At 33.8% G+C, this 72,089-nt stretch overlaps 2 protein-coding genes across 3 annotated transcripts; one reads left to right on the plus strand and one right to left on the minus strand.

Annotated features, from left to right (window-relative positions):
- Positions 1-23,134: 23,134 nt before the first annotated feature.
- Positions 23,135-25,269, plus strand: LOC139855798 (cytochrome P450 76C1-like). Its single transcript, XM_071845042.1, has 2 exons — positions 23,135-24,103; positions 24,576-25,269. The coding sequence occupies exons 1-2, from the start codon at positions 23,135-23,137 to the stop codon at positions 25,206-25,208; spliced, it is 1,602 nt and encodes a 533-aa protein (XP_071701143.1). The 3' UTR covers positions 25,209-25,269.
- A 244-nt stretch (positions 25,270-25,513) lies between these two features.
- Positions 25,514-26,966, minus strand: LOC139855888 (uncharacterized). Of its 2 annotated transcripts, none has more exons than XM_071845130.1 (4): positions 26,555-26,966; positions 26,234-26,270; positions 25,936-26,019; positions 25,514-25,750 (listed from the first exon to the last, which is right to left on the minus strand). In XM_071845130.1, exons 1-4 carry the CDS (start codon positions 26,870-26,872, stop codon positions 25,698-25,700), a joined length of 492 nt encoding a protein of 163 aa, XP_071701231.1. In that variant the 5' UTR covers positions 26,873-26,966; the 3' UTR covers positions 25,514-25,697. The 2 variants fall into 2 exon arrangements, with proteins under 2 accessions (XP_071701231.1, XP_071701230.1); XM_071845129.1 differs by having other exon boundaries at positions 26,204-26,270.
- Positions 26,967-72,089: the final 45,123 nt, after the last annotated feature.

Genomic DNA, 72,089 nt, shown 5'->3' on the forward strand with positions numbered 1-72,089 from the left:
AATTAAAAGAAAAAGAAATATTTTAATTTTTAATGGGATTTTAAAATTTAAAAGTATTAAATGTTAGGTCATGGGATAATGCACAAAATAAAATAATAAAAGTAGTTTTCCATTATAATTTTTAATTAAAAAGTAATTTATTTATTTATTTATTTATTTTATTAAAAAAATCATTTATTTTAAGGATTTTTTTTATATATTTTTTTTAAAATAAACAAATTGATTTACTACTTTTCCAAGAATATTTGTCAATATTTTTTTTATTCATAATAACAATACTGATAATAAAGATATTAATTATTGATATCTTGTTTAAAAAGGATATTAATAATAATAATATTAATATATCAAATTAATGCGTAATTATTTACAAATAATTGTTCGTGAATCGTCAGAATTAGTCGAGGTTAAATGAAATCATATAAAGATTTTTGTTTAAATTTTTCCGAAAATTTACGGGTTGTCACAAAACGGATTTGAAACGAAGAAATGACGGGTAAAACAAAATTGGTAAAAACTACTCATTTTAGCTACGTGAAAATTTGTAAGAAATCTATTCCAACCATAATTTAATCAACTTATATTGTATATTATGTAATCTTGAGATACCATAGACACGTATACAATGTTTCGACCTATCATGTCGACCCATCTATATATATATTGCGGAACAACCATAGACACTCTATATGCAAATGTTGGAGTTAGCTATGCAGGGTTGAGGTTGATTCCAAAATATATATATAGTTTGAGTTGTGATCAATACTGAGATATGTATACACTGGGTCGTGGATTGATTCAAGACATATATTAAGTTATTCATGTACGACAAATTATGGACTACTAACATTGGACTGCTAACTGGATAACTAAAATCATCAACACGTAATAAAGAAAATATTGTGAATATATTTCGATCATATTTAAAAGATTTAACAAGAGTGTCATTGATTAGGTTTTCCTCAGAAAGAGATGATGACGTTATACAAGCATTTCAATATACATGAAATGTGTGATGAATAATAGTGAGCTTATTTAAACCTTGAGCGTTTATGCCATAATATTAGGGTAGACAAAATAGAGAGGAGTTCATGAAAATCATAATCATGAAATTTGATAGAGATCGTTATTCTTTACAACAAGAATGATGAATATGAGTTGAAAATAGAGTTTTTATCAACATTGGGTAATATGGATGAAACGATTCGATTACAAGAAGACTATAAACGAAGCTATCGTAAAAGATTAAAATGGGGAAACTAAATGTTCGCCTTAACTTTTGATATGGTTAAAGTTGATTTCCAGAATTCAAGGGATTTAAAGAAATCTTCATAATCTTTATAAGATTTGATTCTCCAGTAATTAAGGAAATTAGAATTTTCTTTAATTAAATGCGGTGAATTGTCTCGATTGATGTGTCTGGAATTTTGCTATAAATTAGCTTCTTCCATTTCATTATCTTCACCACTTCTATACTTTCTTCCTCAATTCATACTTCCAAAAGATTTGTTAATATGCTCAATCCAGTTCTTGTTCTTGACCTTATATTGGTTATCGCCACAATCTTTCTTCTTTTCCAACTCCCACCAGAGGAGTCTGTTTACTTCTATTATGATCTAGGATTTATTGTGTTTTTAGTTCTCCCGTGTCTTTATATTGCTATACGCATTGATATACACGGTTTGTAATTTCACTGTTGTTATCGGGCTTTATATTTTCCCTTATATGTCGAAGCTTCATGCTTTCGTAAAGCAAGTAATGGTCCGGAATTCGTAGGTATGAAGTTTCGAATGATCATAATATATAAAGTAGAAAGGAAAGGTAATAGCACGATTTGATTTGTCAAATTACCAGAATATTCAGAAAAGACCGAATCATCAAGAAAAATATTTTCTTGGTATGTTTAGAGGTTAAATAGAATGTAAGAGTCGTGTAACATGGCATATGATGATTATAACGTCTATGAATCATCATCTTCCATTAAAAATTTAGCATGACTTACTGTAATATAATCACGTTGGCCTGACGTCATTATATTATACTAACTCATGCTTCAATTCCCAACACTACTTCAAATCATTCATAATTTAAACTTGAATTTTACAGAATATAGAAACTAAAATAGTTTCCTTTATGATGTGATAAAGATATCGCAAAGAGATAATTAATTGCGGACAAGAATCGTTATAAAGATATCTTCAGAAATATAGAGGATATTTATAACGAAAGATACGGTGATATCTTAGAATTTCTAAGATCGAAGGATGATAAAGAAGATTTGTCCGTAAAGGTTTAGAGTCAGGGGCAAGGTATTCGTTGATGACTTCAGCAGATACTGAATCGTTTGGATTCTTTGAAGGCAGATTTAATCTTTGTGATTTGTCCACAGCCTCCTTCATAGTTTGCTCAATCCATTTTCCAGTTCCAAATCTGAGCTTATACCATTCTTTATCATCAAACTTTTGGCCCTTAAGACCTTTTACAATTTTGCTGTTTCCTCTGCATTTAATGCAGTCATATTTGAATCTTCGGTTATCAATGGTTTCAAGAAATTTTATTTTTAGATGATTAAACGCTGATTGTAATCGTCAATGGATTTAATGGTTAACGAATAGGCGTTGTTGATTTCAAAAGTAATGAATGATAATTTCGGTGGTTTGATATGATAATTCATCATAGAATATGAATGAATACAATTTATGAGGATCAGAATTGAAGAATGTACAATGTAACATATTAATGTGAGATATAAATATTTCTAGGGTATTACCTACCCGTTAAAATATTTTCACAATTAACAGTTTGTACAAAAGAGTTTTAATTACAGTCTTTATGAAAATATACATACATATATATTTTCCTTCAGATGTAATCATGGATTTAATATAATATTAAACTCATTTGATTTACGGTTGAAACGAGAATAAATAATCTCCAAAACCTTTAGAGATTTCATAATTGTCGCGAAATATTTCGCTAATGAAGTTATGAATCAATACATTCATCGTTACACTTGATTTATTATGAAATAGAGTTTATTGTGTTGAAGCAGTGATTAACAATTGTTAAGTCATTAACGAAGGGTGTACATCATAGCATATTAGTGATATGAATTAACCAAGTAGTACATACTAGTTGAGATTCACACGTAATTGCTTAGTACGACAAGATTTATTATTGTTCCAAATCATACATATATAAGGTATACATATATAATTCTTCACGAAGAATGAGTCAATACATCTTAACTCATTATTACTAATATTCCTTGGTATCTATGGGCATATGATGTTGATGTTTGAGGTACTGAGTGTAATGTTGAGGCGTGGGATGCGGATGTTGTTGTTGGTGGTGTTGATGGTACTGGTGGTGTTGGTTATGCTGCTGGTGCTGCTGATGCTTGTAAAATTCGCACCATATTATCCAGAGCCACCACTCGAGCGCGAAGCTCATTGACTTCTTCTACTATTCCAGGATGATTGGCGGTTGGAACAAGGGGGTGAATAAGATCTAAAATTTTCGATATTATATATTCATGACGGGATACCCTGGAAAGAAGAGAGAAAATGGTGTTTTGGACTGGTTCGCCGGTAAGTGCTTCAGGTTCTTCACCAAGAGGTGAATTCGGTTAGTGGAAGGGATCACCTTCTTCTTGCCTCCATTGATTGAGTCGGCTACGAACCCATCCCCAATTCATCCAGAAAAGATGATGGCTGATTGGTTCGTTTGTTCCGGTTACGCTGCCGTTGGAGCTCGAGGAGTTCGAGAAATTCATATTATGTGTTTGGAATAGGGTTTGATATGAAATGGGTATTGAATACTGAATGATATATTCGTCTCCTTGAATACGTATTTATAGCAAAAAGATTTCCGTAATTTATGGAGGAAATTTAGGAAAAGTGGTAGACAAGGTCTATTGGGATAGATATGATAAGATATGATTTGTCTATATTCCAATAATGGCAGTATGACGTGTCGAGATTATAAAATGATAAGTATGTAATCTAATAATCTTTCGATTAAAGACTTTCAATTCGTATACTGTGATAACCCAATGACATTTTCCGGTTCGCAAACCAATGCATAAAGGTATAAGGCATATAGGTACGTGATATAACAGGGAGTTATATACATTTGAGTATGAATAGTAACAATTATAGGAGTTTCAAAAATCATGGATAATATTTCATGTAATACATATGTAATACACAAAACCATGATAGATGACATAGGAATGTCAAGAATTTCAGAAATCATGGTGTCGCATTTAAATATGGTGGCGGAATTGGATAGTACTTAGGAGAATGATCAGAGTTCTTAGATTGGCACGGCATTCTAAGATAAGTAAGGTTTCTAAAGTATAGTATAGCATTTAACAGTTAAAGGCAACAATTAAAGGCACTATGGTCAAGGATAGTTGTAGTCCTACATTGCTAAAGTATCTAATTGTATAAGGCACACTTAAAATGCAATCCTGGTTCTCTATAACAACCTGCTCTGATACCAATCTGTCACATCCTCCAGATAGGGCCTGGGAGAATGACGTCACTAATTATATTAAATCACAGTTGTATAAACGAGAACGACTCTACATGAGACGTTTTGTTGAGTTTTGCAGCGGAAGATAAATATGTCTTTAATTGATATGATATGTAATGAAGACTCCAAGCATAGCAAGCAATCATCATCAAAGCAGTAGATATACAGTGGAAGTAATATTTAAGTACCTGAGAATAAACATGCTTAAAAAGTCAACACGAGGTTGAGTGAGTTCATAGGTTTGTCATAAATAATGATTTCAGTAATAGTGTTAGACCACAAGATTTGTTTTTCATAAGTAGATCACTCAGATCTAGTCAAGTTGATCTCCCGCAGGATCAAAAAGTTATGCCAGTGCGTGATATTTAGACTAAACGTTGTTCGTCCCGTGACAAGTTGTTCTGTCATTGTCGTTTTAATTTCATTATCAAGTAATACAAAGACTTAGTCAACTGTATTGGGGACGTTACTCCCGATAGGCCTATCCCCAATAATTAAGAGTGCCGCAGCAATTAAAAATATCACTGTAGGGACTTAGTCGGACATAGCCGGGTATAGCATAGTTTAATAGTTGGTACTGATATTTAGACTAGACTTTCAAGTTTGCCCCGTAATAAGTTATCGTTTATACTTGTTGGTTGGGGACTTGCTGGTCATAGCCCAACATATCACAGTTTAATAGTTGGTACTTGTGTCTAACGTATAAAACAGTTATAAAAGTTGCGCATGTATTCCCAGCCCAAAAATATAGATAAAAAGGGAGCTATGAAAACTCACTAAAAATCAATTTTAGTATTTGTATTCATTTCATAAAAATAGTTATAAAAGTTGCGCATGTATTCTCAGCCCAAAAATATATAAAAAGGGAGCAGATGAACTCACATTAAATAGCAGTTGAAGTATTCCACGCAAGAAGGAAAGTAAAGCAAGTAAGTGATCTGGATATCAACCTTGAGGTATAACATTTGATTAGTTAATGTCAAACTTGTATGTTTATTAATATAGCAACTATATTGACAGTGACGGTTTTCGAGAAAAGTTCCTATTTCTCAAAAGTTTCTATTTTTGGAAACCTACTATTTATGAAAAACTTCCACTTATAGTAAGCTTCTAGTTTAAGAATGTTCGGGTTATAATTCTTAACAAAGATGTTGTACAATCTCGTCCAAACTTCGTCGCTAACATGCAAGTCACTCGAATGATCTATTGTTACCGAGCGGCCGAGGATCTCTTGACCAGAATCTAAGTCTTGGCATTCGAGATCCACAAGCGTCCCATAATGGTAACAAGGATCACCCTAGGCCACAAGTAGCGGTGATGTTTGTAGTCTTTGTACGCTATCTTTAATTATAACCTTCACGTTAGGTGCGTATATACATATATATTCATTAATTCGATTTTAATTATAACTCCTATATATTAATTCATAAAAATAATTTTATAATTTTTAGTAACATATATTACTAATTATAACATGTTATTTATTTTAATTTTAATTTTAATTGCATATAATTTATAACATTATTTACATGTTTCGATAAAAAAAATAAACCGAAGTAAATAGTAAAAAGTAAAAAGTAAAAAGTAAGAAAAGAATACTTACTAGTAGTAATTCTTCAAAGAGATAATGAGAGAAATTTTGGTGTGAGTTTGAATGAGAAATGAGGGGTATTTATACTTGAAAAAATTAGGTAAAAAGAATAAAATAATTAAAAGAAAAAGAAATATTTTAATTTTTAATAGGATTTTAAAATTCAAAAGTATTAAATGTTAGGTCATGGGATAATGCACAAAATAAAATAATAAAAGTAGTTTTCCATTATAATTTTTAATTAAAAAGTAATTTATTTATTTATTTATTTTATTAAAAAAATCATTTATTTTAAGGATTTTTTTATATATTTTTTTTAAAATAAACAAATTGATTTACTAATTTTCCAAGAATATTTGTCAATATTTTTTTATTCATAATAACAATACTGATAATAAAGATATTAATTATTGATATCTTGTTTAAAAAGGATATTAATAATAATAATATTAATATATCAAATTAATGCGTAATTATTTACAAATAATTGTTCGTGAATCGTCGGAATTAGTCGAGGTTAAATGAAATCAGATAAAGATTTTTGTTTAAATTTTTCCAGAAATTTACGGGTTGTCACAAAACGGATTTGAAACGAAGAAATGACGGGTAAAACAAAATTGGTAAAAACTACTCATTTTAGCTACGTGAAAATTTGTAAGAAATCTATTCCAACCATAATTTAATCAACTTATATTGTATATTATGTAATCTTGAGATACCATAGACACGTATACAATGTTTCGACCTATCATGTCGACCCATCTATATATATATATATATATATATATATATATATATATATATATATATATATATATATATATATATATATATATATATATATATATATATATATATATATATATATATATATATATTGCGGAACAACCATAGACACTCTATATGCAAATGTTGGAGTTAGCTATACAGGGTTGAGGTTGATTTCAAAATATATATATAGTTTGAGTTGTGATCAATACTGAGATATGTATACACTGGGTCGTGGATTGATTCAAGATATATATTAAGTTATTCATGTACGACAAATTATGGACTACTAACATTGGACTGCTAACTGGACAACTAAAATCATCAACACGTAATAAAGAAAATATTGTGAATATATTTCGATCATATTTTAATATATGTATATATTGTTATAGGTTCATAAATCAATCCGTGGCCAAGTCTAATTCTCGACGAATTAGTAATCTGTGAAAGTGAGTTATAGTCCCATTTTTACTATCTAAATTATTTTGGAATGAGAATACATGCAAATTTATAAATGTTTTACAAAATAAGCACAAGTTCATGAAACTACATTCTATGACTGTTTTGTTATACCGGATATCTGTACTTATTATTGTTATGCTTGGTAACCTAAGAATTAGTGAAAAACACTAATTGACGTGAATCCTAAAGGTAGATCTACGGGCACCAACCACCCCCATTTTCGAATAGTGGAAATGCTTTAGTACTTCGAAGGGTTCTTGTCATACATTTGAATAGTGGAATGTATGATGCCAGATATCTTAAGCGCTCTATGTTAAGGTCGGTTACCAGGCGACTCATCGTATGAATGATTTTTGCAGTTGTAATGATCCTGCACATTCGATTAAATGAAATCTTGTGGCTTATTAAATGTTATAATTATTATATAGAAATTAAACCTATGACTCACCAACATTTTTTGTTAACGTTTTAAGCATGTTTATTCTCAGGTGAATATTAAAAATGCTTCCGCTGTCGTATTCTAACCCAAGGTCAAGATTTAGAGTCGGCATAATTGTTTATATTGTTTAAACTTGCATTCGGAGTATTTGTTGTAATATATTTGATCATATTGTAATGGGTTGTGTAAAAACTTATTTATTTGAGGAGATTGTCTTTGATAGACAATCTAAATTATGTCATTAAGACCTTTATTCAATAATAAAGGTTATGGTTGTTTTTAAAAACGAATGCAAGATTTGAAAAACGTCTCATATAGAGGTCAAAACCTCGCAAAGAAACCAATTAATATGAAACGTTTATAATTAATATGAACGGGGCATTTCACTATTCAACCCTAAAATCATGTTATTTAATCATTAATTATGGCAAACAAGTATATTTAAGCAAAACAGATTCGAAACAGTTCAAATATTATTACAGAAACTCGACCATACAGATCTGGAAAAGAACCAGAAACTGTACGGATGAAGCACTGAAGTCGGCGGCTTCCTCCCATCCAAGTCGACGGCTTGGGGTTGCGAGGCCGGTGGCTTCATCTGATTTCCAGATGAAGTTCAGTTTTCATCCACGTAACCACTATGAACGTTTAGTTCATAGTAGAAGACGAACAGAAATAATTACAGTAAATAAAATAAATAAAACAGTAAAATAAGGATAGAATCATACCTTTAAAAGGTAGATGTAAGAAACTTGAATTAAAAACTTAAATGAATCTTGTTTACAATGAATAAATCTAACCTAAGGGTTTAGAAAAAACCCTAAAAGGAAAAACAAACTAAACAGAATTATTGAATTCTGAAAACTGCCTATGAAAACTAAGACTAGAGGCCTTTATTTATAATGTTCAGATTCGGTGGCCAAGTCGGCGGCTTCAGTGGGAAGTCGGTGGCTTGCCTTAGGTCGGTGACTCCTTTCGCAAGTTAAACTTAATCCGCAAGCACAAATCTTTTAACCGTCATCACTAAGCCGGCGGCTTCAGGGAAGGCTGGCAACTTCAAAGATCCGCCAAATCTTTCTGATTTTGTTTCCATTTTTACTTGAACTTGGTTGATAAGTTGAGAAACCGTGTTTATTAGGCCGGCGGCTTCCTTGCCTTTTTGCTTGATCAACAAGTTCTTTCAATTTCACAGAGAATCTGGAACATTCTGACGTATGTAACTTTAAGCCGGCGGCTTCAGGGAACCCATGCCGGCGGCTTCCTTAGCCTTTCTGCAAATTCCTGTGTTTTTGATCCTGTTTGATACATAACTTTGATAATATCATTAGAAATACCTTTTTCTTATTTTTACCCATTTTAACGTGTTTTGGGGTTAAAATGACTTTAAAATACTAAGATAACTTCTCAAAATGTTACTAAAAAACTGTATAATTTAGGAGTTATCAATGGTTATTATCTTTGATAAACTTAAATGTTATATTCATGATTATGTGACAAAGGTTATTCAAGGGATTGGCTGCATTAATGGTGGTCTCTATGTGTTTGATGAATCTCAAGTTGCTTCTGTTAAATGTAATTTCTCTACTATTTCTTATGAATCTACTATGCTTTGGCAAAGTAGACTTGGTCGTCCTTCTAAACCTTTTTTATATATTTTAAAGAATAAGTTGAAGCTTGATAACAAACACATTGAGGAGCCATGTGAAGTCTGTTTGAAGGCTAAACATTCCAGAGATCATTTTCCTTTAAGTAATCATGTTTCTACGTCTTTAGGTGATCTGTTCATATTAATTTAGGAGGACCCTATAGGGTTGCTAGTAGAGAAGGGTTTAAGTTGTTCCTCACTATTATAGATGATTGTATTAGAGCTGGTTGGGTGTATATGCTATAATCTAAAGATGATGTTTTTGATAACCTTGTTAATTTTGTTAATCTTATTCATACTCAATTTGATAAAAGGATTAAAATTATTAGATATCATAATGGAACTGAATTTGTTATTGAAAGTATTTCTTGATATAAAAAAGGTATTATTCATCAAACTTCTATTGCATATACTTCTCAACAGAATGGTATTGTTGAAAGAAAACATAGACACATGTTTAATGTTGTCAAGTCTTTTATGTTTCATGGAGGGATTTCTTTGTATCTATGGAGTGATTGCATTCTGACTGATACCTATCTTATTAACAGGACTCCTTCAAAGGTGTTGGATGGAAAGTCTCCTTTTGAAATGATTTATGGCTTTGAATCTTCTCTCTGCCACTTAAGGTATTTTGGTAGTCTAGTATTTGCAACAATTTTAAACAATTCTGATAAATTTTCTTCTAAGTCTAAAAAATGTGTTCTTATTGGATATTCGTCTGTTAAAAAATGTGTACGAGTTGACCGAGTCGGGTTAATTGATTTGGTGGTAAATTTTGATCGAGGCGGATTGACCGAGCATATTTGACTAACCGGGTCGGGTTAGTTAAATTTTATAAAGGATTGACCAAGAGAGTTGACTTAACCAAGCCGGGTTAATCAACAAGTGTTAGAGGGTTGACTAAGTTGAGAGTTGACCGGGAGTATTTGACTTAACCGAGTCGGGTGGTCACTAGATACTAAGTGTTGACTTGGTCGGATTGGTTTAGGATGTTGACTTATCAACATCGGGATTAGTTGCTGTTATTGGAAGCTCAGCCGAGTCGGGCGTAACCATGACGTGGTAAGAGATTATTTACATTGCTTCCAATTACATGACGTTGTGACAAGGGGTTGACGTGATAGTTGACCTTGATGTTAGTGAGGCTTGTGTGCTATGTGGGAAATTCCTTCGTGTGAGGTGATGAAGGAACATCGTGTTTTATCCAGAAGAGTTTACGGTAACGGGGTCGAGTTAACCCGATGTTTCGTAAAGACTACCTTGCGGGTAGCGTTAATTGATGTACAATGTACAAGTCGAGTTGACTTTGGGTCATTGATTGATGAGTTTATGGAACAAGGTACCAAGTGGGGGAGTTTCACTCCCGCACGAAAGTGTTTGTGGACGAAAATTCCGAATGGTGTTCGTGTTAAATTCAGAATTTGGTGTCGAGACCTAGGATTGGTCGGTTCAATGTAGAGTTCGGTTCGGATTAAAGCGCCTTTTTGGATAATATTAAGTTGCTACTCGAGGTAAGAATGTGGTGAACTCTAGTAAAGAGGCGACTTGTTGAATTTCTTCTTGTTTAAGAAGGTGGTGAGCGAGGTGTAGCGCTCGAAATCGTGGTATTGATGGGTCGTTAGCGGTGATCTTAATCAAAATGGCAATTTATGGAGAGAAGTTGCCAAAGGAGTTATGAAAAAATATGAGAATTTTGGAAACGTTCGAAAGGTTTCGAGTTTGTGAGCGAGTCGAAGGACCGCGAAGTGTATGTCTGAATGGTTAAATTACGAAGATCACGAGGGCGTGATCGAGTTTAAGTGGGGGAGAGTTGTAAGACCCAAATATTTATTGTACATGTTGTATTTATGGTGTACGATGCGTATATGAAGTGTACGAAGCATGTACGTGCTGCTTGCTCGAATGTCGAAGAAAACTGGACGTTGCTGGAGGTACAAGGGGTGTGCGTATCTTTTCAACTCCAAATAAAGTTTGAGTTGATGTTTCAAAGCCTTACCATTGGAAAGGAAATCTTATTACGTTTCCAACGATATTTGGTTCATCGAAAACGGAGCTACGGTCAAAAAATTATGGCCAAAACAAGTTTCTGGAATCTGACCTGCAGTGTGGAGCGGCGCGCGACCTTTTGGCGCGGCGCGCCGAATGGGTCTGATGCGTTTTTTTCAGCATTTTAAGTGCCTAAATGAAGGGTATTATGGTCCTTTCACTTGTGGACGGATTTGTGGCTTTTAGATCAGTTTTGGATCTAGTTTTGGATCATATTTCAAGTCCATAAACACTCTCATTTCATTCTTAGAGAGGGAGAGATTTCTAGTGAGAGATTAGGCAATTTGAAGAAGAAGGAGCACGAATCGATTTAAAGTCCAAGTGTTAAAGTTGTGCACATCGTTCTTAGCCACATTTTGGTTGTTTTGGTAAGTCCTAACTCCAAGTTTTCATATTATGATTAGTGTTTATAATTGGGGTTTTGATTAGGGTGTTCTTGAGTAAACCCACTAGTTGATAATTGGATGATTGAATTAGTAAGTGGTGTTAGTAACCATTGTTGGTGGGTTTGTAAAACTGAATTAGTTGATGAAATCACTAGCTACTTGGATTGTTGGTGATTAGAGGTGTAAACTTACAATTTGGTGTTTTGACTAGTTTTAGGTCAAAATGGGTTTTTGAGTAAACGACCCTATAAATGGCGTTTAAGGGCTAAAAGAGTTAAGATTAGCTATTTCGGGAGCGCGGGATGTGATTTCATAAGTTTTGGACTTGTGAGTATCGTTTTATGCATATTAGGGTGTAAAACACACTTTAGGACCAAATGGGCGGGTCGTGTGTTTAAATGAGTGATCGAATGACCAAACCATGTTTAAATGATGTTGTTGAGGCATAATCACAAGTCATTTGTGATTATGAAGGTTTTCGAGCGAAAAATGGTCTTTGGTCAAAGTTGGTCAATAGGATGTTCTAGAAGAACATAAGTGTTGTTCGAGTCGAATAAGCATTTTGTGTAGCTTATTTGCATTGATACTTTGCGTAGGTGATTTGCGTGAAGTCGGTGGAAGAAGTAAGATCGCGGATACGTTCTTCAAGTGTTCAAGGTGAGTGGAATATTTATACATGTATGTATGTGGTTTATTTACTCGTACGCGATGTGGGCCTTTGGCGCCACTTCGTGAGTATTGGATGTTATGTCACAAGTTGGTGACTTATTTGGGATTTGGGTGAAGAGAACTACGGGTCGGTAGTATCTCGCTAGGTGCCTCACAAGTCGGTGACACCTCATGGTGGTTCACAAGGCGGTGACCCTTATTAGATGTTCGTTAGGTGATTACAAGTCGGTAATACCTATTAGTGTTCACAAGTCGGTGACACTTTGTGGTGGATCACAAGTCGGTGATGCCTTAGGTCGGGGAAGTGATTCACAAGTCGGTGACACTTCATAGTGCTCACAAGTCGGTGGCACTTAGTGGTGCTTCACAAGTCGGTGACACCTCTTGGAGGTTCACAAGTCGGTGGCCTCATATGTAATGGCGGGTGGTGCACAAGTCGGTGACACCCTATAGTGTTCACAAGTCGGTGACACTTGGTGGTACTTCACAAGTCGGTGATGCCACACGGCGTTCACAAGTCGGTGACGCCTTATGATGAGTCACAAGTCGGTGACATTACTTAGTGTTCACAAGTCGGTGACACTAGGTGGGGCTTCACAAGTCGGTGATGCTACAAGGTGATTCACAAGTCGGTGACACCATATGACGAGTCACAAGTCGGTGACATAATACGAGTGAGACTCGATGAACTTGGTCGGCTACAAGTCGGTAGTAGCAAGCGGTGAACGGTTAGCGTGTTTATGCCTTTTATGTTTAGTATATTATTGTGTTGATTATTATACTAACGTTATTGCTAGTCGTGTGTTTGTTGATGCTAGCTCGTTTATCATTGTATATATGGTTTGTAAGTGGATGCGTGTAGGTAAATTACATATGTATATGTATAAGTATTGCATTCACTAAGCATTAGCTTACCCTCTCGTTGTTTACATTTTTAGGTTCGAAGGCGGACGTGGCAAGGGTATGCTCGGGATTAGATGATTATCCCTTTTGATGCTTGATTGGCTTACTTTTGGATTCGACCTAGGATTTGGGTAGTTTATCCCCAACATCATGCTCGTAGTTTTTGTTGGAACGTAAACTTTTGTGGTCGAACTTGTATTTTTGTACTCAAAGGGTAATTTGGGCGTATGTGGGCCCGGGTTTGTAAAACATCATTTTATGTTTGATTCGTGTTAGTTTTCATATATTGAACATGTGGTTAAAAGCGTTTTGCCTAAATATGTCGGGAACTAGTCAAACATTTTCGCATTAAAAAGTCCCGGGGACAGCCCGTTTTGGCGCGGCGCGCCAGGAAGGGGGCGCGGCGCGCGAGTTGCAGCAACAGGAAATTTTTTTTTTACTCCGTATTTTCACGTGGTTTAGTCGTGGGTTGGTTTGGGTTGTTACAAGTGGTATCAGAGCATGGTCTAAGGGATTTAGGTGACTTGAGATAGGCGCCTAGACTTAGACTTTTGTGTGTGCTATTATGCGGGACTTGTAGGATTGCGGGTCGGTTCGGGTTTCTAGTTTGTGCCTTTGAGAATAGGTGCTTTAACTACGTGTTGTCTATGTTGCTACTAACCGTGTTGTTTTGCGTTGAATATCTAGCGAGATGGTTGTTGTATTCATGAGCTCGGCATGGCGTGTGAGCGTAATAATGCGTCGCGAACATTATTACGGTTGCAAGCCAAGTCATGCAAGTGATGTACAACAATTATTGGACTAGATGGGATGCGCGAACGTTGTCATACTTATATGAATGTGATTATTGTTCATGGCGGTGTATGTGACTTATTTGTGTTGCGTTCCTAATCGAATTCATTTCTTAGAATGAGGACAAGGAACGGACATGATAACGAAGATCAAAGCGATGACTCCGAGTTCACGGCCAAAGTCGAGGCCATTATACAAAGTCAACGAGCGGCTCTTCTAGAGGACGTTAGAGGGATGTTCCGGGACTCGATTAAAGAGGAATTAGTCGATATGGTCAAGGAACAAGTTAAGATTGCTCTTCAAGAAGATAATGTGAAAAGGCGGGACTTTTACTATAAGAACTTCAAGGATGCTCAACCTCCCACTTTCGAGGGAGAGCGGGATCCGCTTAAGAGTGCTCGATGGATCTCCGATATGGAGGGGGCTTTTCGTACTAGTGAGTGCCCTCTCGATAAGAAGACGAGGTATGGTAGTAGTATGTTGAGGGGCGACGCCAAGTTGTGGTGGGACGCGAAAATCCAACTTTATGGTGAGGAACAATGTATGGACTTTACATGGGACGAGTTTAAGGCAGAATTTTTCAATGAGTATCGAACTTCGGCCGATCTTTCTAGGCTTAAGGACGAGTTGCGTGCTTTGAAGCAAGGGTCAATGGATTTAAACACTCTCAAATCCGTTTTCTTATCAAAGACCCAATTTTGCCCGGAGTATGTCGGTAACGATAAGATGTTGAAAGAGGATTTCTATCGAATCTTGAACGATGGTTACCAAGAGAAGATTAGCGTGAACGTGGTGAAAAATTTTGACGAGTTGTTTGACATGGCGAAAGGTTTTGAGACGCTTGTTCTAAGGAAAAGTGTTTCCGATACTAGTAAGCGGAAGTTCGAGACTACGATGTTTTCGAACAAGAAAAGTAAAAGCGCTACCGAAGGCGTCGGAAGCGTAAAGGTGAATGACGCGGGTGGTTCTAAGTTCGCGTGTTATAATTGTGGGCAAACGGGGCATAAGTCTCGTGATTGTCCGTCGGGGAAGGTCACATGTTTTAAGTGCCGGAAAGAGGGACACCGGAGGTCGGAGTGTCCCGAGTTGAAGTGATGACTCTCGCGACGTGTATGTAAGGTATTATTTGATTTTGGTACCTACCTTATTTTGTTGTATGCGTGACCTTGTGTTTGGGTTGGTTTACCCATGTGTTGTAGTGACTAGCTAAGCCGGGTTAGTCCTTGCGTTTCGATTAGCCATGTCGGGTTAATTAATTGGATGTTAGGTGTTGACCGAGTCGGGTTGACCTAGTGTATTTGACTTAACCAAGTCGGGTTAGTCAATTGTTGTTAGAGGTTTGACCAAGTCGGGTTGGCCTAGTGTATTTGACTTAACTAAGTCGGGTTAGTCAATTGTTGTTAGAGGTTTGACCAAGTCGGGTTGACCTAGTGGATTTGACTTAACCGAGTCGGGTTAAACATTTGTTGTTAGGAGAGTGTTGACCAAGTCGGGTTGACCTAATGTGTACGAGTTGACCGAGTCGGGTTAATTGATTTGGTGGTAAATTTTGATCGAGGCGGATTGACCGAGCGTATTTGACTAACCGGGTCGGGTTAGTTAAATTTTATAAAGGATTGACCAAGAGAGTTGACTTAACCAAGCCGGGTTAATCAACAAGTGTTAGAGGGTTGACTAAGTTGAGAGTTGACCGGGAGTATTTGACTTAACCGAGTCGGGTGGTCACTAGATACTAAGTGTTGACTTGGTCGGATTGGTTTAGGATGTTGACTTATCAACATCGGGATTAGTTGCTGTTATTGGAAGCTCAGCCGAGTCGGGCGTAACCATGACGTGGTAAGAGATTATTTACATTGCTTCCAATTACATGACGTTGTGACAAGGGGTTGACGTGATAGTTGACCTTGATGTTAGTGAGGCTTGTGTGCTATGTGGGAAATTCCTTCGTGTGAGGTGATGAAGGAACATCGTGTTTTATCCGGAAGAGTTTACGGTAACGGGGTCGAGTTAACCCGATGTTTCGTAAAGACTACCTTGCGGGTAGCGTTAATTGATGTACAATGTACAAGTCGAGTTGACTTTGGGTCATTGATTGATGAGTTTATGGAACAAGGTACCAAGTGGGGGAGTTTCACTCCCGCACGAAAGTGTTTGTGGACGAAAATTCCGAATGGTGTTCGTGTTAAATTCGGAATTTGGTGTCGAGACCTAGGATTGGTCGGTTCAATGTAGAGTTCGGTTCGGATTAAAGCGCCTTTTTGGATAAGATTAAGTTGCTACTCGAGGTAAGAATGTGGTGAACTCTAGTAAAGAGGCGACTTGTTGAATTTCTTCTTGTTTAAGAAGGTGGTGAGCGAGGTGTAGCGCTCGAAATCGTGGTATTGATGGGTCGTTAGCGGTGATCTTAATCAAAATGGCAATTTATGGAGAGAAGTTGCCAAAGGAGTTATGAAAAAATATGAGAATTTTGGAAACGTTCGAAAGGTTTCGAGTTTGTGAGCGAGTCGAAGGACCGCGAAGTGTATGTCTGAATGGTTAAATTACGAAGATCACGAGGGCGTGATCGAGTTTAAGTGGGGGAGAGTTGTAAGACCCAAATATTTATTGTACATGTTGTATTTATGGTGTACGATGCGTATATGAAGTGTACGAAGCATGTACGTGCTGCTTGCTCGAATGTGGAAGAAAACTGGACGTTGCTGGAGGTACAAGGGGTGTGCGTATCTTTTCAACTCCAAATAAAGTTTGAGTTGATGTTTCAAAGCCTTACCATTGGAAAGGAAATCTTATTACGTTTCCAACGATATTTGGTTCATCGAAAACGGAGCTACGGTCAAAAAGTTATGGCCAAAACAAGTTTCTGGAATCTGACCTGCAGTGTGGAGCGGCGCGCGACCTTTTGGCGCGGCGCGCCGAATGGGTCTGATGCGTTTTTTTCAGCATTTTAAGTGCCTAAATGAAGGGTATTATGGTCCTTTCACTTGTGGACGGATTTGTGGCTTTTAGATCAGTTTTGGATCTAGTTTTGGATCATATTTCAAGTCCATAAACACTCTCATTTCATTCTTAGAGAGGGAGAGATTTCTAGTGAGAGATTAGGCAATTTGAAGAAGAAGGAGCACGAATCGATTTAAAGTCCAAGTGTTAAAGTTGTGCACATCGTTCTTAGCCACATTTTGGTTGTTTTGGTAAGTCCTAACTCCAAGTTTTCATATTATGATTAGTGTTTATAATTGGGGTTTTGATTAGGGTGTTCTTGAGTAAACCCACTAGTTGATAATTGGATGATTGAATTAGTAAGTGGTGTTAGTAACCATTGTTGGTGGGTTTGTAAAACTAAATTAGTTGATGAAATCACTAGCTACTTGGATTGTTGGTGATTAGAGGTGTAAACTTACAATTTGGTGTTTTGACTAGTTTTAGGTCAAAATGGGTTTTTGAGTAAACGACCCTATAAATGGCGTTTAAGGGCTAAAAGAGTTAAGATTAGCTATTTCGGGAGCGCGGGATGTGATTTCATAAGTTTTGGACTTGTGAGTATCGTTTTATGCATATTAGGGTGTAAAACACACTTTAGGACCAAATGGGCGGGTCGTGTGTTTAAATGAGTGATCGAATGACCAAACCATGTTTAAATGATGTTGTTGAGGCATAATCACAAGTCATTTGTGATTATGAAGGTTTTCGAGCGAAAAATGGTCTTTGGTCAAAGTTGGTCAATAGGATGTTCTAGAAGAACATAAGTGTTGTTCGAGTCGAATAAGCATTTTGTGTAGCTTATTTGCATTGATACTTTGCGTAGGTGATTTGCGTGAAGTCGGTGGAAGAAGTAAGATCGCGGATACGTTCTTCAAGTGTTCAAGGTGAGTGGAATATTTATACATGTATGTATGTGGTTTATTTACTCGTACGCGATGTGGGCCTTTGGCGCCACTTCGTGAGTATTGGATGTTATGTCACAAGTTGGTGACTTATTTGGGATTTGGGTGAAGAGAACTACGGGTCGGTAGTATCTCGCTAGGTGCCTCACAAGTCGGTGACACCTCATGGTGGTTCACAAGGCGGTGACCCTTATTAGATGTTCGTTAGGTGATTACAAGTCGGTAATACCTATTAGTGTTCACAAGTCGGTGACACTTTGTGGTGGATCACAAGTCGGTGATGCCTTAGGTCGGGGAAGTGATTCACAAGTCGGTGACACTTCATAGTGCTCACAAGTCGGTGGCACTTAGTGGTGCTTCACAAGTCGGTGACACCTCTTGGAGGTTCACAAGTCGGTGGCCTCATATGTAATGGCGGGTGGTGCACAAGTCGGTGACACCCTATAGTGTTCACAGGTCGGTGACACCTGGTGGTACTTCACAAGTCGGTGATGCCACACGGCGTTCACAAGTCGGTGACGCCTTATGATGAGTCACAAGTCGGTGACATTACTTAGTGTTCACAAGTCGGTGACACTAGGTGGGGCTTCACAAGTCGGTGATGCTACATGGTGATTCACAAGTCGGTGACACAATATGACGAGTCACAAGTCGGTGACATGATACGAGTGAGACTCGATGAACTTGGTCGGCTACAAGTCGGTAGTAGCAAGCGGTGAACGGTTAGCGTGTTTATGCCTTTTATGTTTAGTATATTATTGTGTTGATTATTATACTAACGTTATTGCTAGTCGTGTGTTTGTTGATGCTAGCTCGTTTATCATTGTATATATGGTTTGTAAGTGGATGCGTGTAGGTAAATTACATATGTATATGTATAAGTATTGCATTCACTAAGCATTAGCTTACCCTCTCGTTGTTTACATTTTTAGGTTCGAAGGCGGACGTGGCAAGGGTATGCTCGGGATTAGATGATTATCCCTTTTGATGCTTGATTGGCTTACTTTTGGATTCGACCTAGGATTTGGGTAGTTTATCCCCAACATCATGCTCGTAGTTTTTGTTGGAACGTAAACTTTTGTGGTCGAACTTGTATTTTTGTACTCAAAGGGTAATTTGGGCGTATGTGGGCCCGGGTTTGTAAAACATCATTTTATGTTTGATTCGTGTTAGTTTTCATATATTGAACATGTGGTTAAAAGCGTTTTGCCTAAATATGTCGGGAACTAGTCAAACATTTTCGCATTAAAAAGTCCCGGGGACAGCCCGTTTTGGCGCGGCGCGCCAGGAAGGGGGCGCGGCGCGCGAGTTGCAGCAACAGGAAATTTTTTTTTTTACTCCATATTTTCACGTGGTTTAGTCGTGGGTTGGTTTGGGTTGTTACATAAAGCTATGTTAGTTGCTAAGAGGTATAGTCAAATGGAAGCTATAGATTATGATGAGACTTTTTCTCATGTCATTAAAATGATAGCTGTTAGATGTTTACTTACTGTTGATATTCTAAAAGATTGGAAACTGTATCAATTTGATGTTAATAATACCCTATGGTGACTTGACTGAAGATGTTTATTTGCAATTTCGTCATGAATATTTTCCTAATGATGAAAATAAAGTATGTAAGTTAGTCAAATCTTTATATGGTTTAAAACAGGCTCCTAGAAAATGGAATGAAAAGTTAGATTTAGCTCTTAAAGAAAATGGTTTTGTGCAAAGTCTTAGTGATTATTCTCTATTTATTAACATTCTGGTAATGTTTTGCTTGCATTGTTGATTTATGTTGATGATATAATTATTACTGGAAATGATGAAAATAAAATCAACAATTTTAAGTGTTTTTTAAAGTCTGAGTTTCTAATAAAAAATCTTGGTGAATTAAATCGATAATGGTATTTATTTGAGCCAAAGAAAATATTGTCTTGAGTTACTTGATGAGTTTGGTTTAACCGGTAGTAAACATGTATGCACCCCTTTGGAGTGTAACCTTTCTATCTCTTTTGTGGCTACTAATGATGATCCTGTTCTTGAAAACATTACTAATTATCAAAATTAATTGGTAAACTTATTTATCTTACTATGACCAGACCTGATATTTCCTTCTATGTTCAGTTTTTGAGTCAATTTATGCATTGTCCTTTACATTCTCATCTTAGATTTGCAATGAGAATTCTCATGTATCTCAAAAGCTCTCGTGGTAAAGGTGTTTCTGTTAGTAAGTCTGATTCTTCTTCTCTTTCTGCTTATTCTAATGTTGATTGGGGTAAGTGTCTTACCTCTAGAAAGTCTGTTACAGGTTATGCTATTTTCTTGTGTGAATCTCTTATTTCTTGGAGAAGTAAAAAAACAAGCTACTGTATCCAGAATCAGAACACGGAGCCATGGCTTCTGTTACAAGTGAGATTATATGGATTTTAAAATTTTTAAGTGATTTAAACATAAAGAATTTACTTCATGTTAATCCATATTGTGATAATAGATTTTCCATTCTTTTAGCTCATAATCCTGTTTTTCATGAAAGGTCGAAGCATTTTGAGATTGACTTATACTTTGTTAGAGAAAAGATTATTACCGGTATCATTAAATCAGTGTGAATTGATTCTGAAAATCAAATTGCTGATATTTTTACAAAAGGATTGTGTGTTTCTCACCACATTTATCTTTGTGACATGTTAAAGTTATTGGACATGTTTAGAACTTAGTTTGAGGGAATTTTAAAAGAATATGCAATCTAGTTCTAAACATCTTTGTTTTTTTGTATTCACACACTTTTTGAATTATAGAAACTATTGGTGGTCAAAGTGTAAAGTTTAGAACTTCTTTTAAAGTGTTGCTGTTATGTTAAAGTTTATGTGGCTAAAGTTGGAATACATGAAGTTCAAGGGTGCAAAATGTCATTTCTTTGGTTGTTGTTCTAGGGTTTCATATAACTCGTTTGTTCCTGCTTCTTCATTTAATTCATCCATCTATCGATCCATTATTTTTCTCTCTTCAATTTTGATACATATTTTTTTTGAACGGAACTTTTAATTTATATATTCGGTTGATTGATCAAGGTTATCACCCTGTAATCTTGACTATTGTTATGGTGATCACGGGCATCCGTTCTTATTTTTCCGTTTTTAGTTAGAGAGATTGTGTAATTTTAATGGTTGTTTCATCTCTGAATATTGTGTTCTCGAATTGATTCTGATAATAATATTGTTAAGGTTTGATTATTTTGACACTACTTTTGTTAAGGTTCTGATAATAATATTGTTAAGCTACAGTACTACAGTGTTAGCGGGTCGGGACGACCCGTTTTCGAAGTCGGTTTGAACTTTAAACAGTGATTCTGGGTGACGTGGTGAACGGGAATTGGCCCGTTAACTTACTCTAGTTAGTGTTTATTAATTTGGCAAATAAATTGATTATTAAATTATTATTATTATTATTATTATTATCCCTACATACTAAACAGAATGAACTTTTATGTCATTCCCCCTCAAACAACTGTCGTTAACTGTCGTTCCATCCCTCCCATTCACACTACAAAATTTCACTTGCAACCCCTCAACTATCTTCAGTTACTAAATTCTGCAGGGACTCAAACCATAAATTTTAGGGGTATAAAGCGTAACTTTAATATTACAGACTTATCACTAATATTATTTTAGGGGTATAAACCCCTCAAACAACTGTCGTTCCATCCCTCTCATTCACACTACAAAATTTCACTTGCAACCCCTCAACTATCTTCAGTTACTAAATTCTGCAGGGACTCAAACTATAAATTTTAGGGGTATAAAGCGTAACTTTAATATTAAATTCACAAATACCCCACAACATCCACCACGATTTCTAACCGGCCGTACCTTTTTGTTCGCCGGCCGTTATTGTCCACCGACAACACCATTAAACTCAGAATAATTATACAAACAAAATGACACTAATTACGTTCGAAACAGACACATTTTAAAAACGCTAATCACACCGACATTTAAACGGTTCTTAACACATGGGACATTTCTCCCTCTGTACATACACAACGCTACGTGAAATACGAATATGCAGGCTGAAATCCCCCACCGCATCGTGTGGGCTGATCCGGACTAGTTAATTATTAATAATGAATTGTGTTACCATTGTGTGTGAATTATTCTGGGCATAGGCTCAGTATTTATAACAAGTGATCTGGGCTGCCAGAGGCCCAGACCTAACAGCAACCTATTCAATTGAACTTTTTTGAGCCCTCGATGTAACGACAGTTTCTTCAGCTCAAGATTTTGATTTTTGACCACATACTTATGCTAAAACATGTTCATTCATTTTGCATGAGATTTATCAATATATATACAATAATTTAAAACCATTGACCAGAGGTTATAATTCCAGATTCTCACAATTTACAAATTATGGAGTTGCATGAAAACGTAAATGACATTATCTTTTTTGTCAATGGCTATCAATCATCTATCGACATGTAAATCTTGCGGCCATCAATCATTGATCGACACGATCAATCGGTGTTATTTACACAACAACTCAACTCTGGTGTTTTGTAAGCCTATAACCATATGAATATGAAACTGTCATTTAGAATTGAAATCAATGTTTATTTATATTTATAGTTTTGGTACATCACCAAAATTGCAAAATCATACAGTACATCTTTACCTTCAAAGGAAGAAAACAGGGCACTCTATTATATATTTATATATTTAATTAGTTTTTAATGAAACATACAAGTAATGGTTCACATGTTTAATATCCTAATAATAATATTGTGACAATAATGGATCACCTACCAATTTAGTTTTTACATACGTAATGTTATTATCCAAATTTGACACCAACGGATCACCTGCTGATATTTATAAATACATAATTTGATTTATTAGATCATCAATAATTATAATATCTTGATTCTTGATTAATGGCTTAACATTTACTCAAATTATACTTATAACAAGTTACCTAGGCTATAAATTTTGCTACCCATTTGCATAATTCATACTCAAATTTTCATTTACAAAAATGGCACAACTTAACAACCTTATTTCATGGTGGTGGGAAGTGAGAAACAACAACAATAAGTTTACTATGTCACTTGTAACCATTTCAGTACTAATCTTTGCTATTTTATGGTACAAGTTCAAATATTTGAGCTTCAAAAACGGTCTACCGTCGCTGCCACCAGGTCCTCGTTCCTTGCCAATTGTCGGGTTTCTTCCATTTCTCGGTCCAGAGTTAAACAAACAGTTTACCAACATGGCTCGCACATACGGCCCCATCTTTAAGTTCTACGTTGGAACCAAACTTCATGTCATAATAAACACTCCCGAATTAGCAAAGGTGGTGGTTCGTGATCAAGATGAGACCTTTGCTAACCACAACTTAACAATCGCGGCGTCAATAATTACATACGGAGGGCAAGATATAGCATGGGCTAATAACAGTTCTCATTGGCGTAACCTTCGTAAGATGTTTGTCCACGAGGTTTTAAGTAACAAGAATCTTGACGCGTGTAGTCCTTTTAGAAGAAACGAAGTTAGAAAAACCATCAAGAATGTTTATAGTAAAATTGGTACCGCGGTCAACATAAGTGAGATTGCTTTCTCTACAGAGACAAATGTCATAACGAACATGGTTTGGGAAAATTATTCGTCCGATAATGGGGCAAATGGTACCCAACTTGGAGTTGAGTTGCAGATGTTGGCTTCGAAGATTGTCGAGCTTCTTGGAACACCGAATTTGTCTGACTTTTTTCCTAGTTTAGCATGGTTTGATGTACAAGGTGTTGCGAGGGAGATGAAGAAACAACTTAAGAAGTTGGAAGAACTTTTAAACAACATTATCGACGATCGAATTAAATATAACTCAAGAAGAACAGAGGATGGAGTTAAGCATGAGGTAAAGAAAGATTTCTTACAGGTCTTATTAGATCTCAAGGACCAAAAGGATGCAACATCCCTTAACTTCTTTCAAATAAAAGCACTTCTTATGGTAAGTATACTTATTATAAAGCTTAAACAAGTCTAGATAATAATAATTAATAATAATAATCTTTCTAGTGTTGTAAATGGTGGCCATCTCGGCTGACTAGTCAGTTTGGTAACTAAAACATCTAATAAGTCGGTCAATGGTAAACAGAGGTCAAAGTTAGTCAAAGACAAGGTTGGTCAAACTTAGGTCAATTTTATAATATATTTTATACTCGGATTTTGTGCCCTATACATATGTTTGAAATGTTTACGTTTGAGATATTTATGTTTGATATATTTATATGTAACATATATTACACAAAGTCAATGTTAGTCAACGTCCTACTAGTCCCAGACTCGTCGTTTCATAGTAACGACCCGACACTATCTCGCGACTTTTCCGACCTTGAATCTTTCTAATTTTTACTGATTAAAAGCAGTTTATATAATTTGACTGCTATAGTAAAAAATATGGTTATGTTATGTTGTATCAGGACATTATGGTAGCGGGAACAGAGACAACGACAACAATGATCGAATGGACAATGACCGAGATCTTAAAAAATCACAACGTAATGAAAAGGGTTCAAGAAGAATTATCAGAAATTGTAGGAATAAACAACATCGTCGAGGAATTTCATCTCGCAAAACTAAAATACCTAGACGCAACGATTAAGGAGACATCCCGTTTACACCCCGTTGCCCCATTACTAATACCACGGTCACCAAGCAAGACTTGCATAGTAGGCGGATACATGATCCCAAAGGGTTGTAACGTATTTCTAAACGTTTGGTCAATCCAGCGGGACCCACGATATTGGGATAATCCTCAAGAGTTTAATCCCGAGAGGTTTTTGAGTTATGAGGACGCTAATAAATGGGATAACAGTGGAAACAATTTAAATTTTTTCCCGTTTGGATCAGGGAGACGATTGTGTCCGGGTTTACCTGTAGCCGAGATTATGCAAAAGTATATTTTAGCTTCGTTTTTTCACTCGTTCGATTGGAGCTTACCAAATGGTGAAAAGCATGACGTCAGTGAAAAATTTGGAATTACGCTAAAGAAACTAAAACCACTCATTGCTATACCATCTCCAAGGTTGCCTAATTTGAGCCTTTATGTGTGATTATACAGGATTTGTGTATATACCATAGCTAAATAAAGAAGCTTTGTGTTAAAAGAGTTTGCACCGATTCCTAGTTTCAAGTTTTGAATTATGTACGAATATGAATATGGAATAAAAGAAGTTATATTTCCTGCATCAATTTCCTTATGTATTCAGTAAACAAAGTTATATAACTTATTCTGGAATATCTCATTTTTCTCTAAAGTAACTTAAGCATAATATGTTTTCTACCATCATTATAGGGTCACAAGGGTATGTGTTTAGTATATGTTCATAGAATCGTAGGTACAAAAACTCACACTAGAAGGATTGCTAACAGCCCTCAGAATCATTTATATAATTACATGAGTTATACAAGGTGTAACTTAAAACATACATATTTTGTATTGTAATAGGCTAAACAAAATATGTAATAAGAGAAAAGAATGAGCCCTTCTTACAGAATTGATACAGTGTCTATGCGTGAAAAATATGTAATCCAAAGCCAACTCATAAGCGTTTTGAGTATCCTGAACCTGCACACTTCTTGCAGAGTATCAATCCTACAAAAGCACAAGTAAATATCAAAACTCATAAGTGAAAGATAGGTGGGTTCCATATATATGAATATTTACATCAGCAACAAATTGTGAATGATAAACGACATGAATAATAACATACGGAGTGCAAAACAAGTGTCCCTAATCGAAACTAAATCAGATTAGAGACTAAAAGGTATCTTTGTTACCTGCACCCTTGCATACTTTACACTCTACCGAGCCGGTTTCCATTTTCATCTTACCGTCACTACAGAAAACACATTTTGTGCCACCTATTCATCATACCAGATTGTCAAAACACAGATTTTCATATACACTTTTTCTTGCTTTTCCTAAAAATTCACATTTTTTCATTTACAGCTGAAAAATCAATGTGTATCTATAATGTAAAAACTGGTGTTTAGATAAATGACATCAAGAAAAAATAAAAGCATGCTAATGTAACAAGATTATTACACAATAAATTCAGAAGAAGAAAAAAAATACCATTGCCAGCACATTTCTCACAAGGAACTGGATCTCCCTACAAGAAAACCAATTAAATATCATTCACCATAGCCAACAAAATAAATATCACATCTCTAAAATCTCAAACAGAACTGCATTTTGACTTTTGACTTTGACTTTGACTTTGACTTTTGACTTCTAACATTCTACTATCAACATACAAAATCAACATAAATTAATCACCTTTTTTATCTAAAAAGGTCAAAGGGCAAAGAAATTATACTTCCAATTAATCAAAAAACAACATATATGAGTAAATTGTACATACATTAACTAAAAATATTATTAAAAAGGTCAAACCTTGAGACCAAGAAACAGTGAGAGAGAAATTGCAACCAAAACACTAATTGTAGCAAGAAAAGTTTGAGTATCCAAAGGGGGTTTAAACCCACTATCCGTGTATAATAAAATGGGATCAAAATTTAGTTTTTGTGAAGGAACTGAATGGAATTTTGAGTAAAAAGAAGCAGCACATAAAAGAGTTTTTTTACAAGGGTTTATTATAATTGGGATGTATTGTGTGGGATTAATGACAATGGAAGTAAATGAGCAAAAGGTTGAAGAAGATAACAAGGGTGGATGGGGGGTTGAAGAAGAGTGATAAAATGCAGTAGCCATGGATGATGGAGAGAAAGAAGGAAAGGGATAAAATTGTGTATCCCCTGTTTTGTGGCCATTTCTTTTTCCTCTGTTTTGCTGTTTCTTCTTTGTTATTTTGCTTTATTTTTCTTGAGAAAGTATATTCCAATTCCCTTTATTATTTATTTATTTATATTAATTATTATTTATATTATTATTATTATTATCATTACATTATCATTATCATTATTATTATTATTTATTATTTATTATTGTTTATACTTTATTAGTATTAATTTTAGAAAGAATAAATTTATTATTATTATTATTATTATTATTATTATTATTATTATTATTATTATTATTGTTGTTGTTGTTGTTGTTGTTGTTGTTGTTATTGTTGTTGTTGTTGTTGTTGTTATTCGTGAACGGCATTGGCTGATTTTGTTTCTTCATGGGTCTAATCACCTTGCCATTAACCGTGTCACAAGATTTAGCTTCCCATAATGTGATTTATCAGAGTAGGACGTCACATTTGACAACCCGCTCCCAACGAGTTTTCCCAAACCCGACGAAGAGGCTGTTAAACCGCGCGTCGTCAAAACTTCAAAGAACCATTCTTCGCTATTATATGTGTCAGCTTCATCATCTTCATCTCATAGCGTAAAGTACATGTCGGTCACAACTTTCTTATTCTTCATGTTTACCTTACACTTTGGAGTGAAATCTGACATGAAATCTTCATAAGAGGTCGTCTTAACAAGGCACAAAGTGTGAATTCTGACGCCTCAACGGAGTCACATAAATTCCTAACACCGATTCTTTTTTACACTTGTGTGGCGAGTTATGGTTGGTCTAAATTTTTTTCCTCCCACTTTCAATCATATTACGTTACCTGAAAATCTTTCCGCAACAATTTGACACTAATCACTATTAACTTCAAAATTTAATATTGTCTCTGTACAGTGAAAACCAACTTTGAAGTGCAAAAATCTGACACAATTTTGGTTGCGGAGGGTCTCATCCAGAGGCGAAACTAGGATATTTTTTCACCGGGGGCAAAAAAAAATATTTTAAACCGTAGCAATTTTTTTGGACAAAATTTGAAGATTTTGAGACAAAAGTTGGAGATTTTGGGGCAAAATTTGAATATTTTTGGGCAAAAGTTGGAGAATTGGGGCAAAATTTGTAGGTTTTGGGGCAAAAAAAAATCCACCGGGGCAAAGTCGAAATGTGACGACCCGGAAATTTCCGACCAAATTTAAACTTAATCTTTATATGTTTCCGACACGATAAGCAAAGTCTGTAATGTTGGGTCTCAAAAAGTTTGAAATGTTTCATGTATTCATTTACCCTTCGACTGCTCGCGACGATTCACGAAACAATTATTTGTAAATAAATATATATATATATATATATATATATATATATATATATATATATATATATATATATATATATATATATATATATGTAGGTATATACATAATAATTGGAAATAATAAAATATAATTTAAACATTAAAATTTAATATATAAAATAAGATATAAAATAATTAAGTTATAACTAAAATGAATTTATACATAAATATATGATTTCTATATATAATAATAAATATATGTATATGGTAATATATGTTAAAGTGTATAAAAATTTAATATTTAATATAAGTTATTAGGTAATGTATATTATTAGTTATATTACATAATCAATGATATGTAATACTAATATATTAAATTTAATTATAAATATAGTTGTTGTAATAATATTGTTAATACTTTTAATATTAATATCAATACTAAAATTATTAATATTATTTTAAATATATAATTTAAAGATACGAATTTAATATTTATAAGTTGTTATAGTATTACTAATATTATTATTATTATTATTATTATTATTATTATTATTATTATTAATATTAGTATTATTATAATTAGTATTATTATTATTAATAATAATATTATTATTGTTATAAATTTTATAGTTATTATTATTTTAATTATTTATATCGTTATCATTATTAATATTAGTGTTATTATTATTATTATTATTATCATTAATGTTATTATTATTAATATTAGTATTTTTATTATTTTATTATTAATATTAATGGTATTATATTTATTAATATAAGTAAATCCGTATGAATTAAATACAAATACAGATATAAACACATCATTATCAATATCTGTTTCATTTTATTTTTTTCCTGATATTAGGTGATGCTCGTGAATGTCTGTCTTCCAAAATCCCACTAGCAAACATAAATCGATATCATCTTGTCTGCTACAATCAATCAATCGATTACTATCCTTTATATCGTTTACATAATGCTAATTATTATTGCAAATTGAATAATAAAAAAAAGAAAAAACCCAACAGAGTCGATGAACCAGTCGACTGCACATTCCACTTTTTGCCAATAATTCGAAATCGAATCCATTTTAGAAATCTAAAAATGCAGAAGTGTTTTAAATCACGTCATGAATGTTTCCTCAAAATCTCAGAGTCCAATTCCTTCTAACGATTTCTAATTTTCGAATCAAAATTTTTGAAACAAAAAGTCAAACATTGTTCTTAGATCAAATTCGAGTTATATGTTACGATTCAAGTTAAATTGACGATTTGAAAAGTTTATACGAAGTATTTAGAACCTATTTCATGTTGTGATTTTAGTCTATAACGATTTCGTTTTCAAAATCAAATTATTATTTTTTTTGTTCCTGGACAGCGACAAACCCAGCAGGCTTTTTTGTTAATTTTTTTTTTTTGGTTTCTGATTTATTTCACAAAACAAGGTGATTACAATCTGATTTCGAGTCTTAAATTAAGTTTGGTAATTCGTTGCTATGAAAGGAATTAACTCCAGTCGTTCGAATTTTTGGGAAGAGGAGGAAGAAAATAGAAACAAGGATAATACAGTATATATAAATTAAGGGAGTGAATTAATTCAGAAAAACTATAGCAGAGCATTGGTTAGAGGGAGTGTCGGGGTATCGAGAGGTCTGGGGTTCGAGACCCGGCAGGGACATTTATTTTTAAGACTTGTTACAAGGTTCGTGAATCCGAGGCCAAACCCTGCATTGTTCAATGTCGTCATATGTATTTTTACTACAAAATACAGTATTGTGAGTTTCATTTGCTCCATTTTTAAATGCTTTTGCAATATATATTTTTGGGACTGAGAATACATGCGCTGCTTTTATAAATGTTTTACGAAATAGACACAAGTAATCGAAACTACATTATATGGTTGAATGATCGAAGCCGAATATGCCCCTTTTGCTTGGTAGCCTAAGAATTAGTAAACCAGTCTACTAATTGACGCGAATCCTAAAGATAGATCTATTGGGCCTAACAAACCCCATCCGTTGTAGCGTATGCTTTAGTAATTCGATGTTGTTTTATCATGTCCGATGGATGTCCCGGAATGATAGGGATATTCTTATATGCATCTTGTTAATGTCGGTTACCAGGTGTTCAATCCATATGAATGATTTTTGTCTCTATGCACGGGATATATATTTATGAGAAATGGAAATGAAAATCTTGTGGTCTATTAAAATGATAAAAATGAATGATTATGATAAACTAATGAACTCACCAACCTTTTGGTTGACACTTGAAAGCATGTTTATTCTCAGGTATGAAAGAAATCTTCCGCTGTTCATTTGCTCATATTAGAGATATTACTTGGAGTCATTCATGACATATTTCAAAAGACGTTGCATTCGAGTGGTCGAGTTCATCAAGATTATTACCAAGTCAATTATAGTTGGATATATTATGAAATGGTATACATGCCGTCAACTTTCTATGTAATTAAAGTTTCTCTTTTAAAAACGAATGCAATGTTTGTAAAATGTATCATATAGAGGTCAAGTACCTCGCGATGTAAATAAATGTAATGTATTCATCCAGATGGATTAGGATGGGTCATCTCATGTGGTATCAGAGCAGTGGTCTTAGCGAACCAGGTCTTGCATTAGTGTATCTAATTGAAAGTTGTTTAGATGCATTAGTGGGTCTGGACTTCGACCGTGTCTGCATGTCAAAAGTTTTGCTTATCACTGAAAGTTGTTTAATACAAACAATTTTTACATAGAACATAAAAGTAAAAGCACACTACAATACATATAATACACAACATAATTACAACCCTCTAATCTGAATCACTGATTTCTTCTTCTTCGGACTTGGTTCGTTTTCCTAATTTTCTAGGGATATATGGTGTTCCTCTAATACGAGCCGTTGTTTTCCATAATGGTTTAGAAAAACCTGGTGGTTTAGAGGTTCCCTGGTTATTGTTATATTTTAGGAAATACGGATGTTGCCGATACATATAAAGTTCATCGGGGTTGGAATCAGGTTTCTCTATTTTTATACTTTTTCCCCTATTATTTTCTTTTGCTTTATTAAATTAGGTCGAGGTAATTTCTATAACATCATCAGAATCCTCATCGGGATCCGATTCATCGAAAAATTGTAATCTTCCCAATATTTTGCTTCCTTGGCGAAAACACCATTGACCATTTTTAACTTTGGTCCGTTGGTTGAGGATTTTCTTTTATTTAATCGATTTACTGTAGGTATCAATATTTCTTCCTCCGAAACCTCTTCTTCTTTCGGTTCCTCCTCTTCCGGTTCCTCCTCTTCCGGTTCCTCTTCTTCCGGTTCCTCCTCTTCCGATTCCTCTTCGGGAATTTGTGAATCTTCCCAAAGTATATTCGTCTCTTCATTATTATTAGGTGAGTCGATGGGATTTGTACTAGAGGTAGACATCTATCACAAAATATCAAACACGTTAAGAGATTAATATATTTACATGTTAATAATATATAGTTTCCAACAAAAAATATTAAGCAATCATTTTTGAAGAAAAACACGGTCGAAGTCCAAACTCACTAATGTATCCTAACAAACTCGGTAAGACACACTAATGCAAAAATTCTGGTTCTCTAAGACCAACACTCGGATACCAACTAAAATGTCCCATTCATATTGATTATAAACGTTCCATATTAATTGATTTCGTTGCGAGGTTTTGACCTCTATATGAGACGTTTTTAAAAGACTGCATTCGTTTTTAAAACAAACCATAACCTTTATTTTATCGACAAGGTTAAAAGAACACCACCTAGATTATCAGAAATGATAATACTAATCATGATATGGAATAAGGATAGAGAGAAAATTTTTCTTGACTCGCCTTAAATTCTTTATGTCATAATGTCAGAACATTCATATGAGTCACCGTAATATAATCCCGGAAATTATATTACCCTGATTCATATTTGCATTCGACATCATTTCATATAGTCAAGGTGGCATGTCAATCAAATTAAACAACGTGAGATTAAGATGAAATAAGAGTAGATATGAGTAGAAACGTTCGAGTATAAATGCACAAGTAGTCAAGTAATTCCTACTTCAAGTCTATATGCCGGTTGTAGTCTAGACTCACTAATGTACCCTATGACTCAGGGTTGACACCAATGAACTCTAAATCCCTACAACCAACGCTCTGATACCATCTGTAGCGACCCCGCCAAAATCATCATTGACGGCGCCGTCTACTTAGGTCCCGTTACGTGGTCATAAGTCTTTAAAACAACGTTTGACCAAAAGTATGTCGCATTCATTACAAAAGTAAAGATGTTTCAAGGTTTACAAAGTAGTTCGACAACTAGTTACATTACAAAGTTTAAAGTACAATTGAAACATATGCGACACAATTTAAAAGTAGCCAAAAGACGCTCCACGTATGCATGTATACTCGACATCCAAGCAAGTATCAAAAGAAATGAGCGGAAGCATGTATCACAAAATGTTCAAGGACCTGAGAAAAACATAGAAATCTGTCAACGAAAACGTTGGTGAAATCATAGGTTTAAGTAAGTAAGTACAAGTGAACCACAAGATTTGTAACATTGAAATAATAGTAATACATTCTAAAAGTTAATATTCACGAGCACCCAATTATGAATGCTTAACATTCCTTCCATAGAACCCCATCACAATAGTGTTAGAACATACACTGTTTCTCAAAAATATATTTCATTCGTAGACGGTAGCGAACCTCCTGAATAAGGGTTTGTCAAACCCATATGGATCCATACAACATAAGTTCTCGCTTACACCCGGCAAGTGTAACTAATGATAATAGAATTGAGGATTTTGTTCTAAACTCGTATGTAGAATGTTTGTTTTCCGGTACTTGTGTTCACTTAGTAAAAGAAATGTTTATGTTTTCTCATCCCAATTGTAAGTTTAAAAGAGTAAAAGTGGGACTATGATCTCACCTTGAGTGCAAGTATGTAAAAGTACTTCAACAAGTAAACGTGTGCAAGAACGAATGCTAGTCTTGACCTAAACAAATAGGTTTGTATCAATAACGGTAATCACAATTGGTCAAAGATGTTCAATTAGTCCTATGGCTCGTTACGACTCGATTATATAGCATGTGGAATCAAATTGTCAAGTTTCATGCAAGATACTAGTATAGAAGCATGTTAGAACGATCGCACAAACATTTGGTTAAGTTTGACAAAAAGTCAAACTTTGGTCACAGTCAAAGTCAACAAAAGTCAACACATTCGGGTCGGGTCCCGAACTATTTTTCTGAAGTTAATAATCATATATAAGCATGTTAGAACAAGTTACAAGTGAATCGGAGGTCCCTATCATAGCAAACATTTTACGTGAAACGAACACATGGTAAGTCTGCCCCAGATGCGCCACATCTGCAAGAGATGCGGCGAATCTGCAGCAGATGCGCCACATCCAAGGCAGATGTGCCGCACCTATGTCTGTTTCAGTGAGACTGCCTTAAAAACTTACAAGTCTCGAACCAAACTTCAATTTAACGCAAATTATGATCCGTAAACATCTAAAACATGTATCTTATATCGTTGGAAAGGTAATTTGACAAGGAACACAACTAAACACATTTCAACAAATAATTCAATACTTGCAACAACCCAAATCACATTCAATGCTCATCATTTAATGCATTCAAGTTCATAAATGCAAATCAATGATTCGGGCAACCAATTTACACGAATGATATGCCGTTTCGAAGATAATTAAACATACAATACAACTAAGCACTTACTAATAACATCTCATGTCATTCAAAGCATCAAAGGTTAATTTCAAGTTCATCAAACCCTAACCCAAATCCACCAAAATCAACAATCAAGTTTATGAAGTTTTCTTAAGTAACCTACACATCAAATTGAAGCTAGTGACACTAGGAACACATTTAATACTTGCACTTTATCATAACAACAACATTAAATCATCCAAAACTCAAAATCAAACACACACTTTTCAAGTTCATGCTAGTTACATTTAAACAACGAGATCAAGCATATAAATAATATATTCATGTTAGACTTGAGTCATAGACACTAATTAACAACTTTATAAGTTAAAAACATCAAGAACACAAAATCTAGTAATTTTAGAAAGTTACCCAGATGTAATGAAATCGGTATGGAATCGAAGAGGAAGATGCAGGGATTCCAAATATGTAATTTGTTTTGTAAAACACTTGCTAGATCTTGAATGGATGATGAGTTCTTTGATTTGGAGTTTGAGAGTAAAAAGTTAAAGTAGTAAAGTGAAAGAGTTGAATGAATGGATGAGAGTGAGTGTTGACTAGTTGACCTAGTCAAAGATTTGGTCAATTGGCAAAACGAGTCCCTCAAGTTTTATTCGGGCGCGTGAAGTACCTATACGAGATAATTTAAAACGCGTATTAATGGGAGATGTTATAAATATATAACGGACTTTAAAATAGTTAAACGGAATGTAAACAGAAAAAGGCGGGATATTACAGACTATAACTCACTTTCACATATTTTTACTTCGTCGAGAAGTAAGACTTGGCCACTGGTCGATTCACGAACATATAACAAATATGTACATATATATCAAAGTATGTTCAAAATATATTTACAACAGTTTTAATACGTTTTACTGTTTTAAGTTTATTAAGTCAGCTGTCCTCGTTAGTAACCTACAACTAGTTGTCCACAGTTAGATGTACAAAAATAAATCGATATATATTATCTTGAATCAATCCACGACCCAGTGTATACACGTCTCAGGCTAGATCACAACTTAAAGTATATATATTTTTGGAATCAACCTCAACCTTGTATAGCTAACTCCAATATTACTGCATATAGAGTGTCTATGGTTGTTTCAAATAATATATATACATGGGTCGATATGATATGTCAAAACATTTGCATACGTGTCTATGGTATCCCAAGATTACATAATATATTAGAATACATGTATAATACAATATGAGTTAGCTAGTATATGATTAATATAGATTTGTTACCAATTTTCACGTAGTTACAACAAGCAAAAATATCTAATCTTGTTTTACCCATAACTTCTTCGTTTTAAATCCGTTTTGAGTGATTCAAGTTGCTATGGTTTCATATTGAACTTAAGTTTATGAATCTAAACAGAAAAAGTATAAGTTTATAGTCGGAAATACAGGTTACAAGTCGTTTTTTTAAAGGTAGTCATTTCAGTCGAAAGAACGACGTCTAGATGACCATTTTGGAAAACATACTTCCACTTTGAGTTTAACCATGATTTTTGGATATAGTTTCATGTTCATAAGAAAAATCATTTTCCCAGAAGAACAACTTTTAAATCAAAGTTTATCATAGTTTTTAATTAACTAACCCAAAACAGCCCGCGGTGTTACTACGACGGCGTATATCCGGTTTTACGGTATTTTTCATGTTTTCAGGTTTTAAATCATTAAGTTAGCATATCATATAGATATAGAACATGTGTTTAGTTGATTTTAAAAGTCAAGTTAGAAGGATTAACTTTTGTTTGCGAACAAGTTTAGAATTAACTAAACTATGTTCTAGTGATTACAAGTTTAAACCTTCGAATAAGGTAGTTTTATATATATGAATCGAATGATGTTATGAACATCATTACTACCTTAAGTTTAGTAGGGAAACCTACTGAAAATGATGAAAAAATAACTTGAGCTTCAAAGGATCTTTGATGGCTTGGAAGTTCTTGAAATAGAATCATGACATAAAAATAAGTTCAAGTAAGATTATTACTCGAATTAAGATAGTTATAGTTATAAAAATTGAATCAAAGCTTGAATATGAATATTACCTTGATTTAGAAAGATAACCTACTGTAAATAACAAAGGTTTCTTGATCTTAGATGATTGCTTGGAATGGATTAGGAAACTTGGAAGTAAACTTGTAAACTTGGAAGTGTTCTTGATGTGTTCTTGAGTAATTATTTTTATGATGATTATAGGTAATAACCAAAGCTTGTATTTGATGATTTTTGCTTGAAAAATAGTAACTTAGATGTTCATGGAAGAGTGTGTGTGTTTTGAGAGAGAATTGGGAAGAAAATTGGAAGTGAAATGGAGTAGGTGGTGAGTGGTGTAGGTGAGTGGGGTTAAAAGGAGTTCTTGTTTTTGTTTCCTTGCTCATAAGTCATGCTAGATGTTAATTGATGGTTCCCACATGGTTAGGTAACTCACATGGGCTGATAAGAGCTGATCATTGGAGTGTATATACCAATAGTAAATACATTTAGAAGCTGTGTATGGTGCAAGTACAATTACGAGTGCATACGAGTAGAATTGTTGATGAAAATGAATGAGGATGTAATCGTAAGCATTTTTGTTAAGTAGAAGTACTTTGATATGTGTCTTGAAGTCTTTCAAAAGTGTACTAATACATCTAAATACACTACATGTATATACATTTTAACTGAGTCGTTAAGTCATCGTTAGTCGTTACATGTAAATGTTGTTTTGAAACCTTTAAGTTAACGATCTTGTTAAATGTTGTTAACACATTGTTTATTATATCTAATGAGATGTTAAATTATTACATTATCATGATATAATGATGTATTAATATATCTTAATATGATATATATATACAGTTAAATGTCATTACAACGATAATCGTTACATATATGTCTCGTTTCGAAATCCTTAAGTTAGTAGTCTTGTTTTTACATATGTAGTTCATTGTTATTATACTTAATGATATGTTTAATTATCATTTAACATGTTTATATATAGTGTATCAATATTTTAAAATGATTCATAGGTAATTAGTAAGACGTTGTTATAATGATAATCGTTATATATATACCGTTTTCAAGTTTCTTAATTCAGTAGTCTCATTTTTATGTATATAACTCATTGTTAAAATACTTAATGAGGTATATACTTATCATAATATCATGATAACTATATATATATCCATATGTATGTCATCATATAGTTTTTACAAGTTTTAACGTTCGTGAATCGTCGGTCAACTTGGGTGATCAATTGTCTAAATAAAACATATTTCAAATAATCAAGTCTTAACAAGTTTGATTGCTTAACATGTTAGAAACATTTAATCATGTAAATATAGTTTTCAATTAATATATAATCATGGAAAAGTTTGGGTCACTACAGTACCTACCCGTTAAATAAATTTCGTCCCGAAATTTTAAGCAGTTGGAGGTGTTGACGTATCTTCCGGAAATAGGTGCGGGTATTTCTTCTTCATCTAATCTTCTCATTCCCAGGTGAACTCGAGTCCTCTACGAGCATTCCATCGAACCTTAATAATTGGTATCTTGTTTTGCTTAAGTCTTTTAACCTCACGATCCATTATTTCGACGGGTTCTTCAATGAATTGTAATTTTTTGTTAATTGTAATCTCGTCTAATGGAATGGTGAGATCTTCTTTAGCAAAACATTTCTTCAAATTCGAGACATGAAAAGTATTATGCACCCCGGCGAGTTGTTGCGGTAAGTCAAGTCGGTAAGCTACTGGTCCGACACGATCTATAATCTTGAATGGTCCAATGTACCTTGGATTTAGTTTCCTCCGTTTAGCAAATCAAACAATGCCTTTCCAAGGTGAAACCTTAAGCATGACCATCTCTCCAATCTCAAATTCTATATCTTTTCTTTTAATGTTCGCATAGCTCTTTTGTCGACTTTGGGCAGTTTTCAATCGTTGTTGAATTTGGATGATCTTCTCGGTAGTTTCTTGAATTATCTCCGAACCCGTAATCTGTCTATCCCCCACTTCACTCCAAAAAATCGGAGACCTGCACTTTCTACCATAAAGTGCTTCAAACGGCGCCATCTCAATACTCGAATGGTAACTGTTGTTGTAGGAAAATTCTGCTAACGGTAGGTGTCGATCCCAACTGTTTCCGAAATCGATAACATATGCTCGTAGCATGTCCTCAAGGGTCTGTATCGTCCTTTCACTTTGCCCATCAGTTTGTGGATGATAAGTAGTACTCATGTCTAGACGAGTCCCCAATGCTTGTTGCAATGTCTGCCAAAATCTTGAAACAAATCTGCCATCCCTATCTGAGATAATAGAGACTTGTATTCCATGTCTGGAGACGACTTCCTTCAAGTATAATCGCGCCAACTTCTCCATTTTATCATCTTCTTTCATTGGCAGAAAGTGTGCTGATTTGGTGAGACGATCAACTATTACCCAAATAGTATCAAAACCACTTGCAGTCCTTGGCAATTTAGTGATGAAATCCATGGTAATGTTTTCCCATTTCCATTCCGGGATTTCGGGTTGTTGAAGTAGACCTGATGGTTTCTGATGCTCAGCTTTGACCTTATAACACGTCAAACATTCTCCTATGTATTTAGCAACATCGGCTTTCATACCCGGCCACCAAAAATGTTTCTTGAGATCCTTGTACATCTTTTCCATTCCAGGATGTATTGAGTATCTGGTTTTATGAGCTTCTCTAAGTACCATTTCTCTCATATTACCAAATTTTGGTACCCAAATCCTTTCAGCCCTATACCGGGTTCCGTCTTCCCGTATATTAAGATGCTTCTCCGATCCTTTGGGTATTTCATCCTTTAAATTTACTTCTTTTAAAACTCCTTGTTGCGCCTTCTTTATTTGAGTAGTAAGGTTATTGTGAATCATTATATTCATAGCTTTTACTCGAATGGGTTCTCTGTCCTTTCTACTCAAGGCGTCGGCTACCACATTTGCCTTTCTCGGGTGGTAACGAATCTTGAAATCGTAATCATTTAATAACTCAATCCACCTACGCTATCTCATGTTTAGTTGTTTCTAATTAAATATGTGTTGGAGACTTTTGTGATCGGTATATATAATAATTTTGACCCCATATAAGTAGTGCCTCCATGTCTTTAATGCAAAAACAACCGCGCCTAATTCCAAATCATGCGTCGTATAATTCTGCTTGTGAATCTTCAATTGTCTAGACGCATAAGCAATTACCTTCGTTCGTTGCATTAATACACAACCGAGACCTTGCTTTGAGGCGTCACAATATATCACAAAATCATCATTCCCTTCAGGTAATGACAATATAGGTGCCGTAGTTAAATTTTTCTTCAACAATTGAAACGCTTTCTCCTGCTCATCCTTCCATTCAAATTTCTTCCCTTTATGCGTTAATGCAGTCAAGGGTTTTGCTATTTTGGAAAAATCTTGGATGAACCTTCTGTAGTAACCAGCCAGTCCTAAAAATTGGCGTATATGTTTCGGAGTTTTCGGGGTTTTCCACTTTTCAACGGTTTCAATCTTTGCCGGATCCACTTGAATACCTTCTTTGTTCACTATGTGACCGAGGAATTGAACTTCTTCCAACCAAAATGCACACTTTGAAAACTTAGCGTACGGACTCTAGCATTTTTCTCAAATGTTCTTCGTGCTCTTGATCATTCTTTGAGTAAATAAGTATGTCATCGATGAAAACAATGACAAACTTGTCAAGGTATGGTCCACACACTCGGTTCATGAGGTCCATGAACACAGCTGGTGCGTTAGTCAACCCAAATGGTATAACCAAAAAATCGTAATGACCGTAACGCGTCCTGAAAGCAGTCTTCGGAATATCATCGTCCGTCACCCGCATTTGATGATACCCGAAACGTAAATCGATCTTCGAATAAACTGACGAGCCTTATAGTTGATCAAATAAGTCGTCGATTCTCGGTAGTAGATAACGGTTCTTAATGGTAAGTTTGTTCAACTCTTGGTTGTCGATACACAACCTGAATGTACCATCCTTCTTTTTGACAAACAAAACAGGAGCTCCCCATGGTGATGTACTTGGTCGTATGAAACCACGTTCTAAAAGTTCTTGTATTTGGCTTTGGAGTTCCTTCATTTCGATGGGGGTGAGTCTCTATAGAGCACGAGCTATTGGTGCAGCTCCTGGTACAAGATCTATTTAAAATTCAACAGATCGGTGTGGAGGTAGTCCCGGTAATCCTATCGGAAATACATCGGGAAATTCTTTTGCGACGGGAACAACATTGATGTTCTTTTCTTCGGTTTGTACTTTCTCGACATGTGCTAAAACAGCATAGCAACCTTTTCTTATTAGCTTTTGCGCCTTCAAATTACTAATAAGATTTAGCTTTGCATTGCTCTTTTCTCCGTACACCATTAAGGGTTTTCCTTCTTCTCGTACAATGCGAATTGTATTTTTGTAACATACGATCTATGCTCTCTCCTTTTTCAACCAGTCCATACCAATTATCACATCAAAACTCCCTAACTCTACTGGTATCAAATCAATCTTAAACATTTCGCTAACCAGTTTAATTTCTCGATTCCGACATATTTTATCTGCCGAAATTAATTTACCGTTTGCTAATTCGAGTAAAAATTTATTATTCATAGACGTCAATGGACCACTTAATTTAGCACAAAAATATCTACTCATATAGCTTCTATCTGCACCCGAATCAAATAAAACATAAGAAGGTTTTTCATCAATAAGAAACGTACCCGTAACAAGCTCCGGGTCTTCCTGCGCTTCTTCCGCATTAATGTTAAAAACTCTCCCACGTCTTTGCCCATTATTATTTCCCTAGTTTGGGCACGTTGTTTTGTAGTGGCCCTTCCTTTCGCATCCGAAACAAATAATGTGGGCAGTATTTGTTCTTTTAGTCACTGGTCCGAATGCTTCACACTTTGTTGTAGCATGACCCTTCCTATTACATTTGGTACATACTACTTCACAAAATTTACCCGGATGATATCCTTCACACCTATAGCATGGAATTTTTTGATTGTTGTTGTCATTGTTGTTATTGAGATTGCTATTGGGATTGATGTGGTTGTTATTGTTGTTGGGATGTTTGGTGAAGTTATTGTTGTTGGGACGCTTGTTGTAGTTGTTGTTGGGATTGCGATTGTTGTTGTTGCGATTGATTTGCGGTTGTTGGGATAGTTGTTGCGATTGTGGTTGTGATTGTTGTTGTTGTTATATGGGTAACTCTTGTCATTCTTTTCCTCCTACTTTCTCTTGACTTATTTCGTGTTGGCCTCTTCGGCCGCCTGTTCTTTAATCCTTCCCTCAATCTGATTTATGAGTTTGTGAGCCATTCGACTTGCCTTTTGTATGGAGGTGGGCTCGTGTGAACTCACATCTTCTTGAATCCTTTCTGGTAACCCTTTTACAAATGCGTCAATCTTCTCCTCTTCATCTTCGAACGCTCTTAGACACAATAGGCTCAACTCTATGAATCGTTGTTCGTACATGGTGATGTCGAAATCTTGCGTTCGTAATCCTCTAAGCTCTACCTTAAGCTTATTGACCTCGTTTCTGGGACGATACTGCTCGTTCATCAAGTGCTTGAATGCCAACCACGGTAGTGCGTAAGCAGCATTTTGTCCTACCTGTTCAAGATAGGTGTTCCACCATGTTAACACAGTACCTGTGAAGGCATGCGTAGCGTACTTAACTTTGTCCTCTTCAGTACACTTACTTATGGCAAACATTGATTTGACTTTCTCGGTCCACCGTTTCAATCCAATTGGTCCTTCGGTTCCATCAAATTCTAAAGGTTTGCAGGCAGTGAATTCTTTGTAGGAGCATCCTACACGATTTCTTGTGGAATTAGTTCCACTGCTAGATCCAGAGTTATTGTTATTTTGCATCGCAGCCTGTACTGCGGCTATGTTTACTGCAAGGAAAACACGGAAGTCTTCCTCGCTCATGTTCAAATTCTGACGAGTCGTCGGTGCCATTTCCTTCAAAAATAGCCCAAAAGAATTAAGTTAATCATATAGAATATTAAGAGTAGTCAATAGTATTTCGTAGCATAATATGAACTCATTTATAAAAGCTTTTTCTTCATATTAGCGTTTTATAGTTTTAATTCGGGTAGTACCTACCAGTTATGTTCATACTTAGTAGCTAATATATAATTTAACTACTACAATTCTATATGAAAAACTGATTATAATAATATTTCACATTCAAACTTATATACAATATTTTGCAAACTTACAATACCGCTATTTTACATATAGCATGAAATATAGCACATAAAAACTTTGTTACTCGGCAGCTATAAAGGCAATTCTGGTTAATACGCAAGTTGTTCAGCAAAAGAAATAAAGACAAGTAATTCATAAGTCCAGAAACAAGTCATGCATTCTGGTTTTACTAAGACGACTTCCCATCCTTGGTCTTGTGGAAAGTAACCGTTATGACCATTGGCTAGGCAGCATGTTGTAATGTCGTCAAAAGGACGAGGGTTTCATAATGTCCAACAGCCCCGTAATAATCTAAAAACCTTGTTTCTCACCCCAACTACTGAATCCGTCACCTGTGGGAATGTTTCATTTAATAGTTGTAATCCGATGTTCTTTTTCTCACTTTAGTGAGAAGCGAACATCACTAACCCGTAAGTATAACATGCTTCTTTATGTTGCATGTTAGAAGCTCTTTCTAACTCATGAAATCCTATGTTGTGATATGTTGAGTCAAAATAGGTTCTTAACCCGTAGCATAAAATTGCATTTGGGTTCCCCGTATTTAACGCTTTAAAGAAAACACGGCGTAACTTACGGTCTCCTCAATGCGATATACCCCACCTATCAAAGGAAAGCCTTTTATAAACTAAGGCATTTCTGGAAAGTCTTTCAAATGTTTGACAAGTTAATTTCGCCATAACTAAATGTGCTGATGAATTCTGACCGACTCTAGACAAGATTTCCTCAATCATATCCTCTGGTAGGTCTTCTAAAATATTCGGTTGTCTACCCTTAACGTCTATTTTGTTTTTATACTGTAAAATAGACAAGGATTAGATTCGTAAAAGATAATTAACAAATAATACAAACAATTTTTACATAGACCAAAAAAGTACAATCACACTACAATACATATAATACACAACGTAATTACAACCCTCTAATCTGAATCACTGATTTCTTCTTCTTCGGACTTGGTTCGTTTTCCTAATTTTCTAGGGATATATGGTGTTCCTCTAATACGAGCAGTTGTTTTCCACAATGGTTTAGAAAAACCTGGTGGTTTAGAGGTTCTCGGGTTATTGTTGCATTTTAGGAAATACGGATGTTGCCGATACATATAAAGTTCATCGGGGTTGGAATCAGGTTTCTCTATTTTTATACCTTTTTCCCTATTATTTTCTTTTGCTTTATTAAATTGGGTCGAGGTAATTTCTATAACATCATTGGAATCCTTATCGAGATCCGATTCATCGGAAAATTGGTAATCTTCCCAATATTTTGCTTCCTTGGCGGAAACACCATTGACCATTTTTAACTTTGGTCCGTTGGTTGAGGATTTTCTTTTATTTAATCGATTTACTCTAGGTATCAATATTTCTTCCTCCGAAACCTCTTCTTCTTTCGGTTCCTCCTCTTCCGGTTCCTCTTCTTCCGGTTCCTCCTCTTCCGATTCCTCTTCGGGAATTTGTGAATCTTCCCAAAGTATATTCGACTCTTCATTATTATTAGGTGAGTCGATCGGATTTGTACTAGAGGTAGACATCTATCACATAATATCAAACACGTTAAGAGATTAATATATTTACATTTTAATAATATATAGTTTCCAACAAAAAATATTAAGCAATCGTTTTTGAAGAAAAACACGGTCGAAGTCCAGACTCACTAATGCATCCTAACAAACTCGGTAAGACACACTAATGCAAAAATTCTGGTTCTTTAAGACCAACGCTCAGATACCAACTAAAATGTCCCGTTCATATTGATTATAAACGTTCCATATTAATTGATTTCGTTGCGAGGTTTTGACCTCTATATGAGACGTTTTTAAAAGACTGCGTTCGTTTTTAAAACAAACCATAACCTTTATTTTATCGACCAGGTTAAAAGGACACCACCTAAATTATCAGAAATGATAATCTAAAAATATCACACTTACATACTACCAATACATATTGGTTTACAATATTAATATGTTACAACAACGTAAATCTCGAATGCAGTTTTAAACAATATTATACAAGCATGCTGACAGCAAGTCTTGTCCATATATTAGCATGCAACAGTGGATGCTCTTAATAATCACCTGAGAATATACATGCTTTAAACGTCAATAAAAATGTTGGTGAGTTATAGGTTTAACCTATATATTATCAAATTAATATAATAGACCACAACATTTCATTTATTCAATAATCTTACACTCGCAAGTTTATAAAAATCATTCTATGATGAACACCTGGTAACCGACATTAACATAAGGCATATAGAATATTCTCCGCATACTCGCAAGTATGTCATAAATTGGCAATCGTAATCACCATATAAATTGAAGTATTAAAGCATTCCAAATTCCAGAATAGGGTTTGTTAGGCCCATAGATCTATCTTTAGGATTCGCGTCAATTAGGGGTCATTTCCCTAATTCTTAGGCTACCAGACTTGAAGGGGCAATATTCGGTTTAATAATCCAACCATAGAATGTAGTTTCGCGTACTTGTGTCTATTTTGTGAAACATTTAGAAAGCTGCATGTATTCTCATCCCAAAAATATTAGATTTTAAAAGTGGGACTATAACTCACTTTCACAGATTTTTACTTCGTCGAAAAGTAAGACTTGGCCACTGGTCGATTCACGAACCTATAACAAATATGTACATATATATAAAAGTATGTTCAAAATATATTTACAACATTTTTAATATGTTTTACTGTTTTAAGTTTATTAAGTCAGCTGTCCTCGTTAGTAACCTACAACTAGTTGTCCACAGTTAGATGTACAAAAATTGTAACATCCCGTTTTCCCGTACGTATCAAAATGTACTTACTTAATCATTTGTACGATTATAACTCGTTAGCTTATGCGTAAATGTATGAATATATGTATACTTGATAAGGTGTGCATGTATAAGTTTAAACATGGGTTTGGTTAGCGTTAAGTCTTGTGAGACTATTGTTGAAGGCTAGGTGAATATAGGAAGCGGGTTTGGAATGTACAAATTAAATAAAATCGAAAATTGTTTAAGTTGGTCGAGCTGTTCAGATACAGCCTTAGGCCGTGCCGCGACAATTGGGTCTGCGTCGCGGCATAACAAGCAAATCTGGATCAGAAGTTGGGTTAAAAGGGGTTGTTTTTCCTTCGATACGTCGCGTCGCGACATTTGGGCTGCGCCGCGGCAAATCTGCTGGACAGATTCCGGTTTAAGTTCAAATTAAATGACTTTAAGGGGCAAAGTGGTAATTTGGCGTATAAATCTGATGGGAGCATTAAATCCCAACCACTTATCCATTTCATTTAATTTCTTTTCTCTTTTCTTTCCAATTTCTCTCCCAAAACTTAAAACCCATTTGGATTAAAAGTGAGATTTGAGAGTGAAGGATTGAGGGTTGATCTTTGGAGCAAGAATTAAAGTTGTTCCTTGTGTCTCTAGCTACGCGTTGGTAGTCTCGGTAAGTTCTAACTCTATGTTTCGAGTTTTAATTAGTTATGCTAGGGTTTTGGTTCATTTGAAACTTATGTGACCCACTTGGGGTTAAAATGGGTGAACTTGGGTTGTGTTGATGAAAGAAAACCCTAAGTAACTATAATCTAGGGTTTGGACTTGAGATTTGAAGTTGAAAGTGTTAAATGGGTTCTTTGTCACTAATACACTTGTTAATGATGATGAAAATAGTTAATGAACTAAGTATGACTAGTTTGTGAGTCAAAGTGTTAAAATGAGTCAAAATGGGTAATGTTGACCTAGTTTGGGTGAGATGGGTATGAATTACCCTAGGTTGTGCTAGTTAATGTTAGTAGACTTTAAATCACTAGCTTTGGCGATTTAATATGAGTCTTGGCATTTAAGGACGGTTTTGGGTGTGGTTGAGTCATTTAATGCGATTTGGGTCATTAAATGCTCAAAGTGTAAGTAATGTGGTAAATGCCACTAGTTGTGTATTGAATGTGTACCTATGTATTAGGTACTTTGCTCGAGGTGTGCGGAATCATTTAAATCACCACCGAAGTATTAAGGTGAGTGGAATAATTATATATGCATGTATATGATTTATTTGCTTGTGGGGTGTGGGTTAAAGTTCGATGTTGACGATACCATACCCTAGAGTATATTACATTGTGGATGAGGGTTTAAAGTTCGTTGTTGACGATACCTCATACGTATGGAATTAAAGTTTGATGTTGACGATGCCATACGATTATTGTAGTGACGTAGATGAGGGTTTAAAGTTCATTGTTGACGATACCTCATATGTGGGTTTAAAGTTCGGTGTTGACGATACCACATTAATATAGGCGAATGGGATTTAAGTTTGATGTTGACGATACTATTCGTTGGGCTAGCCTTGAGATCTTGAGTACTACGGATGTTATGAACATCATCGTTATACTTGTGTTTTAGCATATTGTATTGTTGTGTTATAAGCTATTGTTATACTAGCCTTGTTATCGTGATACTTAGCGTTATACATGTGAAAGTTATGCTAATTATGTAACTAGTATATATGCGGATTTGGTAAGTGTTTGCAAGTAAGTAGGTTATATATATGTATGTATAATTGTTGCACTCACTAAGCCTTGCTTACCCTCTTGTTGTTTACCATTTTATAGGTTCCGGCTTGGACAAGGGTAAGGGCATACGTTTAGACTAGTGGTCTCCCGCTTATGTTGTCGGGGGGTGCTCTTGGTGTTAGCTCTTCGAAGTTGGCCTAACGTTTTGGGTATTTTAGCCCCAAACCATGCTTGAGTGTTGTTTGGATTATAAACTATCATTTGTAGTGGGTCAAACTTGTATTAAACTTAATTAATGGCTTTCGTGCCTTTTGTAAACATTTAAATTGATGTACGTTTAAATGGAACTTGTGGAATGGTTTACATATTTAATTGGCGCATAAATGTGTATTATATATAAAAAAAATTTATCGTATGGAATACGGGTTGGGTTGTTTCAAGTGGTATCAGAGCATGGTCTAAGGGATTTAGGCGACTTGAGATAGGTGCCTAGACTTGGGCTTTATTGTGTGAGCGCTTTATGCGGGACTTGTAGGACTTTGGGTCTAATCGGGAATTGTTAGTGCTTTGGTTTATGTGAGCTAACCTTGTGCTAATTGTTTTGTGTTGTGTTTAGCAATCATCAAGCAAGACGGACGTTGTACTAGCAAATTAATGCGACGTGCTCGCGTAACAACGATTAGCTACCATTGTTACGGGTGCAAATCGTGTCAAACGAGTAATGTACGACGATTGTTGAGCAAGATGGGGTAGTGTGGTACGCATGTATATACTTACGTGTTATGCTTTTCGTTCATGGTTTAACCCTTTCCGTTTTATAGAATGAAGACGAGAAACGGACACGATAATGATATCGGTGGTACAAGCGAGGACCCCGAATTTTCGGCCAAGGTTGAGGCAGTCTTTAAAAAGTTAAAAGCGGATTTCCTTACGGACGTCCGAAAGGTCTTCCAAAATTCGGTCGATGGACAAGTGACCGATTTGATAAATGAACGAATGAAGGCCACTATCGAAGAGGCTCTTGAAGCTAGAAACATTTATCCTCGTGGTGAAGGATATGAAGGAAGACGGGACTTCCACTACAAAAATTTCAAGGATACTCAACCTCCGATGTTTAATGGGGTGAGGGATCCATTGAAAAGCACTTGTTGGATTTCCGATATCGAGGGGGCGTTCCGTACCGCGGAGTGTCCTCCTGAGAAGAAGACGAGGTATGGGTCTAGCATGTTACGTGAAGAAGGAAAGTTATGGTGGGACGATAAAATCAATTTATATGGCGAAGAGCAATGCATGAGCTTGACATGGGAGGAGTTTAAGAAGGAATTCTTCCAAGAATACCGAACTTCTTCCGACCTTGATAGAATCCGGGACGAGTTGCATCATTTGCAACAAGGTTCGATGGACTTGGTTACTCTCAAGTCTACCTTTTTGGCAAAGACTCGCTTTTGCCCGGAATATGTTGGTAACGATCACAAGCTAATGAAAGATTTCTACCGTACCTTGAACGACGAGTTCAAGGGTAAGATTAATCGGGGAATGGCTAAGACTTTTGAAGAGCTATTCTAGTTGGCTCGTGGTTTTGAGCCGGAGGTTCCAAGAAAAAGGGATTTCACTTTTTCAAAAAGAAAGTTTGAAGGTTCGAGTTATTCGAATTTTTCAAATAAAAAGAACAAGAACAAAAAGGGGTTCCGAAAGTGTCAATAGTGTGAAGAAGGGCGCTACCGGTGGTTTTGGGAACTTTTTCCCTACTTGCTACAATTGTGGGGTACGTGGACATATGGCTCGAGATTGTCCGAAGTCAAATTCAACAAACAAGCTCACTTGTTTTAATTGCAACAAAGAAGGACACCGAAAGTCAGAGTGTCCCGATTTGAACAACGATAATGTTAAAAGGCTAGAGAAGGCGGCGGGTACAGCTCGAGGTCGAAACTATTTGATGACTAACAACGAAGCCAAGCAATCTAACGAAGTTGTCTCAGGTACCTTCTTGGTTAATTCTAATCCGGCAAGGATTCTTTTTGATAGCGGTGCAAATTTGTCGTTTGTGTCTCCAAAATTTGTGCCTAAACTTGATAGACCGTTAGCTAAGTTAAGTCGTCCGGTAGAAGTCAAAATAGTGGATGGCAAGACGGTGCTATTGGTTGATGTGTGTAAGAATTGTGATGTCATTTTTGGTGCCGAAAACTTTAAAATTGATCTCATCCCTATGACTTTGGGCGATTTTGATATCGTTGTTGGTATGGATTGGCTCGATCGAAATAGAGCAGATATTGCATGCCATGAAAAGTTTATACGTGTGAAGACCCCAAGTGGGGGAGAGTTGATTATTCATGGCGATAGACGAAGAAGACTTGTGCCGATATGTTCTTTTGCACGGGCACGTCGTTTTCTTGTTAGTGGTGGCTTGGCTTTTCTTGCCCATGTTGTTAATACTCGTGATGAGCCACCACCTATTCGTGAAATTTCGGTGGTTAGGGAATTCGAAGACATTTTTCCGGACGAGTTACCGGGTGTTCCGGCGGAAAGACAAGTTGAATTTCGCATTGAGTTGGTTTCGGGAGCTACTCCCATTGCTAAAAATCCTTATCGTTTAGCACCGACAGAAATGCAAGAGTTGTTAAATCAAACCCAAGAATTGCTCGAGAAGGGTTTTATTCGACCGAGTGCTTCGCCATGGGGCGCTCCGGTTTTATTTGTGAAGAAGAAGGATGGTAGCATGCGAATGTGCATCGATTACCGGGAGTTGAATAAGGTGACAATCAAGAATCGTTATCCATTGCCTCGGATTGACGATTTGTTTGACCAACTCCAAGGTGCGACGTATTTCTCTAAGATCGACCTACGGTCCGGCTATCACCAAATGCGGGTTCGTGAGGAAGATATTGAGAAAACGGCTTTTCGAACACGTTATGGGCATTTTGAGTTCGTAGTTATGCCTTTTGGTCTTACGAATGCACCGGTGGCATTCATGGATCTTATGAACCGAGTGTGCCAACCTATGTTGGACAAGTCGGTAATTGTGTTCATTGACGACATACTTGTTTATTCAAAGAGTATGAACGAACATGAACGTCATTTACGTGAAGTATTGAAGACGTTACAAAAGGAGAAGTTGTATGCTAAGTTCTCCAAATGTGAATTTTGGCTAAGGAAAGTTCAATTCCTTGGTCATATTGTGAACAAAGATGGCATTCAAGTGGATCCGGGGAAGATAGAGACGGTGAAGAGTTGGAGACAACCGACTACGCCTACGGAGGTCCGAAGTTTTCTCGAATTGGCCGATTATTATCGTCGGTTTATCCAAGACTTTTCTAAGATCGCTTCTTCGTTGACGAAATTAACAAGGAAGAACGCGAGGTTTGTTTGGGAGAACGAGCAAGAAGTTGCTTTTCAATTATTAAAGGAGAAGTTATGTCAAGCTCCGGTGTTAGTTTTGCCGGAAGGGGTGGAAGACATGACGGTTTATTGTGATGCCTCGTTAATTGGACTCGGGTGTGTTCTAATGCAAAGAGGTAAAGTCATCGCTTATGCCTCTCGACAATTAAAGGAACACGAGACGAGATATCCAACTCATGATCTTGAGTTGGCGACGATTGTGCATGCGTTGAAAATTTGGCGCCATTACTTGTATGGAGTCAAGTGTACGATTTATTCGGATCATAAGAGTTTGAAACACCTCTTTAATCAACGAGATTTGAATTATCGTCAACGTAGGTGGATGGATGTGGTGAAAGATTACGATTATGAAATACTTTATCATCCGGGCAAGGCGAATGTGGTCGCGGATGCGTTAAGTCGAAAGAGTCATCACCCGGCGTTACGATTGGGATTGTTACGTATGATTATTACTAACGATTTTCTTGAAAAACTCGGAGTGATTCAAATAGAGGCTTACGTTCACAACAAGCATGCGGAGCGAATTGTGCGACAATCGGAGTTCATTACTATGGGCTCTCGTGGTTTGTTGTCTTTTCAAGGAAGAGTGTGGGTGCCTAAGATGGGTGATTACTGACAAGTGCTACTCGATGAAGAACATAAGTCAAAGTATTCCATTCATCCGGGCGCGACAAAAATGTATCTTGATTTAAGGAAAGATTATTGGTGGCCGGGCATGAAATTTGATGTTGTGAAGTAAGTTGAGCAATGCGTCACGTGTTTGCAAGTTAAGGCCGAGCACCAAAAGCCGTATGGTAAGTTACAACCGTTAGAAATCCCAAAATGGAAATGGAAGCACATTACCATGGATTTCATCACAAAGTTACCTAAAACGGCGAGAACCCAGTTTGATTCGATTTGGGTTATAGTTGATCGATTGACGAAAAGCGCTTTGTTTCTTCCCATTAAAGAAGCAATATCGTCGGAGACCTTGGCTAAATTGTTTATCAAGGAAGTTATCTCTCGACACAGAGTTCCTATATCTATTATTTCGGATCGAGATACCCGTTTTACATCTCGGTTTTGGGAGAAATTTCATGAAGATATGGGTACGCAGTTAAAATTAAGCACGGCGTATCATCCTCAAATGGATGGTCAAACCGAGCGTACGAATCAAACTTTGGAAGATATGTTACGTGCGTGCATTATTGATTTCGTGGTAGTTGGGATGAGCATGTGCCTTTGGTGGAATTCTCGTACAATAATAGTTATCATACTAGTATCGGGATGCCGCCATATGAGATGCTTTATGGGCGTAGATGTCGAACCCCGATTTGTTGGGGTGAAGTGGTACAAAAGGAAATCGGGAGTACCGATTTGGTTTTAGAGACGAATAGCAAGATTGATATGATTCGAGAGCATTTGAAAAAAGCTCAAGATAGGCAAAAGTCGTATGCTGACAAACTTAGACGAACGATCGAATTTCAAGAAGGTGACATGGTGATGCTTAAGGTTTCGCCATGGAAAGGTATTATTCGATTCTGGAAACGAGGAAAGTTAGCTCATCGGTTTATTGGGCCGTTTAAGGTTTTAGCTCGTGTTGGAGAAGTCGCGTATCATTTGGAATTACCTGAAGAGCTTGCGGGGATCCATAATACATTTCATGTTTCTCATCTCCGTAAGTGTCTTGCGGATGATTCATCTTGGGTGCCATTAGACGAGATTGAGCTAAATAATAAGTTAGAGTATATCGAGGAACCGATTGCCATACTCGATGAGAAGGTCAAAAGGTTGAGACATAAAGAGGTTAGGACTTTTAAAGTTCAATGGCGTCGTAGTAAGGGTTTCGAGTTTACTTGGGAGCCCAAAGAGTTTGTGTTGGTTTATCTTCCTTCTTGTCACCGATTCAAGTAGGGGAGAGTTGTAACATCCCGTTTTCCCGTACGTATCGAAAGGTACTTACTTAATCATTTTTATGATTATAACTCGTTAGCTTATGCGTAAATGTATGAATATATGTATACTTGATAAGGTGTGCATGTATAAGTTTAAACATGGGTTTGGTTAGCGTTAAGTCTTGTGAGACTATTGTTGAAGGCTAGGTGAATATAGGAAGCGGGTTTGGAATGTACAAATTAAATAAAATCGAAAATTGTTTAAGTTAGTCAAGCTGTTCAGATACAGCCTTAGGCCGCGCCGCGACAATTGGGTCCGCGCCGTGGCATAACAAGCAAATCTGGATCAGAAGTTGGGTTAAAAGGGGTTGTTTTTCCTTCGATACGTCGCGCCGCGACATTTAGGCCGCGCCGCGGCAAATCTGCTGGACAGATTCCGGTTTAAGCTCAAATTAAATGACTTTAAGGGGCAAAGTGGTAATTTGGCGTATAAATCTGATGGGAGCATTAAATCCCAACCACTTATCCATTTCATTTAATTTCTTTTCTCTTTTCTTTCCAATTTCTCTCCCAAAACATAAAACCCATTTGGATTAAAAGTGAGATTTGAGAGTGAAGGATTGAGGGTTGATCTTTGGAGCAAGAATTAAAGTTGTTCCTTGTGTCTCTAGCTACGCTTTGGTAGTCTCGGTAAGTTCTAACTCTATGTTTCGAGTTTTAATTAGTTATGCTAGGGTTTTGGTTCATTTGAAACTTATGTGACCTACTTGGGGTTAAAATGGGTGAACTTGGGTTGTGTTGATGAAAGGAAACCCTAAGTAACTATAATCTAGGGTTTGGACTTGAGATTTGAAGTTGAAAGTGTTAAATGGGTTCTTTGTCACTAATACACTTGTTAATGATGATGAAAATAGTTAATGAACTAAGTATGATTAGTTTGTGAGTCAAAGTGTTAAAATGAGTCAAAATGGGTAATGTTGACCTAGTTTGGGTGAGATGGGTATGAATTACCCTAGGTTGTGCTAGTTAATGTTAGTAGACTTTAAATCACTAGCTTTGGCGATTTAATATGAGTCTTGGCATTTAAGGACGGTTTTGGGTGTGGTTGAGTCATTTAATGCGATTTGGGTCATTAAATGCTCAAAGTGTAAGTAATATGGTAAATGCCACTAGTTGTGTATTGAATGTGTACCTATGTATTAGGTACTTTGCTCGAGGTGTGCGGAAGCATTTAAATCACCACCGAAGTGTTAAGGTGAGTGGAATAATTATATATGCATGTATATGATTTATTTTCTTGTGGGGTGTGGGTTAAAGTTCGATGTTGACGATACCATACCCTAGAGTATATTACGTTGTGGATGAGGGTTTAAAGTTCGTTGTTGACGATACCTCATACGTATGGAATTAAAGTTCGATGTTGACGATGCCATACGATTATTGTAGTGACGTTGATGAGGGTTTAAAGTTCGTTGTTGACGATACCTCATATGTGGGTTTAAAGTTCGGTGTTGACGATACCACATTAATATAGGTGAATGGGATTTAAGTTCGATGTTGACGATACCATTTGTTGGGCTAGCCTTGAGATCTTGAGTACTACGGATGTTGTGAACATCATCGTTATACTTGTGTTTTAGCATATTGTATTGTTGTGTTATAAGCTATTGTTATACTAGCCTTGTTATCGTGATACTTAGCGTTATACATGTAAAAGGTATGCTAATTATGTAACTAGTATGTATGCGGATTTGGTAAGTGTTTGCAAGTAAGTAGGTTATATATATGTATGTATAATTGTTGCACTCACTAAGCCTTGTTTACCCTCTCGTTGTTTACCATTTTATAGGTTCCGGCTTGGACAAGGGTAAGGGCATACGTTTGGACTAGTGGTCTCCCGCTTATGTTGTCGGGGGGTGCTCTTGGTGTTAGCTCTTCGAAGTTGGCCCAACGTTTTGGGTAGTTTAGCCCCAAACCATGCTCGAGTGTCATTTGGATTATAAACTATCATTTGTAGTGGGTCAAACTTGTATTAAACTTAATTAATGGCTTTCGTGCCTTTTGTAAACATTTAAATTGATGCACGTTTAAATGGAACTTGTGGAATGGTTTACATATTTAATTGGCGCATAAATGTGTATTATATAAAAAAAAAATTCATCGTATGGAATACGGGTTGGGTTGTTTCAAAAATAAATCGATATATATTATCTTGAATCAATCCACGACCCAGTGTATACATGTCTCAGGCTAGATCACAACTCAAAGTATATATATTTTTGGAATCAACCTCAACCCTGTATAGCTAACTCCAACATTACTGTATATAGAGTGTCTATGGTTGTTCCAAATAATATATATACATGGGTCGATATGATATGTCAAAACATTTGCATACGTGTCTATGGTATCGCAAGATTACATAATATATTAGAATACATGTATAATACAATATGAGTTAGCTAGGATATGATTAATATAGATTTGTTATCAATTTTCACGTAGTTACAACAAGCAAAAATATCCAATCTTGTTTTACCCATAACTTCTTCGTTTTAAATCCGTTTTGTGTGATTCAAGTTGCTATGGTTTTATATTGAACTTAAGTTTATGAAACTAAACAGAAAAAGTATAAGTTTATAGTTGGAAATACAGGTTAAAAGTCGTTTTTGTAAAGGTAGTCATTTCAATAGAAAGAACGACGTCTAGATGACCATTTTGGAAAACATACTTCCACTTTGAGTTTAACCATGATTTTTGGATATAGTTTCATGTTCATAAGAAAAATCATTTTCCCTGAAGAACAACTTTTAAGTCAAAGTTTATCATAGTTTTTAATTAACTAACCCAAAACAGCCCGCGGTGTTACTACGACGGCGTATATCCGGTTTTACGGTGTTTTTCGTGTTTTCAGGTTTTAAATCAGTAAGTTAGCATATCATATAGATATAGAACATGTGTTTAGTTTATTTTAAAAGTCAATTTAGAAGGATTAACTTTTGTTTGCGAACAAGTTTAGAATTAACTAAACTATGTTCTAGTGATTACAAGTTTAAACCTTCGAATAAGGTAGTTTTATATATATGAATCGAATGATGTTATGAACATCATTACTACCTCAAGTTTAGTAGATAAACCTACTAGAAATGATTTAAAAATAACTTAAGCTTCAAAAGATCTTTGATGGCTTGGAAGTTCTTGAAATAGAATCATGACACAAAAACAAGTTCAAGTAAGATTATTACTTGAATTAAGATAGTTATAGTTATAGAAATTGAATCAAAGCTTGAATATGAATATTACCTTGATTTAGAAAGATAACCTACTCTAAATAACAAAGGTTTCTTGATCTTAGATGATTTCTTGGAATGGATTAGGAAACTTGGAAGTAAACTTGTAAACTTGGAAGTGTTCTTGATGTGTTCTTGAGTAATTATTTTTATGATGATTATAGGTAATAACCAAAGCTTGTATTTGATGATTTTTGCTTTAAAAATAGTAACTTAGACGTTCATGGAAGAGTGTGTGTGTTTTGAGAGAGAATTGGTTAGAAAATTGGAAGTGAAATGGAGTAGGTGGTGAGTGGTGTAGGTGAGTGGGGTTAAAAGGAGTTCTTGTTTTTGTTTCCTTGCTCATAAGTCATGCTAGATATTAATTGATGGTTCCCACATGGTTAGGTAACTCACATGAGCTGCTAAGAGCTGATCATTGGAGTGTATATACCAATAGTAAATACATTTAGAAGCTGTGTATTGTGCAAGCACAAATACGAGTGCATACGAGTAGAATTGTTGATGAAAATGAATGAGGATGTAATCGTAAGCATTTTTGTTAAGTAGAAGTACTTTGATATATGTCTTGAAGTCTTTCAAAAGTGTACTAATACATCTAAATACACTACATGTATATACATTTTAACTGAGTCGTTAAGTCATCGTTAGTCGTTACATGTAAATGTTGTTTTGAAACCTTTAAGTTAACGATCTTGTTAAATGTTGTTAACACATTGTTTATTATATCTAATGAGATGTTAAATTATTACATTATCATGATATAATGATGTATTAATATATCTTAATATGATATATATACAGTTAAATATCGTTACAACGATAATCGTTACATATATGTGTCGTTTCGAAATCCTTAAGTTAGTAGTCTTGTTTTTACATATGTAGTTCATTGTTATTATACGTAATGATATGTTTACTTATCATTTAATATGTTTATATACAGTGTATGAATATCTTAAAATGATTCATATGTAATTAGTAAGACGTTGTTATAACGATAATCGTTATATATACCGTTTTCAAGTTTCTTAATTCAATAGTCTCATTTTTATGTATATAACTCATTGTTAAAATACTTAATGAGGTACATACTTATCATAATATCATGATAACTATATATATATATCCATATGTATGTCATCATATAGTTTTTACAAGTTTTAACGTTCGTGAATCGCCGGTCAACTTGGGTGGTCAATTGTCTATATAAAACCTATTTCAAATAATCACGTCTTAACAAGTTTGATTGCTTAACATGTTGGAAACATTTAATCATGCAAATATAGTTTTCAATTAATATATAATTATGAAAAAGTTCGGGTCACTACAAATTATGTATTGCAGGGTACTAATCTACATCCTATAATCTATTTCTTATCGAAAATCCTTCATCTGATTGTACGAGATGAATCCCTCAACCAGTTCGAGTCCCTCAGATTTCGATAGCTATTCCGATAGTTATCCCGACAGCTATTCCAACATGGATATTCACCTAAGCTCTGAAAGCAGTGTAAATGAAATGAATCAACCAACTAGTCATCTTCAATTCTGGATGAATTGGGGTTGAGTTTGTAGTCGACTTAACCGATGGAGACGAGAAGAAGGCGATCCTTTCCACCCACCAACCTGCATTCTTGTGGAAGAACCTGAAGCAATTACCAGCGAACTTATTCGAAACACCATTTTCACACTCAATTTCCGAATATCTCGCCACGATTATATTCTATCTAAAATTCTAAACCTTATTCATTCGCTCGTTCCGACTGACAATCATCCCGGAATAATAGAAGAAGTCAATGAACTTCGCGCTCGAGTAATCAATTTGGAGAATATGGTGTAAAATTTACCATCTTCAGCAACATCATCGGCACCAAAAGTACCATCAGTAATAGCACCAGTACTATCAACAATCCATGCCTCAACATCTCATTCTAATCCTCGAGTATAATCATCGTTCTACGTATCTTTGTACATCTATTATCTTCGTTCTTCACGGCAATTATGTAATCTCTAAAGTTTTAGAGATTATTCATTCTAGTTCCAACCGAAAACCAAATGAGATTAATATCATATTAACTCATTAAATCCATGATTACATCTGAAGAAAATATATATGTATATATGTTTTCATAAAGATTGTAATTAAAAATTCTTTTGTACAAACAGTTAATGGTAAAAATATTTTAACGGGTAGGTAATACTCGAGGAATATTTATATTTCACACTATTAAGTTACATTGTACATTCTTCGAATCTGATTCAACGGTCATTTACTATCCTACTTACATCCACAGATATAAGTATCCGTTCACCGCAGAATAAACATTTTTATTCAATTTCATATTTGAATTTTGATCTATCAGAATCCGACAAGTGGCATAATGAAGAAAACATTGGACAAAAATAAAATTTGTTAGAAACAAACAAATTAACTATGAGAAATTTTGTTAAGAATCCACGCTTACAAAATCCTAGCTAACTGTTAATTCCTTACTACATTTTATTCATCGCAATTTTAATTCTTGCAATTTTATTTATCGTAATTTAAATACTGTTATTTACGCATTTTAAATATCGGGACACGTATACAATGTTTTGACATATCATATCGACGCATCTATATATATTATTTGGAATAACCATAGACACTCTATATGTTGTAATGTTCGAGTTCGCTATACAGGGTTGAGGTTGATTCTACAATAATATATATACTTTGAGTTGTGATCGAGTCTGAGACATATACACGTGTCATGATACGTATTAATTAATTTATTATATATTAAACTAGATATAAATTATTGAATTAATAACTGTGGACTACTAACTGTGGACTAACAACATTGTACATTTAAAAAAAATGAATTAAAATATTGATTATAACATATGAAACTAAACAATTCTTCAAGTTGCCACATGATTTCATCTTAAACCTCATTTGTATCTTGATGATTCCAATCTGCGTTCAAACCTTTCATGATTCTTGAAAACACCTCAATTGAGAGGATGAACCAACTGCACTTCATCTACGGAAGAAAAGATTGATGCATATAGTTATGCACCTGAAAACACTCCGAACCTGAGTAAAAATTTAACATGTATCCGTGCTAGCTCCTTTGGCATTGTTATTACCAAAAATAACATTGCAATTCTTTTTCAAAGTAGCCAATTTTGTCACAGCTTCAGCAAATCAATTTCGACCTTTCATTCGAATAAACCTTTTTATAACTTTGATATATAAGTTTGCCATTCATCTTCGTTACCAGAGAACCATTTATATTCCACCACATTAGCAGTAAACTTACCAGTAACTTCATTGATCTTTGACTTTCCGAAGAACAATCATATTTGTTCATTGAAACCCTATCATATACTCAACCGCGTTTTGTAACGATAATTGCCATACTAATTACCGAGAATCAGCAATCAGTATTTTGAATCTTGCAGCATTTCTACATCAACCGATAAATGTATACATATAACATTTATCTCTTAGAATTATGATCTTCCATTCTGAAATTCTGAAAAAAACACCCAGTCTACGAATCAATACTCCAAATTTTGTAAAAACTGAATGAAGCAACAGAAACGGTAGACAACCGTAAACAACCTTAACCGTCAGAAGTTTGATGATAAAGAATAGTATGTTGGCAAAGCTTGGAAAAGTTGAAACTAGAAAACGAATTGCGCAAACCATGAAGGAGGCTGTGGACAAATCACAAAGACTAAACATACCTTCAAAGAATCCAAATGATTCAGTGTCTGCTGAAGTTATTAACGAATACCTTGCTCTTGACTCTAACCTTTACGAGCAAATCTACTTCATCATCCATCGAGGTTAGAAATTATAAGATATTATCGTATCTTTCATTATAAATATCCTCAATATTTCTGAAGATATCTTCATAAATATTCTTGTCCGATATTAATTATCTCTCCGCGCTATCTGTGTTATATCATAAAAGAAAACTGTTTTAGTTTCTAAATCTCTGAAAACTTAGAGTTTGAAATATGAATGATTTTGAAGTAGTGTTGGAAAATGATGCATGAGTTAGTATAATATAACGACACTTGATCAACGTGATTATATTACAGTAACTCATGTTGAGTTTCTAGTGGAACGTGATGATTCACAGATTATAACGTCATCATGTGCCATGTTACACGACTCGTTCAATCTGTTCAACCTCCGAACATATCAAGAAAATATATTCTTGATAGTTCTATCCTCAGTGAATCTGGTAATTTGACAAATCAAATCGTGAGAATACGTTCCTTCGTGCTTGGAACGTTATAATCATTCGAAACTCTATATCTACGAATTCTGGACCATTATTCGCTTGGTCTAAAGTCGTGAAGAGAAAACAAGAGCATGGAGCTCCGAAATATAAGGAAAAATATAAAACCCAACAACAACACCGGCATCACAAACCGTGTATATCAATACAGATAACAATGTAAATACATGGGAGAATGAAAAAAACACTATAACCCCAAGGGCGAAGTAGAAGAAAATAGATTCCTCCGGTGGAAGTTGGAAAAGGAGAATTATTGTTGCGATAGTAAGGATAAGGACAAGGATCAGAACTGGATTAAGCATTTTCACAACCTTTTGAAATTTGGAATTGAGTATAGGAGAGGCAAAAGTATGGGACGGAATAGGTTAATTTATAATGGGAGTATCAGACAAAGCAATCGAGGCAGATCACTGTATTTAATTATAGAGATCTTAATTTCCTTATTCGCCGGAGAATTTAATCTTTTAGATTTCGAAGAATTTCTTTAAATCCCTTGAATTCCGGAATTCAACAATGACGACGTCAAAAGTTAAGACGAATCTGCAATTATTCATTTCACTCTTTTGTGATAACTTCATTCGTACTTTTCGAATAATCGAATTATTTTATCCTTATTACTCAAAGGTGATAAAGCTCTAAATTACAACTCGTATGAGTCATGAAAACATATTTATTGTTAGAAATGACCATCCCAATCTAATTTCGGGATGAAATTTCTTTAACGGGTAGGTACTGTGACGACCCAGAAATTTCCGACCAAATTTAAACTTAATCATTATATGTTTTCGACACGATAAGCAAAGTCTGTAATGTTGGGTCTCAAAAAGTTTGAAATGTTTCATGTATTCATTTACCCTTCGACTGCTCTCGACGATTCACGAAACAATTATTTGTAAATAAATACATATATATATATATATATATATATATATATATATATATATATATATATATATATATATATATATATATATATATATATATATATATATATATATAAATGTAGGTATATACATAATAATTGGAAATAATAAAATATAATTTAAACATTAAAATTTAATATCTAAAATAAGATATAAAATAATTAAGTTATAACTAAAATGAATTTATACATAAATATATGATTTCTATATATATTAATAAATATATGTATACGGTAACATATGTTAAAGTGTATAAAAATTTAATATTTAATATAAGTTATTAGGTAATGTATATTATTAGTTATATTACATAATCAATGATATGTAATACTAATATATTAAATTTAATTATAAATATAGTTGTTGTAATAATATTGTTAATACTTTTAATATTAATATCAATACTAAAATTATTAATATTATTTTAAATATATAATTTAAAGATACGAATTTAATATTTATAAGTTGTTATAGTATTACTATTATTATTATTATTATTATTATTATTATTATTATTATTATTATTATTATTATTATTATTATTATTATTAATATTAGTATTATTATAATTAGTATTATTAATAATAATAATAATAATATTATTGTTATAAATTTTATAGTTATTATTATTTTAATTATTTATATCGTTATCATTATTAATATTAGTGTTATTATTATTATTATTATTATTATTATCATTAATGTTATTATTATTAATATTAGTATTTTTATTATTTTATTATTAATATTAATGGTATTATATTTATTAATATAAGTAAATCCGTATGAATTAAATACAAATACAGATATAAACACATCATTATCAATATCTGTTTCATTTTATTTTTTTTTCCTGATATTAGGTGATGCTCATGAATGTCTGTCTTCCAAAATCCCACTAGAAAACATAAATCGATATCATCTTATCTGCTACAATCAATCAATCGATTACTATCCTTTATATCGTTTACATAATGCTAATTATTATTGCAAATCGAATAAAAAAAAGGAAAAACCCAACAGAGTCGATGAACCAGTCGACTGCACATTCCACTTTTTGCCAATAATTCGAAATCGAATCCATTTTAGAAATCTAAAAATGCAGAAGTGTTTTAAATCACGTCATGAATGTTTTCTCAAAATCTCAGAGTCCAATTCCTTCTAACGATTTCTAATTTTCAAGTCAAAATTTTCGAAACAAAAAGTCAAACATTGTTCTTAGATCAAATTTGAGTTATATGTTACGATTCAAGTTAAATTTACGATTTGAAAAGTTTATACGAAGTATTTAGAACCTATTTCATGTTGTGATTTTAGTCTATAACGATTTCGTTTTCAAAATCAAATTTTTTTTTCTTCCTGGACAACGACGAACCCAGCAGGCTTTTTTGTTTTTGTTTTTTTTTTTTTTGCTTTCTGATTTATTTCACAAAACAAGGTGATTACAATCTGATTTCGAGTCTTAAATTAAGTTTGGTAATTCGTTTCTATGAAAGGAATTAACTCCAGTCGTTCGAATTTTTGGAAAGAGGAGGAAGAAAATAGAAACAAGGATAATACGGGATATATAAATTAAGGGAGTGAATTAATTCAGAAAAACTATAGCAGAGCATTGGTTAGAGGGAGTGTCGGGGTATCGAGTGGTCTGGGGTTCGAGACCCGGCAGGGACATTTATTTTTAAGACTTGTTACAAGGTTCGTGAATCCGAGGCCAAACCCTGCATTGTTCAATGTCGTCATATGTATTTTTACTACAAAATACAGTATTGTGAGTTTCATTTGCTCCCTTTTTAAATGCTTTTGCAATATATATTTTTGGGTCTGAGAATACATGCGCTGTTTTTATAAATGTTTTACGAAATAGACACAAGTAATCGAAACTACATTATATGGTTAAATGATCGAAGCCGAGTATGCCCCTTTTGCTTGGTTGCCTAAGAATTAGTAAACCAGTCTAATAATTGACGCGAATCCTAAAGATAGATCTATTGAGCCTAACAAACCCCATCCGTTGTAGCGGATGCTTTAGTACTTCGATGTTGTTTTATCATGTCTGATGGATATCCCGGAATGATAGGGGATATTCTTATATGCATCTTGTTAATGTCGGTTACCAGGTGTTCAATCCATATGAATGATTTTTGTCTCTGTGCATGGGACGCATATTTATGAGAAATGGAAATGAAAATCTTGTGGTCTATTAAAATGATAAAAATGAATGATTATGAAAAACTAATGAACTCACCAACCTTTTGGTTGACACTTGAAAGCATGTTTATTCTCAGGTATGAAAGAAATCTTCCGCCGTACATTTGCTCATATTAGAGATATTATTTGGAGTCATTCATGACATATTTCAAAAGACGTTGCATTCGAGTCGTCGAGTTCATCAAGATTATTACTATGTCAATTATAGTTGGATATATTATTAAATGGTATACATGCCGTCAACTTTCTATGTAATTAAAGTTTGTCTTTTAAAAACGAATGCAATTTTGTAAAATGTATCATATAGAGGTCAAGTACCTCGCGATGTAACCAAATGTAATGTATTCGTCCAGATGGATTAGGACGGGTCGTCTCACGAAAAACCCAAAATTTTTACACTGAAAAAAAAAACCACTGGGGGCGGCCGCCCGCCCCCTCTGCCCCTACACACTTTCGCCCCTGGTCTCATCATTGGTTCCTTCAAAATCCAAGGGCTTCAAACCAACTTTCTTAAATATTACTCGTATTTATTCTTAATTTACTATACATACAAATCTAAGAGCTCCAAACAAACTTTCTTGGATTTTATTTATTCTAATTTACTGCACATACACCACTCAAACTGGTGATCAAATCGAAGTTATCTTGCATCAGTTTCCTTGTGATTTGTATTAAATATGTAAATAAATTAGATTTTTTATGTTTAGGCTACTCGTTTGGGAGACATATCAATGTCCGTAGTGATTTGTATTATATGAATAAACTGATAAGATTTTCATTGTTCAGGCTAGGGAGAGAATATTTATACTGAAATATATGTGGCCTAACCGAATTACACATAATTGATTTCGACCGTTTTCTTAATCATCTTTCGTAATCATCTCATAATATGCTACTTGTAAACCTTAGACCTACAATTATATCATGACCCCACTAGACTACTAAACTATATCATTTCTATTGTATTGTATCATGGAATAAATGTTTTATTTTATTTTTATTATTTTTTTGAAAAAGCGACAAGTTCAGTCTATTTCTATAGTCTAGGGTTCATCCTAGTTTCTACTTTTTCCCCCATTAAAGAAGATACAACGTGCAATATAAGATACATTACTTACGTATGTAGTTATTTTGACTTGTATATATGTAATGTAATAAATTAACTAGAAAAAATTCGATCGCGCGTTACTGTGTATTATATAATTAATCCAATTTTTTTAATAAGCTTCGTTTCAAATATAGTTACTTGCGATTTGTTCGTAAAATTATTTCTAGTTGAACGGTAATAACAGATAAATTTAACTTGTGGCGAAAAAAGATAAATCATATATATATATATATATATATATATATAGTGGTAGGATCAAGAGGGAAGTAACCATTCGGGGGAAGCGGGGGGAAACAAAAACTTTTTTTTTTCATTTTTTGAAAAAACTTTGTTCAAGAACATTATAGATGAGATGAAAATATGAACATTTAGTAGAGACACTTTGTGATAAATGTTTTTATTTTGGCGAGAAAACGCTCGAAGAAGTAATATATAACAATTATCGTGTTTTTCGAGCGTATTTTGAGGTTTTAGCTATTGGAGTTTAGATATTAGGGTTTAGATATTAGGGTTTATAGGGTTTAGATATTAGGGTTTAGAAATTTAGGGTTTAGGTGTGATGACCCGGGAATTTCCGACCAAATTTAAACTTAATCTTATATGATTTCGATACGATAAGCAAAGTCTGTAATGTTGATGTTTCAAAAACTTTGAACTGTGTTCATATATTCACTTAACCTTTGACTATACCCGACGATTCACGAACAATTATCTGTAAATAAATATGTATACATAAAAGTATATGTAATAATCTGAAATTATAAAATATAATCTAAACGTTAGGATTAAATATATAAAATAAGATACAAAATAATTAAGTGAAATTTAAAATTAGTTTATATATATATAAATATGATTTCTATGTATAATTAGTAATTATATGTAATGTATATACAAGATATAAATATTATGTATTAATATTTATCGCTATGATGAAACAACATGCTATAGTAAATAAATAAATATATATGTATATAAGTATAACCACATTAATATACTCATGACATAACTAAAATGTAAATACAATTATATAATAATAAATATGTAAAATGTATAAAGAATAAATATTCAGTACATGTTATTATATAATATATGTTTTAAAATTTATAAAATATAAGATTAATATGTTAAATTTAATTACAAGTTGAAATATAGTTGTTAAGTAGTTTATTACTTTCATTATCATGATTAATGTAAACATTCAATATTAATATTAATACGTTCATTATTATTATTAATACCATTTTCAATATTAGTATTACTAATATTGTTATAATTAAACTTTTAATGAGCTTCAAGGTTATGCTTACCAAAATAAATATTTTAAATATATATTAGGAATGATAAAATTTATAATTTAAATGTGAATGCAATATTATTAGTATGTTTATTATTATTAATAATAATATCAATATTATTATTATTAATGTATTATAATTATTTATTTATTAAAAAAATTAAGTTTTATATTTATATCAGTTATATCACGCGTAATATTTTTTTTTTCTTTGTATATGACAAAAATCTGTTTTGGTTTTATCTTTTTATTTTTCTCTCCTATCTCTATTACGCTTGTGAGAGACCAGTCGATTTTGTCTTCAGTAATCCAATCAATCAGTTATATTGTTAATAACAGCTACACGAATTCAATTATCAGTATCCATAGTAAACCTTTTATCACTATTTAATTTTTTTTTAAACAGAAATAAACAGCTCATTCCTCTGTACGCCTACTTTTTCCTCAAATCTTGATTTTGATTGATTTTGAAAAATCTAAAAATGCAGAAGTGTTAAGAATCTTTCAATCGAACTATCTGCAAAGTTTCATGATCAAATTCCCTTTATTAATTGTTAATTTTTGAGTCAAAGTTTTGAGAATAAAAAGTCAACAGATCATTCTTCATCAAATTTGAAATCTCTGTTTCAATTTGAGTTAAGATGATAATTTTTATAGATTCTAGAGGTAATTTAAAACATATTTCGTGTTATCATAAATATCCAAAACGTTCTCCAATTCAAGAACATTTTTTTTTCTTCCTGTGTTGCGACGGTAGTCTGCTGTTGTCTTTACTTTATATATTTTTTTTCTATTAAATCTCAGATAACCTCAAACAAACGTTTCTGTATTGATAGGACGTCCTAAATTGAGTTCATAATTTCACTAACATGATTTTTCGGTGAAATTGGTCGATGATATATGGAAGAAGAAGAAGTTATAGATCACATAAATTTTCGGTTAAATAAAATAGCCTGCGGATTTAAAACAGATAAACAAGCCAGCCCAGCTGGTGTAGGCGTGTGTTGGGTTTTGAGAGGTCTCGGGTTCGATTCCTACTTGGTGCATTTCTTTTTAAAGTGAACTCCTAAGGTAGCTTTACATATTAAAACTCATTATTATTATTATTATCATTATTATTGTTATTGTTATTATTATTATTGTTTTTATTATTATTATTGTTATTATTATTATTATTATTATCATTGTTATTATAAATTATTATTGTTATTGTTATTATTATTAGTATTATTATTATTATTTGAATTATTAAGTATTAGATAATATTATTATTAAGATCATCATTATAATAAGTATCAATAATGTTATTATTAGTAATATAACTATTATTATTATTATTATTATTACTATTAAAATTATTATCATTAGTATTAAAATGATTGATAAAATTATTGTTATTATTATTACTTGCATTAGTATTGGAAATAACATTATTATTTTCATTAATACTAGTATTAATATCATTGTTATGTTTATTAAGATTATTACTAACATAGGTATCATTATTAACAAAATCACTATTATTATTAATATTCATTATTAATAAAGTTTATTACTATTTAGTAGAACAATAATATCAAAACTATCATTTCTAACAAATAAATATTTGGTATATAAAAACCCCCTTATTATATATATCTATATATTATAATTATATTGATAATCCATATAACTATATGAAAAACATATTATCATTATATATGGTTACGTATAACAAATTAGGTATTTTTAAAATAATACTAAATATATATAAATACTAATATAACTATAATAATCATTTTTGATATAAATACAAAATAAACATATATAACATATAATTTAAGATATAATATAAATATATGATTTTAAATGAAATTTAGTATAAATTTTATATAACTACACTTACATAAATAACATATATTAACAAATGAAATTATGTGATTTCCAGTATACGTTTTAATATATAAATGAATGATATAGGTTCGTGAATCGAAGGCCAACCCTGCATTGTTCTATTTTTCAATATCGTCATATGTATTTTTACTACAAAATACATTACTGTGAGTTTCATTATTCCCTTTTTATATATATTTTTGAGCTAAGAATACATGCAAATGCTTTATTAACTGTTTTACAATATTTATATGCGTGAGTTTCATTAATCCCTTTTTAAATGCTTTTGCAATATATATTTTTGGGACTGAGAATACATGCGATGTTTTTATAACTGTTTTACAAAATAGACACAAGTAATCGAAACTACACTCTATGGTTGAATTATTGAAATCGAATATGCCCCTTTTATTAAGTCTGGTAATCTAAGAATTAGGGAAGAGACACCCTAATTGACGTGAATCCTAAAGATAGATCTATCGGGCCCAACAAGCCCCATCCAAAGTACCGGATGCTTTAGTACTTCGAAATTTATATCATGTCCGAAGGAGGATCCCGGAATGATGGGGATATTCTAATATGCATATTGTGAATGTCGGTTACCAGGTGTTCAATCCATATGAATGATATTTTTGTCTCTATGCATGGGACGTATGTTTATGAGAAATGGAAATATGAAATCTTGTGGTCTATTAAAATTATGAAATGATTATTTATGATAAAATAATGAACTCACCAACCTTTTGGTTGACACTTGAAAGCATGTTTATTCTCAGGTATGAAAGAAATCTTCTGCTGTGCATTTGCTCATCTTAGAGATATTACTTGGAGTCATTCAGGACATATTTTAAAAGACGTTGCATTCGAGTCGTTGCGTTCATCAAGATTATTATTAAGTCAATTATAGTTAGATATATTATGAAATGGTATGTCTGCCGTCAACTTTCGATGTAATGAAAGATTGTCTTTTCAAAAACGAATGCAATGTTTGTAAAATGTATCATATAGAGGTCAAGTACCTTGCGGTGTAATCAACTGTTGTGAATCGTTTATAATCGATATGGACGTTGTCCGAATGGATTAGGATGGGTCCCTTCAGTTGGTATCAGAGCGGTGGTCTTAGCGAACCAAGTCTGCATTAGTGTGTCTAACTGATAAGTCGTTAGGATGCATTAGTGAGTCTGGACTTCCATCGTGTATGCATGTCAAAAGTTTTGCTTATCATTTCGTGTCGAAAATTACCTGCTTATCATTCTTAGGAAATCACTTGCTTATCATTCTTAATCTAGACATATCTTACTGCCTAGATTGCATGAATAGTGTATGGATAAATTCATATCTTAGCGTATCTGTTATTGTTATCTTTTCCTGACAGCTTTCGTAGATTCCTCCGTAACTTATGAGATTTTAGTATTATATATGCATATGTAAATTATGTATTGCATGATACTAATCTACATCCTATAATCTATTTCTTATCGAAAATCCTTCATCTGATCGTACGAGATGAATCCTTCAACTAGTTCGAGTCCCTCGGATTCCGACAGCTATTCCGATAGTTATCCCGACAGTTATTCCTAATGGATAGTCATCTAAGCTCCGGAAGCAATGTCAGCAGAATGAATCAACCAATCATCCATCCCCAATTCATCTGATGGATTCGTAGTCGACTTAATCAATGGAGACGCGTAGAAGGCGATCCCTTCCACTAACCGAATTCACCTTTTGGTGAAGAACCTGAAGCACTTACCGGTGAACCTGTTCGTAACTGATGTCGTAGGGTGGGGGTACGAAATAGTTTATATTTTACTAGGAAAAACTATTAAATACGATACAATTTTACACAAAATATGACAAGTTTTAATTATTTATTTACAAATGGGATATACCTAAACCTTGCTACAATACTATAGGCAGTGTACCTAATCGTAGAGTAGTATAGTTTTTAGTAAGTCCGGTTCGTTCCACAGGGAGCGGGCTTATTGCACACTATATTTTTAAACAACTATATTTGTACAAAATATATATAATTATATATAATAATATATAAAAGGGGGTTTACCGTTTAATGACCGGTTTGTCGATTTATATTTTAAATGAAGCGTATAGTAAATGACGATATTTAAATAACAATATAAAATAAATAACAATAATTAAAATGACAATAAATAAAAGTACGAGGAAAAATGAAATAAAATATATTATGCTTATTTAAACTTCCGTAACCATGATGGTTGACGTGTTGATTTTAGTTTATTCCCATGGGTTAATTATTCTTTGTCCTGGATTATTTAATATGTCCATACGGATTTGTCCATAATAGTCTGATAATGCTAAAAACGAACATATATTTCATAGCATTATTCCTCAAGAAAGACAAGCTTTTAGTTGCAATTGTTCTATTTACAAGTGATATTCGTTTAAATAATAAAAGGTGAAGACAAAAGACAGATTCGACGAATTGAAGACGCAAACGACCAAAAAGCTCAAAAGTACAAAATACAATCAAAGAGGTTCCAATTATTGATAAGAAACGTCTCGAAATTACAAGATTCAAAACGCAAAGTACAAGATATTAAATTATACGCAAGGACGTTCGAAAATCCGGAACCGGGACCAGAGTCAACTCTCAACGCTCGACGCAACGGACTAAAAATTACGAGTCAACTATGCACATAAATATAATATAATATTTAAATAATTCTTATAATTATTTAAATATTATAATATATTAAAAATTCGTCGGCAAAGAAAGACTCCAAAGTTGGTGAGCTGGAAAATCAAACTCCGCTACTCGCGGAGTTTGAAGGCAAAAATTGCTGTGAGTCGCGGAGCCCCAAATTCTGAAACCACCTATAAAAGCAAACGCAGTTTGATCGCAAAAATATAAATATATATCCATCCATCTATCTAAACGTAATATTTATATTTATAATTTATATTTTAATTTTAATTTTAATTTTAATCCTAATAATAAGGGTATGTTAGCGAATGTTGTAAGGGTGTAAGTCGAAATTCTGTCCGTGTAACGCTACGCTATTTTTAATCATTGTAAGTTATGTTCAACCTTTTTACATTAATGTCTCGTAGCTAAGTTATTATTATGCTTATTTAAAACGAAGTAATCATGATGTTGGGCTAATTACTAAAATTGGGTAATTGGGCTTTGTACCATAATTGGGGTTTGGACAAAAGAATGACACTTGTGGAAATTAGACTATGGGCTATTAATGAGCTTTATATTTGTTTAACTAAATGATAGTTTGTTAATTTTAATATAAATATTTACAATTGGACGTCCCTATAAATAACCATATACACTCGATCGGACACGATGGGCGGGATATTTATATGTACGAATAATCGTTCATTTAACCGGACACGGGAATGGATTAATTGTCACTAGAATTATTAAAACAGGGGTGAAATTATGTACAAGGACACTTGGCATAATTGATAACAGAGTATTAAAACCTTGGGTTACACGCAGTCGATAACCTGGTGTAATTATTAAACAAAGTATTAAAATCTTGTTACAGTTTAAGTCCCCAATTAGTTGGAATATTTAACTTCGGGTATAAGGATAATTTGACGAGGACACTCGCACTTTATATTTATGACTGATGGACTGTTATGGACAAAAACCAGACGGACATATTAAATACTCCAGGACAAAGGACAATTAACCCATGGGCATAAAACTAAAATCAACACGTCAAACATCATGATTACGGAAGTTTAAATAAGCATAATTCTTTTATTTCATATTTAATTTCCTTTATTTTATATTTAATTGCACTTCTAATTATCGCATTTTATTTTATCGCACTTTTATTATTCGCAATTTCATTATCGTTATTTACTTTATGCTTTAAATTAAGTCTTTTATTTATTTAATATTTTACATTTTATTTTAACTGCGACTAAAGTTTTAAAATCGACAAACCGGTCATTAAACGGTAAAAATCCCCCTTTATAATAATAATATTACTTATATATATATATTTGTATTTTTATAAAAGTAAACTAATATAGCGTTAAGCTTTGTTTAAAGATTTTCCCTGTGGAACGAACCGGACTTACTAAAAACTACACTACTGTACGATTAGGTACACTGCCTATAAGTGTTGTAGCAAGGTTTAAGTATATCCATTCTCTAAATAAATAAATATCTTGTGTAAAATTGTATCGTATTTTATAGTATTTTCTTGTAAAATTTAATAGCTATTTTATATACACCTCGCATAACATCAAGTTATTTTTGGTGCCGCTGTCGGGGAACAATCTAGCCTAAAAGCCAGAAGCGCAACGCTAAAAAAAAAAAAAAAATTTTTTTTTTTGGTTTACTTTTATACGCTTTTGTAAAAATACGTTTTAAATATTCGAAAACATAAAAAGAAAAGCAAAAATATAAATATTTTTAAGATTTTGTTAAATATTTAAGTTTTATAAAGTTTCTTTATTTTTATTTTATAAAAATTATAAGTTTTATTTAAATATTTTGTGTTTATTTAAAATATAAAATCAAAAACCGAAAAAGAAAAAGAAAATTATATATAAGATTTTTATTTATAAAATTATTCAGTAGTTCTATTTTTATTTTAATTTTTAAATATAAGTTTTTTATAAGTATTTTATTTAGTTTTTAAAACAGAAAATATAATAAAAAAAACGCGTCGAATTAAAAACTGTACCAGAGTTGAATTTAAGAACCCCGCGACTCGCGAAGTTTGCAGTTTCGGGCACCGCAACTCGCGGAGCAGCCCTGACACGCGTGACAGGAACCCTAATCAGCATTAATTACGGAGTAATTATTAATTATTATTATTATTAACCCTAATTACTTATTTATTATTATAATTAGTTTTAAGTTTTTAAATTAAATTGTATTTTAGTTAAATTAGTTTAATTAAAATATAAAATTAATAGTTTAATAAAATAAATAATATAAAAATAATATTTTTATAAAAATTGTACTTTTTACAACTTTTTGTATATTTTTATATATTTTTTTTAATTATTTTAGCGTAATATTTGTATTTTTCGCTCGTATTTAGTTTTAAGATATAGTTTTTGCCATAGTTATTTTTTTACTTCTAGATTTTTAGACTTTGCCGTAAAATTTCTTAAGTGCTTTTTCTTTAGACTAATATTTAG

This window comes from Rutidosis leptorrhynchoides, chromosome 6, assembly GCF_046630445.1.
Source record: "Rutidosis leptorrhynchoides isolate AG116_Rl617_1_P2 chromosome 6, CSIRO_AGI_Rlap_v1, whole genome shotgun sequence".
Lineage (NCBI taxonomy): Eukaryota > Viridiplantae > Streptophyta > Magnoliopsida > Asterales > Asteraceae > Rutidosis > Rutidosis leptorrhynchoides.

What these genes read in the sequence shown, in the direction of transcription:
- LOC139855798 (XM_071845042.1), top strand. Translation starts at nt 23,135, where the DNA reads ATGGCACAACTTAACAACCTTATTTCATGGTGGTGGGAAGTGAGAAAC. An exon ending in AAATAAAAGCACTTCTTATG is followed by an intron (nt 24,104 to 24,575) that starts GTAAGTATACTT and finishes ATGTTGTATCAG; the next exon opens with GACATTATGGTAGCGGGAAC.
- LOC139855888 (XM_071845129.1), bottom strand. Translation starts at nt 26,872, where the DNA reads ATGGCTACTGCATTTTATCACTCTTCTTCAACCCCCCATCCACCCTTG. An exon ending in CACTGTTTCTTGGTCTCAAG is followed by an intron (nt 26,271 to 26,554) that starts GTTTGACCTTTT and finishes GTTTTCTTGTAG; the next exon opens with GGAGATCCAGTTCCTTGTGA. An exon ending in TAAAGTATGCAAGGGTGCAG is followed by an intron (nt 25,751 to 25,935) that starts GTAACAAAGATA and finishes GTGCTTTTGTAG; the next exon opens with GATTGATACTCTGCAAGAAG.